Here is a 71,356-nt window from a genome sequence, read left to right as displayed (position 1 = left end):
AAGGCATGTCCCCTAGAGGCACCCAAAGATGGAAAGCAAGGAGAAAACAGGCATTCAAAGAGGCATAAAAGGGAAAAGATATCAATTATCTTAAAAGAGGAGGAGATAAAATACCTTTCCCCCTCCCTCGGATTTCCTCATACTCCAAGGTCAGTCAAGTGAACATGTTTCAGGAAATATTTCCATATTGCTTAGGTTTTTTTCCTTGTTCTCTTATATAGTGTTCGTGTCATGTTGATTACCATTCATTTTCCCCAAACTTTCCCTCCTCCACCCCCAAATAATGATATAAAAACATAAGACATTGCCATGAGCCTACCGAATGTCTCTGTGAAAACATGACAACAGATATTGAGCAGAATACCTGAGAGAGGGGGAGTTGACTTCTCACTTGCATTTTCTCCCTTTTGTCCTTTCTCGCCTCGTGGTCCTTGATTTCCTCTTGTCCCTTGAGGCCCTGCTTTTCCAGGGAAACCCTGCAAACCCCTCTCACCTGCTCCTAGTGTTTGATTAAAATGAAAGGAGTTAGGAAAAAAAGATGAAAAATTCCCAACCAGCTCTACCGGGATATTCAAAATTGGACTGGACAAAATATTCAATAATTCACATTAGGAAACATGGGCCCTGATCCGTGCAAGCAGATTCCCAAATCTGAGGAAGTCCCAGTAGAAAGTAATGAGGCTTTTCAGTATGGGCAGGAGGGCCTGCTTTAGCCTGTATGGAACAAAGTTTGTGCCAAACCTAGAGGGGAAAGTGAAACGGAGGCTAGTTTTTCTCACAAAGATAGGGGGATACAAGAGCATATTGAAAACCAGCCGGAGAGGGAGAGAGACAACATTTAAATTTCAAAGAGAGAGAGAGAGAGAGAGAGAGAGAGAGAGAAGGAGCCAGAGAAGGCACATGACAAAGGATGACAGAACCCCGCAGGAAACAGATATAGTCTTGGTCAATGATTATAGCACTGTACCTTGGTCTCCCTTTTCTCCTTTGGGACCTTCTCTCCCATCTCTTCCATCTCTGCCTGGTAAACCATTGGTTCCAGGCGCACAACACTGAATGACGGGGCATGTGCTCATTTTCTCTTCATGTTTGTTTACATCCACACCTGAGGCCATCACCAACGCCATGGCCAGCGCCAGAGCTTTCAAAGGCTGACGGAGATGCATTGTCAAGCCTGTTGATCTATGACTAATAAAAAGAGAATTATTGCATAAGCCGCTGTAGGAAGGCTGTCCTTTGTCAATGTGTAGGAGATACACCTCCACAGTCAAGATTCTTACAACGTTGCACTAAGATCTTTTTACTTCAAAGGGTGCATCTACACTGCAGGGCTTAACTCCAAATAAGCAACACAAATTGAGCTACGTCAATGGTGTAGTTTATTTCGAAATAGGGAGCATCTATACAGCACTTATTTTGAAATAGAGCACCCTTCCTCCCTTTGTGTGGATAATTCCCTGCAAAAGGTACTAACTCATTGAACCCTTCCTCCGATTTCCCTTACTCCTCGTACAATGAGGGTTACAGGAGTCAGAGTAAGACGTCCTCCAGCTTGACAGTATTTTGACTCTATTTCAAAATAACTGCCTGATCTGGAGACGTGGATTAAGTTATTTCCAGATAAAGCTAGTTATTTCGAAATAATGTTGCAGTGTAGACGTACCTAAGACAAAAGAGCTGTAAAAAGACTGATGGAAGCGTAGTAGTGAGGATAGTTTTCTGACATCTATTTGAGCCTTTTTGATTCATATTGTGAGCAGTGACTGGGGAAGATTTGGACATGTAGTTCAAAGAAGCCCAGATCTGAGCTACAAGATAGGAAATCTGGGGGCCTCCAAGTTCAGTCAGAAATCTGTTGTCGACTACATGATGAAGTCTATAGCAGACCACAGATGTGAAAAAGGGAGCCATTTATTAGAATAGCCTTTCAGTCCATTCTCCTGCCAATTCATGAGCTTACTAGTGTTTTATTCTGTCTCAATTTAAATGGCTTTGTTCTCCTGAAGGACTCATCTGAAATTTGAACCTGGGACTGCTCAAACCCAAATCCAGAATCTAAAGCAACCAGCTATTGTGTCTAAACATGTAATTACAGCTCCACACATATCAGGGGTGAAGTATATCCGATCAAGTTTTTTTCCCTCCACATAGCAGCTCATCACTAAGCCCTATGCAAATAAAACATAAAATATGAGTTTGTCTCATTGTTTTCACTTATCTCCTGCCTGGTTGCTTCACGATTATTACTTGACGAGCAATTGAGTTTTGCATGTAAACAAGGTCTATTGCGGTCTCATAATTACGCCTCAAGTATTCTTGGATTGCACGCGCGGTGATTCCACGGGCACATATCAAAGTGATGACAATAAGAGGAGTCATTGTGTGGATAATTCCCTGCAAAAGGTACTAACTAATTGAGCTTGATTTACGAGTCTCTAATTTGAAGCAATCAGGTCTGGGAATTAAAGTATTTAGACTAGAACTGAAATAAACAGTGAACTGCCCTGAATACCACTTTATTTCAACTTTTAGATCCTTTGGGCTAAATACTGAAAGCCAGTGAGTCTCCTCTGACACCTGCAAGTCAGTGTAAACTCAAGGTCTGATTAATATAAAACTTGTGTGAGAGAAAGGAGAATCAAGCCCATTAGAACTTTTGCCATTAACTTCAGAGAGTCCAGGATTTAAGTGCTCTTTCTTTTTAATGTCACAGAAAGTTATCCAACCCTTAGCTTGATTCCCATATTTTATTTGTCCAAATGCACAGTCCTTCCACAGAGCTAGAAACAAAGCTTTTTCTGGAGACATAAGCTCCTTGGCACTCACCCCCAGAGCTCACAATGCAATCGAGGAGTTGCTCTGGAGTTGGGAAGAGAGGTAAGGAGTCCTGACTCCCAGTCTCCTGTTATAACTGGTAGACAACAATGTATTACACAGCCTTTGAAATGGAATGGGTAAGTACTGTGCCCAGTCCAGACTGGATGCTTCTCTCACAGAGCTTGGAGTAGAGTCCGGAAGCATCGCTCAGTCTGGTGGCCATTTTCTCTGCACTCCCACAACAGAAGGGAACCTGCGTCCCCAGAATCACCTATGACAGTATGATCATCTTCCAACAAAAATATGATCCCCTCAAACCTTCATTGGCTTCCTATGCACTCCTGCCTTCATCTCCCAAGAAGGAAACAGTGAGAAATTAAGAGCAATAAGAAAAGTGAGCGCTGAAGGAAAAACACATTGGAGCCCATTCTTTCAGGAGCAGCGAGGGAGTCCATAATGAGGACAGTTTCAAAATAAAAAAATATTTCTCTCTCTCTCTCTCTCTCTCTCTCTCTCACTGCTAGTCCTAATCCTCCCTCACTGCTAGACCCTTTGGTGTTTGCCTGCTCAAAACTGTCAGTGCTTGAGACCCAACATGTTTTGCAGCTAGCCTGCCCTGGCACCCCATCCATTCATACCCACTTATTCAAAACCTACCTTTATTTGCCCAGTACCCAATGAAGTGATATGACGCTCTGCCAGCTTATCTGACTAATGTAACCGAATGCAGCATACAAGAAACCTTAACAAAGCAGGTGGATTTCTCCCTGGATAAGAAAACAAAAGTAGGTTAGACTTGCTAACTGAGGCAGTGCAAACAGATTTATTTTGACATGCGCTAGATAGCACTGTCCTTGCACAACACTAAGGGTTGCACCACTATCTCACTCTTTCCTGGAACCAGAGGTGGTTTTTAGGAAAATATTTGCCGTTGTCTGCTTTGCCTCATATAGCCCCGACTGTGTTACAGTGTAATTTAAAAACACCCTCCCTCTGCCTGCTGCACATTTCTATCCTGAACACTCCCTCCCCCCCATTCTTGTAAATTCATCTGCTTTTGAGTAAGGAAATCAAGGCGTACACAACGTCCTTCTCTGACGCTCTACTCAACATCCAGCTATGGCAGGCATTCCCCGCAGTGGGGTCTTAACTCGCTGTGGGAAATACTTGCCTTGCTAAAAACCTTTTGTTATAGGTCCTTTTACATGAATGTCTTCACTGCTGTGTGCTTTCTAAGGGTCTGTCACTCACTGGTAGTGTGGAAGGGGGCTGGAGCTCTCATTGGTAGTGAGAGAAGAGGGCATCTTATAGGGTGGGGTGGATTGGAGCACTGGTGGTGGGGAACAGATGTTGGCAGGTGAAATGGGGAGGGGCTGACATAGCCAGGGGCATCTTTGTTAATGAATCAAAGCCACTGGGATAAGACACTATGCTGGGACACAGGAGTGACTGGCCGTGGCATTGCTTATGACTCTTCTGCCCACTTCACAGAGCCTGGCCCACGGTCTCCATGTACCTCCTTAGTCTACATTTCTCTCCCCAGCAAGCCATGAATTTCAATAACAGAGTCATGTCCTTTTCCCACAGTCTAGATTCTGCATCCTAATGTTCTCTCAGGCCAGGGGAGAAGGGAGGAGTCCCTCAGCTGGCAGCTCAGGTTGTCTGTTGCTGGCCAGCCACTTGGCTCATTGGGAGAGAAGACAGACTGGGGAGAGGTATTAGGGAGACACGTGAAGGGCTGAGCGAATCGCTGATTTTTTTCAAATGGAGGGTCAAACCACAACTAAACTTGTTTTGTTTTTCTTACCAAAATGAAAAGAGAAAGGGAAAAACATTAGGTTTGAGTCAAACAAAATTAGTTAGAGCCCAATTTCCCCCCCTTATTTAAAAATTTAGCTAAAGCACAGTCTGGAACAAAAATTCTAAATGCTTAATTTCTGCCACAACCAATAAAACATTTCCTTCCTATCAGTTCAAAATGTGTGGACACATGTAAGACATGTGACCTGAGTTTATGAACAGTTTCGTTGTCCCCTGAACCAGAGGAGCTCGTGAAAAGAAACAGCCCTAACAGGAAAATTTTGGCACAGGCGTTGTGAGGGGCAAGATAAACTCTCTAAACTTAAAGGCCAAAATATCCCCTGATAACAACAGAAGAAGAAGAAGAAGAAGATTCAGTTAACCTGTGGAACTCATTGCCAGGGGATGTTGTGAAAGCCAAGATTATTACAGGTTCAAAAACAAATAGGTAAGTACATGGAGGATAGGTCTCTCAATGGCTATTCACTGGGATGAACATTGATGGTATCGATCCCTAGCCTCTGTTTGCTGGAAGCTGGGAATAGGTGATGGGGATGAATCACTTAATGGTTATCTATTCTGTTTATTACCTCTCAGGCACATGGGGTCACTGTTAGAAGTCAGGATGCTGGGCTAGATGGACCTTTGATCTGACCCTGTCGGGGTGTTCTTATGTTCCTGGTATGGAAAGATGACAATGTGAAAATGACTGGGCATGAACCATTTCACAGGATTTGTAGTTTTAGCCAGATCAGTACACTAAGCAGTGCTGCATAATTATTTGATTGGACCATAGCTTTATCACACAGTATGGACATTTTACCAAGATTCTGTACAGCTGCATGTTTTACATTACTGATGTGGTATAATGCCCATTGTGTAGGGCTATTGTGACTTGATTAATTACAAAATGTGAAGCTGTATGCACATTTGTACCAAGTGACAAATAATCAAAAGGGCAGGTAGATTAATAGTCACAAATTATTAACCAGTTTTCCGCACAGGATTTGTCGTTCCACTTGCCACTTGAATGCATTTCTACACAGTTCTCTATTCCTCCATCATTATTTGGCTCATTGGATGCCCAGTTTAAATATCATAATGTTTCACCATTTAAATGTTCAAATGGGTCTTCTCCCTATATGTAATTTATTCCAGGAAATGGCATTTTGTTATGTCTACCTGCTATTTGTTGGTTGGCACTGTTTTCTGCAGAATTCCTTAGAGATGCAAGCAGGCCACCAGTTTGGGAATATGCCTTCAGAGTCCTCAGGTTTGAATACTTTTCCTCGACAGTCATGCCATTTGGGAAAAGAAGAACTAGGAAGGCACATTAGCACAGGACATCCGCCTTGCTTTCATCATGCTATAACGGAGAAGCTGTTTCTGGGGAGCCTACATAGGAAAGCTGCTCTCTTTTGTGGCTAACCCTAATGTGGGAACACTGCAAACAGATGCACAGGCATTTTTGCTGATGGGTTCTGATGCCACAATTCCTGTTTGCTGCAAACCAGGAGTGTAAAAGAGGTTTAATCTTTTATTGAGATATCAAGATTAAGGGACAAAGGGTCCCTCAGGGGAAAACACTTGGAACAGATGCACACAGAAGAAATCTAACAGTTTATGTGGCACCTAGAAGATTTACCCAGGCTTGGGGCTGGAGCAGTCCTGGATGGGGACATGATTCCAGTCAACTGCTGTCACCTGCCTGGTGATTCTGTCTCTTTTCTGTATGGTTTTGTGTGCCCTCATATAAATGGGGGGGCAGGCGGGGGAGGCAGGAGCTACACCTCTTCCACCCTCCCTAAATGGTACCTTGTGGTGGGAGGCTCGGGGCTGCGGAAGTCTCAGATGGGAGAGGGGGCAAACCCTCAGCCAGCCCCTTTCACTTGCCTGCTGATTCTCTCTCTTTTCTGTATGGTTTTATGAGAAGCAATCCCATTCCAGGCACATCCCATTTTCCTAGCACAACCAAACCCTTATCTTAATTTAAGGCATGATCAGAGGAAGCTGCACACCAAATTTGGTGGTTCTAGCTCATACCAGTTAGGAGGAATTCTTAAACAAACTGACAGACACATAGACACACCGGCAAGCAGACAGACAGACAGACTCATGCAGACACTGACACATGGACTTTCCTAGGCGCTACACTAGCGCTCCGCGAGTTCGAACTTAATTCGAACTAGCGGAGCGCTTAGTTCGAACTAGGTAAACCTCATTGCATGAGGACTAAGCCTAGTTCGAACTTACTAGTTCGAATTAAGGGCTGTGTCACTCTGGGCACCACCAGGGAAACTCGTATGCCCCCCTCCCAGCCCCGGAGCCCTTAAAGGGGCATGGGCTGGCTACGGTGCCCGTGCCAGGTGCAAGCCTGCCAGCACCCAGCCAGCAGACCCTGCACCTGGCACGCCATGAGCCAGCCACCCGATGCCCCCCAGCCCTCCCCCTCTTCCCGGGACCAGGCTGGCGGCTCTTGGGAGCCTGGCCAGGACCGCAAGAGGCGGGCACCCGCCTGGTCTAGTGCAGACATTGTGGACCTCATTCACGAACTCCGCACTAGGCACAGGAAAGTGGCCGTCTAGGGCAGGAGAGCTGCCAGCCTGGCCACCCAGGAGCAGGTTTGCATGAAAATCAGGGTGGTCCACTGAGACCCCCCGACCCTGAGCCCTGAGCTTAGAATGGCCGTACTGGGTCAGACCAAAGGTCCATCTAGTCCAGTAGCCTGTCTGCCGACAGCAGCCAACCCTAGGTACCCTGGAAGGGATGGACCAAAGACAGTGACCAAGCCATTTGTCTCGTGCCATCCATCTCCAGCCTCCCACAAACTTTGGGCAGGGACACCATTTCTACCCCCTGGCTAATACCACTCCATGGACCCAACCTCCATGACTTGATCTAACTTCTCTTTAAACTCTGTTCTAGTTCTAGCCTTCACAGCCTCCTGCAGCAAGGAGTTCTACAGGTTGACTCTTTGCTTTGTGAAGAGAACTTTCTGTTACTAGTTTGAAGCCTGCTACCCATCCCTTTCCTTTGGTGTCCTCTAGTCCTTCTATTATGGGAACTAATGGAGAACTTTTCTTCATGCACCCTCTCCACACCACTCTTGCTTTTATAGACCTCTATCATATCCCCCCTCCGTCTCCTCTTCTCTAAGCTGAAAAGTCCCAGTCTCTTTAGCCTCTCTTCATATGGGACCTGTTCCAAACCCCTGATCATTTTAGTTGCCCTCCCCTCTCCCAGCCTCTCTCTTCCCCTCTCCCACCTCTTTTTCCCAGTCTCCCCCAGTAATGTTCAATAAAGAAAGATTCTATTTTTGATCACACGTTTTCTTTATTTTGTACATCAGGAAGGGGGGTTAGGGAAGGGTAAGTGGAAGGAGGTGAGGGAGGAATGGGGTTCGCGCCCCTGATGGGGAGGACTGGGCTGGCTCTGTGGGCTTCTCGGGGTGGAAGCTCTCCTGCAGCCCCCCGATTGCCCCCTCCCCCCAGATGGCAGCCTGTGGCAAGTACAGCCGGGGTGATGGCCGAGTGCTGTGATGTTCCGCATGTGGGCACTCAGGGCACTCCAAGCCAGGACTGTCTGTCCGGGGTGGGGGTCGGGTCCCTTTAAGCACAGCCCTCGGCTAGCCTGAGACAGCATCTCCACGCTCTAAGTCCTCATCTGATGCCCTGCCAGCACTGCTTCCGGCCATCCTTAACCTCTGTTCAGGGTCCACTCTGTGTGGACATGCTAGTTCGAATTAGCAAAACGCTAATTCGAACTAGTTTTTAAGTCTAGCTGCGCTAATTCGAATTAGCTTAGTTCGAATTAACTAATTATTGTTGTTTAAGGACTGGCTAGTGACTTTAGGCCAGGCTGTGAAGGAAGGTATGTATGTAAGGTGCACTATGCAGGAGCAATCCTGAGATGCACTGGGGCTCAGATTAACCCTTCCTCCCCCATTTCCTCCTTATTCCTGGAGCATAATATTTTATTGCTGGACGAGGCCACCAGTAAATCACTCTTCACCTTGTGCTGGCTCTGTTCCTCTGGCCGGGGAGAAAGATGGAATGGAGCCACGGCCCTGTTCCTTTCCCTTTCCTCTCTGCCCCCCTGCACCAGACGAGTAAGCAGGTGGGGGGCCTCCCTTAAATAGGTGTCTGAGATACAATCCTGCTCCAAATTAATAATAAGGGTGGACCCCAGAAATGAGGTAAGCTTGGGGGATTCTTCTTGTGTGCCCACAGCCTGTGTTAGGGACGGGGTGGCAACCTCCTCTCATGCATGCACGGGTAGGGTTGCCAGATGGTTTATCCAAAAATACCAACCCCCCCCCCAAAAAAAAACAAACAAAAAAACCCATCAGGGAAAAAATTCTGTTGAGAGAAAAAAAGGGGGGTGACCAAAGTTATTGAGGGGAAAAAAGACCCTGAGAGTTGTGTGGCGGCATGTCGGAGTTCCCTCACCTCCTACACCCCCGTAGTGGCATGAACAGACTCCACCAGCCAGTAGACTAGAAAGAGTTTATTGCTTCTCCAGGATACAGCACAGCAGAGATGTAATCTGGTTATAGGGCAGGCCTAGGATGCCTCAGGCCCCCTTGAGATGGGGGAGACTGGGCCCCTAAATCCCAGACCCTTTCCTAGGCTGCTTCCTCCATGATACCAGACAGAAACTAAAAACGTCCCTTCCAGCCCTGCCCCCCAGCCAGAGGCTGGCCTCTTCTCCTTCCTTTGTTTCTTTCCCTGGGAGGTAAACAGTTAAACAGGTTACCTCCCTGTCCCATCAGCTACTCTGCTGAGCCGTGGTACAGACAGCAGCCAGTGGGGTCACCCACAGCCCCAGCCTAGCAACCAGCAAGGTACCAACACTATCACAAGTTGTTAAGCAAAAAAAAATTTTTTTAAAAAAGCGTGGCCCCTTTAAGAAATGCTTTTGAGGCTTTTCGGCCCTAACAGGTTGGTGGCAGCCGTCTGCAATCTTGTCTCCCTGCCGGACAGTTCCCCTGCGGAACCTGGTACGCACCCAGGACTTTCACCTCCTGGCTGGGAAAAAATCAGAAAATACGACACATTTTAGAATAGGAAATACTGGACACCTGGCAACCTTACACATGGGTGGATGTGGAAGTTTTGTATGGCTAGATAATAGGAACCACAAACACTCCAGCAGTACTAGTTTGGAATAGAAGTGTAGAACTTAGGCTACGTCTACACTGCAATGATCTGGCGGAAAAAGGTACGCAAATTGTGCTTTGCAATTTGCTTACCTTTTTTGATAGTTTTTTCGGAAGAGGCTTTTCTGAAATTTGGCCCATCTACACTGGGCCAAATTTTGGAAAAGCCTCCTCTTCCGAAAAAGCCTGTCCGCTGATTGACTGCTTTGCCTGGATCTCTCCACTGCTCCTTTCCTGGGATGGAGGTGGCAGAGTCTTGATGTCTCCAGCAAGGGGGCTTTGGGCCTTGTCCACCCAATCACAGGCCATCTCTAAGGAATCCTTTACCTGTGTTAAATATCATTTTTTTTAACTTTGTAGAAGTATTGTTATTTGCATTGTAACAGCCCCTACCAGCCCTACTGCTGGGATCAAGTGTTTGTAGCTAGGCATATTAAACTTCCCATCCAAAATAATCAGGGTACTTCCTGGGGTGTCCAATATAGCCTTTTTTCTCCTGATCATCCTCTCTCTTATTGGTCCAGCAGGGGCCCTCTCTCTTGAGTGACCTTGTGGTCCCTTTAATCCTGGTCATTCTAATGTCAGATTATACGAACATTTTTTTTAAAAAAAGACAAAAAGATGAGTGAGAAATAAAAGCTTTGAAGATGAATAGGATGAGGTTTGATCATATAGGCCAAATTCTACTTGCAGTTCTACTCTGACAATTCTCCTGGGAATTCAGGGTGTAAATCAGCTAAGAACTTAGCCCTTGAAATCTAATAAAATCTAAACTCTGATATGGGTGTTCCCATAGTAATAAACAGCTCATTAAGAAAGTGATGGAGTGATTTAATTTAGATTTAAAAAATTCTCTCAACAAACAGGAAAACATTTTGAAAAGGGTGAAAGGTTCTACATGTGCTACCCATCCCAGAGGTATACAGTTCTGTATGGTAACAGTCTTCATTTTCACATTAAACAAGCATCAGAGCCTTTTCGTAATTACCAACAAGCATTTAAGAACCTCCAGAGTTTACATGATTTATTATTATCTGCACTTATAAACCCCTTTTGTAGAACTTTTTGCAGAGCTACATGGTTTGTGATAAGCACCCCTTTCAAGAGGTGCTGTTAAATAATTACCACTCTGACATCTGTATGAAGAGCAACTACACCTAGGGTACGTCTAAACTACATGCCTCCGTCGACGGAGGCATGTAGATTAGACAGATCGGCAGAGGGAAATGAAGCCGCGATTAAAATAATCGCGGCTTCATTTAAATTTAAATGGCTGCCCCGCTCTGCTGATCAGCTGTTTGTTGGCAGATCGGGGCAGTCTGGATGCGCTGTGTCGACAAAGAAGCCTTTCTTGATTGGCACAGGTAAACCTGGTTTCACGAGGCAAATCCATTGATTTCAGGCCTTGGCCCTATTAAGGAAGCCAAAGAAGAGAACAGGGAGGTAGTGAAGAAGAAGCCTGTATTGTAGGCCAAAACAGAGGCTCCTAAAAGTCAAGGAGGGGCAGTTAGCCCGAGAGAAAATGGAGGCAGCCATTCCATATAGAGTACTCCAACACTTGCTATTAATGTGAATATGTTCATCCTTCCCCACCTCCCTTGCAAAAGCCACCTTCTACTGGGGGAAACAATCCTCTGATCTGTTTGACATGTGCCAAAACTGGGCATAAAGTTAGAAGATGTCCCCAACTCAGAGACATGGGAGACTTCATCTGAAAGCTCCTACAAGGTTGAGTGAATCAAAGAGTGTACTGCATCCCAACTGAAGAACTACTCCTGCATGGTTAATCAGTCTGAAGCAATGACTACCCCAGAAAAGCAGCTGCCTAAAGGTCTTCCAGGATCTGCCTCAGAAGTTACAGGAAAGGTGGAAGGACGCATCTTCGGCAGGGAACTCTAAGTAATCTTCATATTCATCTCTCTTTGTGACAAGATACTAATGTGGCACAGATACATGCTTATCCAAAAAGCTCTGATAGAGTACATGCTCTGTAGAACTTTTCATGTTTTTCTTTTAATTAGCTATGTTTAGATTAAAAATGCTTTCTACTAAGCATAATTGTGACAAATTCAGCTAATCTATTAAGAATTTATATTTTATATAGCAGCAACTATTGGGAAACATAGATAAGTTTAGGACTCAGCAAGGTACTGGCTTTGACTTCAGACTAATCAATTTAGCCATTCACAGAGCTCTAATTTGTCCTGAGCCATCACAAGCTATTTATTCATATTAAGTCAGCTGAATTCTAAGTGCACCTTTGTGCCCTGCAACATCAAATGAGAAACATGCTCCTCTTCAAATGTGCCACAGCAGAATTTGATGTACAGTTGGGTGTTGGGCCAACAGAAAACAATATAGTCTGTCCTGGGAAAAGAAATAAAGTCTTACAAAGACATCAAAGAGAGTCTCTTAGACAGGACAGAGCCTACTGGAACTCAGATATTGGGGGTAATGGGGCCATTTAAGCACCTTTCATACCATTCATTTTGTTTTGAGAAGATTTTCTTTGTTTCTAATTAAACTGATTTTACTGGAGGCCCTTGAGATCTGAGACTGTTTGGGGAAATTCATGCAATCTGCCATCTAATTGCATGTAAACCCTTCACACCTGAATGTACAGTGCATATGACACTTCGCCAACAAAAAATGAAATGTTACAAATAACAGTATAAAAACACAGTGGCTTAAATTCCTCTAGATTTAAGGCAATTCCCACAATCCTACCCAAAGTTTAATAACAAATATATGTCTTCAAATAATTCCCAGAAGAAAGCGCAGAAAGGTTTCTTAAAGTCAAATAAAAGTTTTTTGGAACTACGTCTTCCTTGTGTTTGTACATCTCCTGGCACAACTGACTTTTGACCTAGCCTGTGGTCTCTGGAGTACAGCAATAGAAAAAATAAATAATAAATGTTAACAAGGCAAGCAAATGCCCTGACACGCATGTTCGTTAGGCATACAGGTAATCTCTTGTGAGCATTGAGAACAATGTCAAGTCTGTCTTGAATCTCCTAGGAGACTAATCCATCTATATCTCTTTCTGCACGGGGCTGCATCTGCTTATGTGGATTTTATCAGATTCGCTACATAAAGGAAAACTTGAGCTAACATTGTTTAGCACTAAAAAAACCAGAATCTGATGATTTGGTTTTAAAACTTTGCCATCCTATAAGTCTGCAAAGCCCCTTTAAACATGATAGATATTTGATCCTAACATACTTCTGCAGATGCCACTTCCGTCAGATGATGCGAAGGCAATATGGTCAGTGGTTTAAAATTCACACACAATTAAACGTCTCTCTCCACAGGATTTGTCGTTCCACTTTCCACTCGTATAGACTTCTACACAGTCCTCGGCTCCTTTGTCGTTATTTGGTTCCCTGGGCTCCCAGTTGGAATACACAATGTTTTCTCCATTCAGATACTTGAAACGACCCTCTGTCTGGATATCGTTTATCCCAAGAAACACGGGTTTGTTGTACAAAGCGACTATCTGATGGATGGCGGTGTTTTCGGCGGCATTCCGAGGAGAAGCAAGCTGGCCTCCAGCTTGGGAGCACCTTTGCTTCAGACTCTCAAAGTTGCCTTCATAGCCACTGGTCATGAATATCTTTTCACCAACAATTCTGCCATTCGGGAACGTTATAACTAGAAAGCAAAGCGATATCACCACATTAGGCCTCTAGCTAAGGACAATTTTGTGAAGTCAACTGATTTATGGGGGCAGGTGGCAGAAATCAGTTAAACGCCATTGATTTCAATGAAGTTATATCACTTGATACCAGCTGATAATCTTAACCATGGAGAACATCACTGAAGTATAGTGATCCTTAGGGCTATATGCTACATTATAGACTAAATCCCCACTCATCCCATCCTCCAGCTCTATCTCTGAGGACCTGATCTTAGAACCACTGAATTCACTCCTCACCTCTTGGCCTGAATTAGCTTTAATCTGCTGTGATCATTAGGATATACTGAAAAGCCCATCTCTCCTTCCAGCACAGCTCACTATGTGTTGTCACTGGAAGACTTCCACCCACCCATCTCTCACTGACCTCCCGTAATACCCCATTAACATCAGGTTAATTAACCACCTTAATATCTCATTAACATTACGGTGTGATTCTGAAATAGCCAGAAGTCTTCGTGTTTCCCGTTATGTCTTCAAGTTTCTGCCAGAACTGGACCTTTGCCTCAAGATGGTGACAAAGGCTACTCCTTCAGGATGTCTGGCAGAACTAAGGGTATGTCTACACTGTCACCCTAGTTCGAACTAGGGTGGCTAATGTAGGCATTCGAAGTTGCAAATGAAGCTCGGGATTTAAATATCCCGGGCTTCATTTGCATCTTGCCGGGCGCCGCCATTTTTAAATCCCCGTTAGTGCGGACTCCGTGCCCGTGGCTACACACGGCATGGAGTAGGTAGTTCGAATTAGGATCTCTAATTTGAACTACCATTACTTCTCGTATAACAAGGTGTACCAGTAGTTTGAATTAGAGAGCCTAATTCGAACTACCTACTCCGTGCCGCGTGTAGCCAACGGCACGGAGTCCGCACTAACGGGGATTTAAAAATGGCGGCACCCGGCAAGATGCAAATGAAGCCCGGGATATTTAAATCCTGAGCTTCATTTGCAACTTCGAATGCCTACATTAGCCACCTTCGTTCGAACTAGGATGGCAGTGTAGACATACCCTCTCATATTAAAATGTGAAAACAAAAATTATTCTCACACTATTTCTAGAGAAGACCATAATTTGGCATGGTTTGCCAGCATCAGAATTGCTTGAAGCCTGCTCTGGTGAATTTTAAAATCCAGTTTTTATGGCCTGAGGATGTTTGGCTATGCATTTAGATTTTAAATATTTATCAAAACTGAATTCCAAACCTTTGGAGGTTTTCCCATCATTATCCAGAGATGTGTTCATGACAAAGTATACCAACGAGCATCTGGTAAACATGCTGGCTATATTTTTTAATTAGTCACATTTAGCTAGGAGAGCTTGCCACATTAAGAGACCATGCAAAAAAGTAAGTCGGCAGGATAAGTGCACTACTTAACAGCAATGTGTACAAATCATAGAGCACTTTATTGTCTACCTCAACAGAAGACGGGAAAAAAAGGTTGAAAACTTTTATAGCCTGAAACTTAGATCATCTCTGCAGAGCTGAAATTACTTAGACCAGCTACGGCAATTGTTAACATTAGGCAAGTATTTGATGCCTGATTTGCTCTTCTGATTGTGATTTAGCAGCCAGAAATTCAAAGGAGGAGCCAGCACCATGTCACAAGTCAAACCAGGAGTACTGCTGCACATTTGCTGGTTCAGAAAGGGATAACCAAAAACTGGAGGTTCTTCAAGATGTGTGGTCCGCATCTGTGTCACTCACATTCATACACATCATGAACCTGAGTCCAGAAAAATCTGCAAGAAATGTCCATTGGTACAACTGTGCCCTGGAGTACCTTGTATTCTGTAGCAAGGGCTTACGGGGTGGTGTGGACTGATTGTTGCTCCACTTCCTTCTCTAGTATGAATCCAGACATGATCCAAAGCAGAGGGGAAAGAGGGCAGTTAGTGGAATACACTGATCATTTGGTCTGTGGTTTAAGCCCAGCATACGGGCAAAGATGCACCAGTTTAACTAAAGGTGTACTTTTAAACCAGTTTAGTTAAACCAGAGCAAAGTCCTCCATAGACAACTTTCATTTGATTTAAAGCTGGTTTAGTCATCTCTGTTTGATTCCTTGATGACTTAAGCTAAATTCATATAATCCAGTGTATAATCAATTTGAGATTGTTCACCCAGTTTTCACCAGTTTAATTAAAATGGATGTGAATTAGTTAATGTGGTGCAACATTTATGTGAAGAATAGCTTTTTTCCACATAGGGTGTGATCATGTGATGAGACCAGTGCATACTTAGTGACTGTAACTGGATTCAGTGAGATCTGAGGGCACTTGGGATAACTCCAGAAAATTTATCCCTCCTCGGATTGCCCTTTGTATTGGCTATGGGGCATCACATAAGTCTGAGTTCATGTACAATTCATTAACAATGAAAATGAACTGAACCACAGCTTAAAGGCATCAGACTACAACTCAGGAATCTTAAACAAGATTAGAGATATAATTGTGTTGAAAGGCACCATCCTACTAGTGCACCATCTTACCTTGTTTGTACTTGGAGAAGCTGCTTTGCAGAGCTCTCAGCTGACCTTCCAAAGTGCTTACTTGTCTTTTAAGGAGGTTGATCTCTGAATGAAGAAAGTTGCATGATTCTTAATATTACAATTAATAAGCAATACAGGCAAATCACAGCAGACCTGTCATTTCTACTTTAGATGTCTTAGATCTACACCTCTACATGACCAGGGTATAGACCTAAATCTGGATCACTGAAATTTTCTGTGTGATAAAAAATACACATGATGTACCTATAACCTGAAGGAAAGATTTGCATCACATTGACTTACTCTTTAAGGACAGGGCTGGATTAAACATCATTACAGTATCCATCTATAATAAAGTTTGGGGACCTAAGTCTGTAGATGTGTCACTTTTAGTGCTTAGATTGGTCTGCATTGGCTACATAATACTAAAATGCTTTCCCCACTGCTGCTATATCACTGAGAGGTATCGTTTTACATTTTGTAAAGTAGTAGAAGGAGTTGGAAGAGGATGCTTTCAGGTTGTGGACTAGGGAACAACTTCTAAACGGTATCATAGGGACTCACTCACAAATTGTTACAAGCTTGGACATGCAGATTTCTCTGTCTCTCTCTCTCTCTCTCTCTCTTTCTCTCTCTCACTCACAGTAACAGACTGCAATATTTTGATTCTCCCATTACAATTTCATTTTACCACACCACCACAGGTGATATCCAAAAAACCAATTGGGTTGATCTCTGTGTTACAGGAGTAGTGTTTGATCATTTGTTCTAAAGTAAGAAGCTCTTCCTCCCTTCCCTTCCATGTAGGAATTAAAAAATTCCTCAGCCCATTGCATCTGGAATCCTCATGAAAATTTCAAGGTATTTTTTCTCTGGCCAAAAAGAGCCAGAAAGGAAGCAGTTATTTTTTAAATGATTTTTGAACATATAAATTAGTCTCACATAGGAAAAAATTGTAATCCTTAGAATGAGTTTACTACTCCGTGATGTGGAAAAAATATCTTTCTGATTTGGCTCTAGACAAAATATGAGTTTTGTCACTGATTTCAATGGGACCAAGATTTTACTCAAGAAATAGAGGGCTGCAATATAATTTATAAACTACTACTTATTAATCTGATATTCCATAGTGATGTTTTGATCTTTATATTTGGATAATATTGCACATATTGCAGATGACCCAGTTTACATAAAGTAATCAAACACATATAAACTGAATATATATTGAGAAAAAGATAATCTCTCATTATACATGTTTTCCCCAGATAGGGCTTACTTGAGCCCCCTTGTGGATGTGGACAGCAAGAGATCTAAAACAAACAAACTAAGCAAACCCCATGCTGGACTTACCTGATAGTCCACTGTCTCCTTTTGTTCCTTTTTCACCTATTGAACCTTTATCACCTTTTGGCCCAGGAGAACCAATTTGCCCTTTGAGGCCTTGCAAACCTGAGCTTCCTTGTAACCCTATTGTTAAATCAAGTGAAAAAGATGTAAAAACACAGGTTATTTTGCAAGTAGTTTCTTATATATGAAGTTAAAAGACACTTATAGATTTGCATGCTGCTATTCCTCTAAAAATCTCATAGTTTTTTACCAACAATAAATCCAGCCTTGATGCCCTCTTTTAACTAAATGGTATTACACCCATTTGCAAATGAAGTAACTGACATCCAGACAGGAAGCCACATTTGCTAAGGTCACTTAAGGAAAAAATAGCAGGCTAGGTATAGAATCCAAGTGTTTTGTTAAGTAATACACCACTCTAACAAATGGATAACCATGCTCTCACATGTTTTTGTTTATCTGAACATTGGATTGAGAGCCAGGAATACCCGTGTTCTCATGAAAGCTCAAATAGAAATTTGCTGCCCATCTTGGACAAATTCCAACTTCTACAGGTTGTGCCCCAGTTTCTGTATGTGCAAAATATGGATAGTCACCCATGCCTTCAGAACTGATTCATATTTGTCAAGTGCTTTGAAAATGCAAAGCACTATATCTCTATTAAGCTTTATAACAACAGTAGTGACATATATAGACTTTTGCTTGCTGTTTGCTTGCTATTATTTTGCCTGAGCAACAATTGAATAGAAAAACGCAAAGAGTGCATTATTAGATGTAATTCCACCATCTAATACCAATTACATCTAAATGCTGAATATCATTATTTAGGAAAATTAGGATCTCATCAAATGTGAGGCAATTTTATTTAGACTAATAATTCTGACATGTAGAGAATACAGTTCAACACAAATAGAGTTTCTGTTAAGATTTAGCATTCATGTTCAGTGACAACAAATGGGGTGATGAAAGTAGGTAAGTTATGTCCTTATTTTGACTCAAAGGATTAGTTTACTGTCAGGAATGGTAGCTTAACTTTCTGGGAATGTGTAATTTTGTAATCCTAAATACAGTAAAGGGTTGTCTACAGGGGAAGTGACCAATGTAGGTACCCTGCTATATATTTATTCCATTATAATTATGCTGGTCAATTTCCCTTTGCTGACAAGCCCTAACTGGCATTGGTTAGACATGGGAACACTGAAATACTGAACCCCCATTCCCTCTCAATAAAATCCCCAAATTATTCATTCAGTAATTTTTAACCTGGTCAGAACTAAGAATTCCCATGAATTTCAACAGAGAGGCTATATTTCAAAGAGCTGATTCCAAATTTCTATGGTAAAGGAGATTTGTTTATGCTTCAGATAAATACAGAATTCAAAGACTGTGCACTTAACTAAATGGAATCTTTAACTCATTCAGTCTGTGTCCATTTACTATCTCCTAAGGCTACAGGACAAGTTATCTGCCATTGTAAATGGATGCAACAGAGCTGTGGCTATTTGCAGCAGCAGAGAAATAATTAAATTGGTAGCAATCTTTGCAACCAATGCAGAATTCAAGTCTGGCTACATTACTTACCTCTGTCCCCATTGCTTCCTTTTGCTCCCTTTTCACCTACTGAACCTTTGTCCCCTTTTGGCCCCGGGGCACCTGCAATTCCTGGCTTGCCCTCCTGACCTGTGGCTCCTTGCAGGCCTAGAGAGTGATGAAGGTAATGAGATTCACAGCAATTTTATTATAGTGTGATTATTATTACAGTGAGCCTCCCGATGGGGATAATTCTGGGCTTTGACATTTACTTGATGATGGTCTCTGGGCTATGTCTATGTAGACAAAGCCTGAGTGAAGAATGCACAGGGAGACTTGAGCCACCTGTGGAATTTGAAATCTAGCACCATCGTGTAACCGATTATAAATATTGGAGAGAAAATCCCTCAGCTTTTTGGCGCATGGCCATCAAACGCTGCCATCAAAGCCAGATGATTCAAATGCAACTTGTATCATCCCCACATCATATGGAAATTAGAGAAAGTTATAGAAAATTGCACCTGTCCTATTGCAGAATACCCCACGATCATCGATTCCTGCATATAGCACCACTGGATTGGAAACAATCACAGGAGCATGCAGGGTAGTCGAATGACACCACTTACCTCTCTCTCCTTTGACTCCTTTTTCTCCTAGTGGACCCTTATCCCCCTTTGGCCCAGAAGTGCCTGCATTGCCTGGATCACCCTTCAAACCTGGGACTCCTTGCAATCCTGATGAAACAGATTGAAAGGGTGAAAGAGAAATGTATGTACTTGAAGGCGCACCTTTAAGATCCAGATACTTGGCGGACACATGCTGACTTTAATAGCTGCTTAATTCTGGTTATTTTAATCTTTTATTCAGATTATAATCATAGCTCTTACCTCTGCCTCCAATATCTCCTTTAGATCCTTTTTCTCCTGGCGAGCCCTTCCCTCCTACCACTCCAGCAGGGCCCATCTTTCCTGGGGGACCTTGTGACCCCTTTAGTCCTTGCAATCCTTGTGTTGGGTGAAAAGAAAATCAATAGATTTAAGAAAGAAAATAATGAGTGAGTCATCAGAGATTTGCAAATGAATAGGATAAGGGTTGTTTAATTAGGGCCAAATTCTGCTTGAAATTCTACCCTGACAATTCATCCTGAAAACAAACCAGAAAAAAACCCAGAAAAAACCTGCTCCTTGAAATCTAATAATAATATATAAAGTCTGCTGAGTTTCAGTGATCATGATTAGATTGCAATTTTAGTATCAGTTCATTAACTGTCCACCTCTTCCAAGATGTCAAGATGGTTTAATGATTTATTTAAGATTAAAATATCTGTGATAGGAAATGGAAGAAACATATTGACAGGGGCAAGAGTGAAATGACATTTAATTGCAATCAATATTGTGTGAATCAAAAAGAATAGTCTCCTGTGTGTTTATTTGTTTAGGACTACAGCACAGTTTAAATTAAAGCAAGAAAATGTTGGCTGAATATTCTTGCACATTAACACACCAATCCACACTCCCTTTTTATGTATTCATGAAATCTATGGTTTTATTCAAAAATAGTAAAGGTGAGCAAAACCGTTCCAAATATCATCATGAATATATATTTGTCTGGGCATTCACAATGGAAATGCTCCTGTGACTATTTTGAACAGCCCTTTTCATTATTCACACAATAGATTCAGCAAACAATTCAGAATGTTCAAAGATAATTTGTGGACAGAAAAAGGAGAGGAAAGGAGATTTCTGTTTTCAAAACTGAAGTTATTCATGCATGGAAGGAAAAGAAAGCTGGGTGATTTACAGGAACAAACATACTGGTAAGCCAGGAAAAATAATAGAAAATACTCAGAGACAAATCTGCAAATAAAACTTTACATGAACTGTTCAGTGAGCAATTACAAAGAGTAAACTAATGTACAAATATTTTGAACTGTTTGTAGACAATGTAAAAAAAGGAATAAGGCCTGAATTATTCACATTATTCACAATGAATCTGATGACCATTTTTGGGCACCTGTTGTAAAATAATTAATTTGCTTTCCTATAATTTGTAACAAAGGGTATTAGTATTATTATTTATTGTTAAATGAGAAACAAATTCTTAAATGTAAACCTCTATCAGAGAAAAACATTGTTAGTCATTAAAACTATTTTCCCCCAGAATGCATTCTGGGATTTATATTTGGAATTATGTAGTTGTGCATACCACAGAGTGATACCCTGTAACATGTCTTGATGGAGGATTTTAAATGTTCAGAGTAAATAAGACTATGCTGAAAATGAACGCTACAGTCAAATTATCTGCTTTATTTTACAGTGGGAACTCATACACCCAGAAGAGCATTTACTGATGTGGGTGGTTGCACTGAAGCTGAACAGTTCACTAAAGGGAATCTGGACCCAACTGTGTGTTTGCATGCAGCATGCACGCTTTCCCATGTGACCTTCTGTCCTCCTTCAACTTCTGGATATTTGGGGGAAAGAAAATTTAGACATTTTCACAGTTCTTTCTCTTGTGAGTCAACATAGAGCTACTTCACATTTGTTTTTTAAATTCTGATTTTTTTTAAAACTGGAGGAAATGGCATTTAAAAATCTGTTTCTAAGCCACGTCTAGCAGTAACACCTTTCAATCCCTGCCAACCTGGGCAGAGATCAAATTGGCAATCTAGCGATGAAAGGTTCTACAGCACTTCTTCTAATGCAGGGGCAGCCAGTCTTATAGCATAAGAAGTTTCATTTTGAATATGAACAATTCTGTCCGCTCTATCCCAACCTTTAATAATTACCAATATGAACATAAGGACTTTCAGGTTTTACATACCATATAACTAGTTGCACCTCTTAGTACATCTGTTACAGAGCTACACAGTTTACAGGAAGTATCTTTTAAATAAGAAACAAATGAAAAAAGTACCAGCCATATGAATAGTAAGCATAACATTAGGAAGGAAATCCATCTATACCTTGGCTTCCCTTTTCTCCTTTAGGTCCTTCCTTCCCATCTCTTCCATCTCTGCCTGGTAATCCATTCTGAGCAGGTCCACATACAATTAGTGTGCATGCATTTGGATCCCATTTCTGAACACTCTGGTTTGGAATTGCATTGGATGTTTTCAACACACATATTTCTAGAGCAAAAATGATCAGTATTGGAAGCAGCAGCATTGCTCAGGAATGCAACCTGTTGCAAAAATAAATAAATCACAGGGTTACCCTAAGAGCATTTTGACTCCATGTCATCAGTTTATAGTCCATAGGGCAAACAAAAAAATGTTTCAATGCTGATATTCTAGTTAATTTATCCTGGGCTGTCATTATTTTACAGAAAGCATCAGTGCTCATGGAAAACACTTTAAAATATTTAATTAAGATCTGTTCAGAATTTAATAAAGTTTTTCCTTTGTTCAATTATTCACCATGCAAAACCAGAACAAGCTTAATTTCAGGCCCATTACGCCTCCTACTATTTAGGGGTATGTCTAAACTACCCCGCTAGTTCCATGAGGTGTACCGGTAGTTCGGAATAGGAATCCTAGTCCGAACTACCTAGTTCGAGCCCCGTGTAGCCGCGCTGCACGGGGTTCGAACGAGCGGGGATTTAAAAATGGCGGCTCCCCGCTTATGCAAATGAAGCCCGGGAAATTCAAATCCCGGGCTTCATTTGCAAGTGCGGTATGCCTACATTACCCTCCTAGTTCGAACTTGGAGGGTAGTGTAAACATACCCAAAGTGTTTAAAGACACTTCGGGGCCTGGGCCTGGTTCTTATCCAATGTACATAAGAACATGTGAAGAGACGAGTGCTTACTGAGGGATGCTTAGTGACTAACTGGATTCGAGATCTGAGGGTACTTCGGATAACTCCAGAAAATTCATCCCTCCTCGGATTGCCCTTTGTATTGTCTGTGGGGCATCACATAAGTCTGAGTTTGTGTACAATTCATTAACAATGAAAATGAACTGAACCACAGCTTAAAGGCATCAGACTACAATACAGGAAGCTTAAACAAGATTAGAGATATAATTGTGTTGAAAGGCACCATCCTACTAGTGCACCATCTTACCTTGTTTGTACTTGGAGAAGCTGCTTTGCAGAGCTCTCAGCTGCCCTTCCAAAGCACTTACTTGTCTTTTAAGGAGGTTGATCTCTGAATGAAGAAAGTTGCATGATTCTTAATATTACAATTAATAAGCAATACAGGCAAGTCACAGCAGACCTGTCATTTCTACTTTAGATGTCTTAGATCTACACCTCTACATGACCAGGTTATTGAGCTAAATCTGGATCATCGAAATTTTCTATGAGATAAGAATTACACATGATGTGGCTAATCATATCCTGAAGGAAAGATTTGCATCACATTGACTTACTCCTCTTTATAGACGGGGCTGGATTAAACATCATTACGTTATCCACACATAATAAAGTTTGGGGACCTAAGTCTGTCACTTTGAGTGCCTAGGCTGGTCTGCCTTGGCTACATAATACTAAAATGCTTTCCCCACTGCTGCTATATTACTGAGAGGTGCCATTTTACACTTTGTAAACTATTGGAGTCAGAGGAAGATGCTTTCAGGTTATGGACTGGAGAGCAACTTCTAGATGGACACCTATTTGGGTCCCGACTGCTCCAGTTAGGGGTAGTACATAATTGCTGGAATAGGCCACAATGCTTAAGAACTAAGGGTATGTCTACACTACCCCGCTAGTTCGAACTAGCGGGGTAATGTAGGCATACCGCACTTGCAAATGAAGCCCGGGATTTGAATTTCCCGGGCTTCATTTGCATAAGCCGGCGGGCGCCATTTTTAAATGCCGGCTTGTTCGAACCCCGTGCCGCGCGGCTACACGCAGCACGGGCTAGATAGTTCGAACTAGCAAGCCATTCCGAACTATCTGTACGCCTCGTGTTCCGATAGTTCGTAATCGCTTGCTAGTTCGAACTATCTAGCCCGTGCCGCGTGTAGCCGCGCGGCACGGGGTTCGAACAAGCCGGCATTTAAAAATGGCGCCGGCCGGCTTATGCAAATGAAGCCCGGGAAATTCAAATCCCGGGCTTCATTTGCAAGTGCGGTATGCCTACATTACCACCCTAGTTCGAACTAGCGGGGTAGTGTAGACATACCCTAAGTGATCAACTATTTTCAAGAGAGTTAATTGGGTTGAGCCTCGCTCAGGAGTGTGGTGCATGCTGGGAAGGGGGCAATCAGGCTGAGCAGCATTGCTGTCCTAGTTCAGGGCACAACTGCAGTCCTAGCCTAGTTTTCGCTAAATGTTGGTGTGAGCAAGAACTACTTGAGAGGGTTTAGCAAAGGGCCAGTGTCATGGCTCTTTCTTCCTCATCATCCAGCAGAAATATTACAACTGAGTCACGGTACATCCTGTCCGAAGGTAGCTCAGTGACCATAGTTTCCCTGTGCTCTTGCATCAGTGGTGCTTGCTGAAATGCAATGGCACTGTCGTGAATAGGAACTGCAAAGGAGAGTCTGACTTACCTGGAGAGCGAGGAAAGGGTTAAGCTAATTTGGAGATGCACCTAGGGAGGGGGCTTTTGGGCATTGAGCCAATGAAATGCAGCTAAGGTATTTCAAACAAGAGAGGGTTTTTTTCCTTTTGTTTGGAGCAAAAAGCAGCTTTCTCCCAGGTAGCCTGAGAGACGGACTTTCCCAGGAACAAACTCCTTGAAATGTGTAAGTAGAGAAAAGTTGAGATAATCATCAGGTTTTTCTTGTTTTTCTTGTTTGGGGGTTTGGAAATGATGTCTGAGCTGGTTAATTGTTTTTCTCTTTTGTAACTAAGGATTACAGCCCAGAGATTCTATCATTTCAATCCATGCCTTTAAAAACCAGTCATTTACTATTCTTGCAACAGGAGTCTTGTTTTAGTAACAAGTGTTTTCTTTTTCTTTTGGTTATCTGCTATTGGTTGATTTTTGTATCCTTAAACCTATGTGCCTCAGTTACCCGGGAGAAGCAGAGCTCCATTGTGCTCTGCAGGTTATCTCTGTTTGGTTTCCCAACTCCAATCAAAATGGAGGTTGGGGCAGGGGAGAGAGCTTTGCCTCAGGGAGGCAATTCCAAGTGATCTCTTCCCTGGAAAAGGGTTTTTTAAAATATATTTTTAGTTACACTTGGTGGTGGCAGAGACCAGTCTTCTTTCTTTTTGGATCTCAGGGAAACTGAGACCGGATAAGTTTGTCTCTGGGAGTTACAGAGACAGGTTCTTGCAGAGTTTATTCTGGTAGCCAGGCCCCATATCTACACTTGAAGTGCTAGGTGGAGGAATTGAGTCATGACAGTCCCAAGTCTTGCTGAGCCATCTTTACAGTCTGGGCCATAAAGCGTGTGCGGCTCAATCTGGCGACTGCTTGCTCACAAGCTGTATTTCTCCCTTTTTGCTAACTAGCCACTTTGCAACTTAGCATCTCTCTGGAGCCAAGTGTCTGCTACAGAAAAAGGTCAGAAGAGATGAAAGATTTGTTTTGTTCAGAAAGGTGCTGCACTAGCAGCAGACTCACAAACTCTGGGCATTTTATACCTGGCAGCCAAGAAACGAACAAACGTACCAGAAAGTTGTATCTATCATACAAACCTTTTTCCCAAGCATGAAAAGAGCTAGCTCAGCACTGACATGCTTCTATGAAAGGATGAAAATCAAACCTAGAAGTACATTTGTTGAATAAGCCAAAGATGCATTTTGAGTAAAATATAAGGCTAAAAGATATGGCTAGCATTTCAGATTCAATTCCTACAATGCCACCTTCTCTATTAAATGTTAATCTCATATACTGTACAGGTATTCAGAGAGTCACACAATCATCTATTTAAAATCCCAATGTTTTAAAATAAATTCCAAATTACAAATGCTGCTCCCTGCTGAATGCAACGTAATCGTTAAAAGGACAAAATTAAAAAAGCACTTACCCTGTAATTTCAGGTGCTCTACAGCGGCATTACAGGATGAGATAGTAAGAATTCAGCTCTCAATTTATATACTATGCACTGAGTAATGTGGGTTTCTCCCCCTATCACCTTCCGGTAAACAGAAGTTATCATTTTGCTGAAGAACATTTCAACATTCCAGCTTATCTTGCAACAGTGGTGGTAGGAAAAACCAGGCACGAGAGAGGGGATTTCCCAGAAATGCGAAACAATAGGAAGAACTGAGCAGGCCAAAAAAGACTGTGGGACTGAATCCAAACAGATGCAATAGTCTGATCTCAGATATTTGCCAATTTTGGGAAAAAAGTGTGTTGTGTGTGTGTGTGTGTGTGTGTGTGTGTGTGGTTTAAGGCTGACAGGTTAAGACTCTATCTCATTGAATTTAGCAGTGTGACAGGGGCCTCTCGACTCACTGCCAGATGGTGCCTCTTCCTGGCTGTTCTGGGGATTAGCTCTGCACAGAAAATGCTCCTTCCTTCTCTTTCTGTCTCTGAGGCCCTCTTACTCCAGGAACTGCACCACCTCCTTCATGACTGGCCACTCTTGCCAGGTCACTCCATGGCTTATCCCTCGGGGGAGATGGGCATTAAAGTCCCTGCTCACCAGCACTCACAGGCATTTATCCCATGTGACCCTCTTCCTGTGGCGGGAAAGGGAATCTGGGCCTGTCATCTACTATGGGTTTGGGCTCATGGACCCTCCACAGAGCAGTCAAGGCCTATTCCTTCCTGCGCCTTGCTGCCTTTCCCTGAGCCCCTTTCTGCTCTGAGCTGCACAGTTTTATACACACCCCTCCTTTCAAGTGTCCTCATTGGCTGTTTAACTGGGTCATTGGGCCTAATTAGGACACCCCTCACAAGAAGTAAAGCCAACATCTAAGCTCTCCACAGAAAGGAAATAATCTCAGCAATATACCGAGCCCGAAAAGCTTTCTGTATTCCAATCAATGGTGTATACCACAGGTTTGTCTCTCACCACACACTTTTGTCTCAAACAAATGGATGCCAGCCAAGCAATTTCCCACTGGATATTTTTGAGAATCAACATCCTCCCGAGTCCTTATTTCTCTGGATTTGGCCGAGAAGATCTTAAAAAAAAAATCGCTGGACCCTTCGGCCATTTCTGGAAGCAAACAGGAAAAGAAAAGTCCGATTGAAATTCTGTAAAATGTGGACAGGGCTTTGTTATTCTGGGGCTGGGTCACAGCTGGAAGGAATGCTGTGCCCTTGGGGTTGATGCCTTGGGAGCTGAGGTGCCGCTCTGCAGAGACAAGAGGTGTGGTTTGCTTGGATAAGAGCCCCAACATTTATCTGCTTCTCTGGACCATGCCATTGCTAGACTTCTTAGAGTTGTGTCCATCACAATCAACTGCCTTAGGAGTTTGCAGTGGCACAAATCAAGGCTTCTTCCCCTGAGAGCTCTTATAGAAGTACAGCCCAGGAGAATACAGGTGTGGCTTGGCTTTTTGTAAATTTCACACACAATTCCCTCATGTCTTCCCTACACAAACCCAAATTAACATTTTTTAAATTATTTGGCTGATCTCCAGCCCTTCATATAAAAAATGGTCTGAGCTCGATCATATAGTTGTTGTAAATACATCATGCTATCTCCCAGTACGGTAAGTATTGTCCTTCCACAGTGCCTTCCAACCAAGTGTCTTCTAGGTGCCTTACAACAAGGAACCTTCAGGATATCTCAGGGAGTATTCTCTGTTTTGTCAAACAAAAGGGTTCCTATCACCGTAATCTAACGTGAGGTTGCTAGTTCAGTGACCGCATTTGCAGAATCATAGAATACTAGGACTGAAAGGGACCATGAGAGGTCATCGAGTCCAGTCCCCTGACCTCAGGGTAGGACCCAATAGTGTCTAGACCTCCCTGATAGACATTTATCTACCTACTCTTAAATATCTACACAGATGGAGATTCCACAACCTCCCTGGGCAATTTATTCCAGCGTTTAACCACCCTGACCGTTAGGAACTTTTTCCTAATGTCCAACCTAAACCTCCCTTGCTGCAGTTTAAGCCCATTGCTTCTTGTCCTCAACTCAGAAGCCAGGAAGAACAATTTTAGAAGTGCTGGGCATCCCAGAGTTTCAAAACTGATTAGTGATGCTGGGTCCCCAACCTCAGGCACTTTAAAATGGCCTGATTGTCTGGCAGTGGGATGCTTAGCATTTCCTGAAAAACGAGGCCCTTTCCGGTGTCTCGGGTTGTGTACTGAAAACTAAAAGCACCCCAAAAATCACTCATGACTTTTAGACATTTTCCCCAGCTGTTCTCATTGTGGTGAATACTCAGCACCTTTGAAAAAATCAGGACACCAATGTAGGTACCTAAAAGTGGATTTAGAAGCATCACATTAGGTTCTCTCATTTAAAAATCCTTATTTAAACTTCAGACCCAAATTTGCACGTGACATCTCTGGTGGCTCTAGGAATAAGTGCCCAGATCTCAATCCTCACAGTTATTTAAATCACCTTCCCTCTCATGAGAAATCTTTTCAACAAAATTGCTTTCAACTTTCTAATCTGACATCTAATAACCACAGCTTCAAAGCTTTGTGATAATCCTGAATAAAAAAATGTACCCATTGAAACTAAGGCACATACATGAGCTTGTTGACAATACTACTCAGATCACAAATAAGAGAATTTGCACTAATACCAAAAGAAATGGAAAGAGAAACTGAACTAGTCTAAAAAAAATTATAGTACAGAACTCAAGCAAGTGTGCTAGTCTGATCCCTTGAATATTTGCTAAGCTTTGAAAAAATGGATTGCATAAATTGCAGTTGATAATACAAAGTGTAAATATAGCCCTGGTCTATAATAGGACTTTAGTTCGAAATAACCCTCTTCAGGTCAAATTTATAAGCAGAGCATCCATGCTTCCATTATTTCTCAATAACAGGCCACTTAATTTGAAATCTGTACTCCTGCTTTTCATCAGGAATAACGCTAATTCCAAAATACAGGTTGTACCTCTCTTAACCGGGATTCTCCAGTCTGGCAACCATGGATATTCCTGGACCACAGAACCCAAGAACAGGGAGGTCTGGTAGTGGGAGCATAAGGAGAACCAGCGACTAAGCCAGAAGCCCAGTGTCAAGCATGGGGAAGGGGGCACGGTATGGCAGGGAGTTTTGGCCCCAGTGGCCGGGAAGCTCTGGCCGTGGCCAGGGAGTTCCAACCCCAGCTGCAGCTGTGCAGCTCTGGCTTCAGCCCTGGCTGGGGACATGGTGTCCTGGTCATGGTCATGTAGCCAGCAGCTGCAGAGCTCTATCCCTGGCAGCAGCAGAACCGATGGCAGCTAGAATGTCCCAGGGGCTGGGGCAGCAGCAGGGCCAGGCGGAAGCCCCAGTCCAGTGGCATCAGGGCAGCATGGGCCATGAGGAGAGGGACCTTCCTTGGTATGTCTGGCAAATCCCCTCATCTGGGACTGGTCTGGTCCTGAGGGTGTCGGGTAAGAGAAGACCAACCTGTACTTATTTCAAAATAGTGATAGAGTGGATGCTTTGGTGCTGCTATTTCAAAATAATTACTCCCCAGAACAATTTGAACTAAGGTCTCCCCAGAACTCTCAGTACGAGGTAGCATATCCACGTTAACAGAGCCTGCCTTGGACCAATTTTGAGGTTTCCCCATAGTGTAGACACGTTAGTTCAAATTTGTTAAATCAGGAATGATTAAGTTGAATTTAGAAACTTTTAAATACTTTCCTAGTGTAGACATGGCCATATTGAGTCTGGATTTTGTTTTATTCTTTATTTGTTTTCTCTATAAACAGTACAAGTTGAGTTATCCAATACTTTAATATCCAGAAAATGTGGTTAACTTGCATCTGTCATAAATGGCATACAATTCCTTCTTCAGTTAACCAGAAAAATTCCAATAGCCATCCTGCATCATTTTTTGACATTTTCCACTGCTGGTGGAAGTCAAGTTTGTAAACTTGCAGCAGTAAAGTTTGTTTGTGTCATGCTTCTGTGTATAATACCATTATTGGATATTACCTAATCCATCCTGCAGCTATGGCTAGTGTATGGTGAAAAGCTCAAATAACCAGCACCTTTGATTAACTAGGAACCCTCATTCCCCATGAATGTTGGTTAATAAAGCTGGTATAGGTTGAAACTCTAAATTCTGTGACTCTGTGGTCTGGCAACCTCTGTGGTCCGGCAGGACCATGAATATTGCTGGACCAGAGAGCCCCAGCTGGCCAGGTTCAGAAGGATACTCTGGGCTGGGCTGGCAGTAGGGGAACCCAGCCCCAGAGAGGCCAGCGCGGTGGAGAGCACAGGCCTGGCCAGGGCTGGCACAGTGAGGAGTGCAGTGTGGACTGGAGCTGGTTTGGCGGGAAGCATAGCCTCAGTCGGGGCTGGCGCGATGCAGGAGCACAGCCTGGGCCAGTGCTGTGGTGGGGGTAGGGCCGGACAGAGGCATGGGTGAACTGAGCAGCTGCCCAGGGCACCAACTGATGAAGGGTACCTGCTGGCAGCTGTAAGGGGCGCGCGGCGTCCCTTACAGCTGCCATCAGGAGCCGCGAGCCTGGCTCCTGCAGCGCCGGCCCCGCAGCGCCAGCAAGCAGTGCCCTTCCCCCTATGGCTGCGGGGCCCTGCATGGCCCTGCACGTGCGCCAGCAGCACTGGCCAGGCTGGCCTGGGCAGTGCATGCGCTGTGCACCCCGGGGGCAGGCCCCGGGCTGTGCGCCAGTGGTCGTGACCTGCCCACGCATACGCTGAGTGCCCCGGGGGCGGGCCCTGGACTACGCACCAGCAGCCGTGGCCAGCGCATGCATGCACTGTGTGCCCTGGGGGGCGGGCCCGCGTGCCCAGGCCCAGGGCGCCAAAAGGGCTCAGGCTGGCCCTGGGTGGGGGGAGGGGAGGAAGGTGGATGAAGTCTTTTCTGGGGCTGGAAGCAGCAGGGCTGGCCCCTGTCTGTGGCTGGCATGGTGGGGGATGCCACCATGGCCACCGTGGAATGAGGTGTAACAGTTAATTCGAACTAAGGACTTAGTTCAAATGAACTTTTAACCGCCGCGTGTAGCCACGGGCAGTTAGTTCGGACTAAGGGGATTTTAAAATGGCGACTGGACGGGAAGATGCAAATCAAGCCCAGAATATTTAAATCCCGGGCTTCATTTGCAACTTTGAATGCCCACATTAGCCTCCCTAGTTCGAACTAGGGGGCTAGTGTAGACATACCCTGATAGTTGGGAAGGAGAAGATGAGCAGCGGTGACCCATTATGTGGGCCCGTGGCCCCTCCCCTTCCTGAAATGGGGCGTGGAGGAATTGGGGTCTCCGGGCTTGGGCCGTCCCAGACAGGAAGAGGCACCGGCTTACTTCCACCTCTCTTTTAGACCTTGAAAATAGACTGGCAATTTTTACTTCCATACCTGCTCTCGCCTGTGTTTTACCTTCCACCCCCACTAGTCTCCTTTCCTGACCCCCCACATGCTCAAACACGGCTCCCCCGTACTTCTAGTCCTCTGACCTGAGCCATCCACATCCCCGAGCCCTTGCTTTGACTCTTGCTCCCCTTACACCTCCCATCCCAGCAACACTTGGTAAATCTTCTGGTTTACTCATAAAGCTAAGTCTCTTTCTGGTGGAACTTTGTGCAACAAAATGGTGATCATATGGCCTTTTGCGTAAGAGACAACCATGCTCCGTATTCTCTGTCACTTCCCCACCATAGTTGCTTTTATTTGTCTGAAACTATGTAGGTATCAATTTCTTACATAACAAATAGTGTTCTACAGTTTTAACAGCTCAGTACACAAATCAAAGCAATTTGATTGTTTCATTTCAACAAAATGGTATCACCCACCATAGAAATAGCAGCAAGATTCAGTGTAGCTTTACCTTCATATCAGTGTTGCAACACAGTACTCAATATGTGAAATTATAGTAAATCAACAAGCGTATAGAATTATTTAAATAGCAAGCCCACTCACACCCACTCATTTTACTGAAAACAACGAGGAGAGGGAGACTAAAATTCACAAATTATTAACCGGCTTTCATTACAGGCTCTGTCATTCCAACTGCCATCAGGATATATTTCCACACAGTGTTCAGTTCCAAAAGCATTATTTGGTTCATTTGGAGCCCAATTTGAGTATCTGATACCTTCACCACTTAGATACTTAAATGTGCCTTCTGTTTCTCTATCGGTTATTCCAATAAATGCTGCTGTGTTATGATGAGCTACTATTTGTTGTATGGCACTGTTCTCTGCAGAATTCCTTGGAGATGCAAGCAGGCCACCAGCTTGAGAGCACTTGGCTTTGGCGGTCTCCAAGTCACCAACAGAACCAATGGCTCTGAACGTTTTTTCAACAGCACTAACACCGTTTCCAAAAGAATGAACTAGAAATGCACAAAAGGACAGTACGTGTAAGTTACATATTTTCACACAATTGTTTACACCATAAAAACGGATGCTAGGGGCCTGGTATATGGTGCAGTTATTTTTGTTGATTTATTCTGTTGGCTATCACAATCTCAGAAAAAAATATTAGCTTGAGGTTCACACAGTATTCTTGGGTTTTTGCGTACCAGTAAAGACATAAAAACATGCTAGATCAGGTTCAAACTGACCACTTCCAGAATTTATTTTCCTAGAGATTATAGTGGGTATTCCACACAGTGCCCAAGTATGAATACAATGAACCAGTCCAAGTCTAAAATACTTCAATGTTGTCAGGTACAGCGTTCGGGAAGATCACTGCAGTACTTTTTATGAGGCCAGGCCCTAGCACTTGATACAGCACATGGCGCAGTTCTGTCATCATTCGCTTATCTCATTTGGAATTTATGCCTCTTCTTGTAGGTCAGAGTCAAGGGCCTGCTCTTGTTCCAGATGAAGTAAATGGGAATTGAAGAGCAGAATGAGGCCTCATGTGCTGTTGATTTCAGAGAGTGGTTGTCTCCTGCTGTTCTTTTTAGTTACAAAATAAAGAACATTTCAGGCACAAAGTAGATCCTACCGAAGCTGCACCATCTCCGCTCCAGGGTACATTGGATGGGATTCTTTTAGTACAAGATCCCAGGGCTGTATCCACATGATGGACTCCTCTAATCACCCCAGCGTGGACACCTGCTTAGGCTTCTTATACACGCTAGAGGTTGGACTTGTACTTCTTATATAGCAGAATTGAACTACTTTACTAAATTATCCAGCAAGTACTGTACATAGAAGTTTGGAGTATGAACAAATAGCAAGGAGCCAAGATAAGACACCAAATAGGAACCTTTTTAACTCTGAGGAAGTAGAGATCTAGATCTGCATCCCTTTGGATGCAATTGCCCCAATTATTTCGTTTAGGCCAGTCTCTCAGTGATAGGAATGAACAGCACTTTGTTTGTCTTACCTGTTTGGATGCTTCTCACAGTAGCTACCAGGGCTGTCAAGTTTTCTTGCAAATCCCTTATTTCACTTTTTAAAAGCTCAAGCTCTGAAGGATGAAACAACGGCATTGTTCTTACTGTGTCACACTAAAATATGGAAGGTTTCCTAAAAGCTTTAATATTGTCAGAGAAATTATCTCCAGGACTAGCAATGAGCACAGGGGTAACATGAGAGATACTGGTTTGCATTTCTTGTTTCCTTAGGAAGATGAGATGAATTTAAAACTGATCTGTTGATGTCACACACTCAAAGGAAGGCAAAGGGAAACCCATTACTGTGGTGTTTTCTCCAACAGGATGCTGCTTTTTCTGACTAACTTGCACCGATCTGGCCGGCTTATTCTTACTGCTCCTGCCCACCAGACTGCCTGGCTTCCCCAGGTTCCATCTCTGAACACTTCTCCCTCTGTCAGAGAAGCAGTGAAGCCCAACTAAAACAGTCATGGAATGAAAACTATTGAAACAACCATACAACCCCTCTGTCTGACCTATAGGGTTTCTTCTTTACCCTCTTTGAACGGGAGCGCTCTGCTGACCTGTGCCATTACAGTCTCCCTTTGGTCCTTGTTCACCTCGGTCTCCTTTGGGTCCAGGGGATCCATCCCTTCCGGGAAGACCTGGCATCCCTCTTAATCCTTGCAATCCAGTGTGTTTATTCAGAGAAAAGGAAGAGAGAAAAATAAAGTGAGTCAGCAATTGAATTGGTACGTATTGTCAGAGTATGCAATTCCTGTCAACACTCGAGTTGAACAAAGATTAGGTGAACAAAAAGAACATAATGAATTTTGGTCACATCCTGATCCAGATCCAAGCTTCAGGGCTCTGCCTATTGTTCAAATATCTGAAAAATGCTCAGAGGTTTGGTTCGGATTCACTTCTTTATGAAAACATTAGAGTGTTTGAGGAATTCTTAGTGTTAGGCGCTAGAGGATATTATATATTTAGAAGTATCCAGTTTCAATTTGTAACTCTTACTTGATTTTGGACGATACTATTAGTTTCATATTATTATTTTTAAAATTAGCAAATAATTAAGGAACTCCAGATATTTTTTGCTTGACAAATCTTTTTGCTCCAGTTCCAAAGCTACATGATTTGAATTGTGCCTCTGTTTTATCCATTTTTTTTTAAAAACTATCTATCAGATCAACAGGTGAATTGCAAATAAATATTTCTGTACCTTGATCTCCCTTTTGCCCTTTAGGGCCTTCTTTTCCATCTTTTCCTGGTAACTCATTTTGAGCAGGTCCGCACACAACTAGTGTACATGCATTCGGTTCCCACTTTTGGACAACCGGAGCTGGAGTTGAGTTGCAAGCTGTGACCAGAGTTAACACCAACAGAATAGTGTTGAATATTGGAAGCAGCAGCATTGTTTGATTCCTAGCCTGTGTAAAATCATTAAAAGAATTACTGCAAAGGCATTCTGAGTGCAAGTAAGATCTTTATAGTGCTTTGTTATATTTTTTATTAGCGCTTCTGTGACCATGAAAATATTCTTAGTTATTTTTTTACTCAGATCTCAATCAAGTAATCATCATTTCTGGAATTTGTCCTCCTCTAGTCTTCAGTTATGTCCGACTAAGTTGCTTGCAAACATAGTCCTTTTTAAGTTTACTAGATGCTTGCTTCTAAGAAAGTGATTTGTTTTCAGTCCTTCACAAGTGCAATGGTGATAGAATGCAAGTGAGTACCAGAGCTGGATCATCATTTCTGTATTTACACTTACAATTACAGCTATCATCTTTCATTTCAAAGCTAAGTTGGGAGTGGACTCCCCGACTTACCTGCTAACGATTTATAAAATTACTTCAATTTCCTAAATGAACAGCATAAAGAGTTAGACGAGATGTATTTTGTTGTACACTGAACAAAATAGCTGCATAAAACCATGACTGATATTTTTCAGATTAACATGAACTGTAACATAATGTAACTAAACTCTGAATAATGTGGAAATAAACAGAATTTTACTTTTTCATATATATAAATAAAATATGTGAAGTAAATTTCTATCATAAGCTTTTTACAAAAAAGTACAACTTTACCATTAAAGAACAAAATTAAAAGAGAAAGCAAATATACCATCCAATTACTTATTGTGCAGTTCCTGGTTTTCTTGAAAAAGCATTTGCAAGAATAATGTACTATGAGTCTGAGGCGCTATTTATATACAACACCTTCGACAACATGACCTTCGATTTTTTTTTCTTACATAAATAAGAGCTCCTATTTACTGTAAGTGGGGATAGCTGAGAAACCAGTTTCTAGTTCATGGCTTCATAGGCCTTTATCCTTTTTATTAAGGTTTAAAGTACAAAGAATTAATTTTTCTGCTTGGCAAAACACAAAAGAGGAACTGAATGAACAGCAACTTTGACTTAAGAAGAACCTCTGTGAAAACAATGAACATGTGATGTGCAGCTGACAAATTATAATTATATAAACTACATATTAATATCTGATAATCTGGGATATCACTGACCAGGTCAATAAATCAACTAAAAAGTTCACCCAGAACATTGATAATTCTGAAGAAATTCTTTTATACAATGGCTCAAAAAGATTTGTTTGTATTACCTAAGCAAGAGCTATGTGTACTTCAAAAGCTCATCTTCTTTATCAACAGAAGCTGTTGCAATAGAAGCTGTTTCCCATTTTATTTTTCTGATAACACATGATACCATCTACATGTTTTATTAGTCTTTAAAGTGCTACCAGATTATTTGTTGTTTTTTAAGTGCTAAAATTGTTATTAAACTATGAATTTTGGACTTTTTCTTCTCCCATTAATGTCAATTGTTCAAAATTCTGGTCCCTTGATTTTAACTTGACATTTACAAAACCTCTTCTCCCATGAGACCTTATTTGCAGCTTCACAAAGGGGCTTCCTTTTTGTTCATATTACAGCAGCTCCTGGGATGGGACAATCATTGTATTTTTGTTCTTTGAACTAGATGCAAACAAAGCTTGAATAGCGACGATACTCTTTCTCAAATATGTCTTGGAGTGACTATAACAGCAGCTTTGCACACTTTATCACAGTGCGGAGCACGTTCCAATGGAGCAAATATTCATGCAGAATATTAATATGAAGAAAGGTCTTTTAATTTCTTTTCATCTGATTGAGCTGAAGGAAGAGAGTCAACACTCTAGAACAAGCCATCTTTCCTCAGACCCTCCATCAGGAACCCACAGCCCTTCTACAAGAGATGAACTTGCAAAGCATTGAGTTGCTCTACATCAAGATCCCTAACTCCCATCTCAAAATAGTATATGACATGACCTTTTTTTCTTATGTTCAATGCAATTAACCTTTTGTGTTCATTAAAAATATCACACGAACTCTTGGTTGACTTGCAGTGCAATCACAAATTTTACATATTATGAGCTTTACTCAGCATTGCTCATATTGCTAACTCATAGAAGTTTTGTTTTTCTTCGTTGAAATAATTGTTCTGAGTTTAGATGCATGAGTCCAAACATCAAATCCTCAGAGATCTCAGTAGAGGTGTGAGCCTTTGTCCAGCTATTTCATTTTTAAATTTGATTAAACTGGCCTACGGCACAGTGTTTTATGACCAAGATAGACAATACAATAGTCGCAGATGTTTAAATAGCTTATGGTGGAAATAAGAGGACTTCAGGAAATGGTTATTGAAAAATGTCCATCTATTTTATCAGGAATCTAACAATAAGGCATGAAATAGTTAATAAGTGGTTGTTAAAATGTGTGATTTTTTGTTACTTCCCCTGTTGATGGGAAAAAGGAGACAAAACAACCACGTTATCATGCAAACGTGGTTGTCTGCATTTGCATTTCACTCCATATACCTGAGCCCTTGCTCTGATTCCTGCTCCCTCTACACCCCCATCCCAAGCAACACTGGGTAAATCTTCTAGTTTACTCATAAAACTAAGTCTCTTTCTGCTGGAACTTTGTGCAACAAAATGGTGGTCTTGGGGCTCTTTACATAAGAGTCAACCCTGGTCCGTATTCTCTATCAGGCCCCCATCATAGCTGCTTTTATTTAAGTCTGAAACTATGTAAGGATCAATTTCTCACATAACTTGTAGTGTTCTTCAGTTTTAACCAGCACAGTACAAAAAAATTTAAGTGGTCTGATTGGTTTATTGAAACAAAATGGTATTGCCCACCATAGAAAGAGCAGCAAGAGTCAGCATATCTATACCTTTATATCGCTCATGCAGCACAGTATTCAATATGCAACACTGTAGTAAATCAACAAGCTTATAGAATTATTTAAGTAGCAAGCCCACTTTCACCAACTAATTTTAATGAAAACCACAAGGACGGGGAGATTTAAATTCACAGATTATTAACCGTTTTTCATTACAGAGTAAGTCATTCCATTTGCTATCAGGAAACATTTCAACACAGTTTTCATTTCCATCAGCATTATTTGGTTCATATGCAGCCCAATTTGAGTACCCTACAGATTTACCATTTAGATACTTAAATGTGCCTTCTGTTTGTATCCTGGTTACTCCAATAAATGCTGCTTTGCTTTGTTGAGCTACTATTTGTTGGATGGCACTGTTCTCTGCAGAATTCTGTGGAGAAGCAAGTAGGCCACTAACCTGAGAACATGTGGCTTTGGCAGTCTCAAAGTCACCGACAGAACGACTGGGTTTGAACATTTTTTGGCCAGCACTAACACCAGTTCCAAAGGACTGATCTAGAAACGCGCAAAAGTTCAATACATGTCAGTTAACATGTATTCATATATTTTGTTACACTAGAATAGTATTGTTATTTTGGGTAGCAATAAAGAAATATGTTCAGGAGGCGTCAGTTTGTACCTTGTCTAGCTTGGTGTTATTGTCCTCCTAATGAGCATGATGTATATGCTACACAATACCGGAGCATGAACACAGTGAACCAGTGCTAGCCTAAAATACCAAGTATAATATTGGAAACATCACTGAAGTACTTTTTATGAGGCTAGACCCCTTTTGCTTGATACAGCACATAGCATAGTCCTTTCATCCTTCTCTTATCTCATTTGGAATTTAAGCCTCTCATAGGTGAGAGTCAAGGTCCTGTTCTTGCTCCAGATGAAGTAAATGGGTATTGAGGAGCAGAATGAGGCCTCGTGTGCAGTTCATTTCAGAGAGTGGTTGTCTTCCACTGTTCTTTTTAGTCACAGAACCAATCAAAGAAAATTTCAGGCACAAAGTAGATCCAACCAAAGCCGCGCCATATCAGCTCCAGTGTACTTTGGATGGGATTAATTTAGCACAGTAGCCCAGGGCTATTTCCACATGATGGACTCATCTAATCACCCCAAAGTGGAGACCTGCCTAGGCTGCCTATACACATGAGAGGGCTGGAGTTGTATTTCCCATATAGTAGAACTGAACTACTTTACTAATATATCCAGCAAGTACATAGAAGTTTGGTTTATGAACAAATACCAAGAAGCCAAAATAAGACGACACCAGATAAGAACCCGTATTCACTCAGAGGAAGTAAGGATCTAGCTCTTCCTCTCTTTGGATGCAATTGACCCAATTATTCCCTTTGGGTCAATCTCTCAGGGTACCTCTAAGTAGTTGGGCTATTTTGGGATACCAGAAACCCCATGTCTTTTAAACACGCCCATTATTTTGAAATATTTTTCGAAATAACAGAAGCACTATTTCAGCATCCCTGTAACCCTCGTTCCACAAGTTTTAAGGTACGTGTCGAAATAGCGTGATATTTTGAAATTTAATGCTGTGCAGATGTGCCAAATTTCAAAATAAGTGATTTCAAAATGCAATTGAAATCATATAAATAATTGCGTATTTTATTTCGTGTTTCGGTTGCTATATGGATGCACCCTCATTAACAGGAACAAACAGCACTTTGTTTGTCTTACCTGTTTGGATTCTGCTCACTGTAGCTATTAGGGCCGTCAGGTTTTCTTGCAAATCCTTTATTTCACTTTTTAAAAGCTCAAGCTCTGAAGGAAGAAACAATGGCATTGTTCTTACCGTGTCACACTAAAATATGGAAGGTTTCATAAAAGCTTTAATATAGTCAGAGAAGTTATCTCCAGGACTAGTAATGAGCACAGGTAGAACATGAGAGAGATTGGTTTGCATTTGCATTGGTTTGCATCTCCAGAAGAGAGCATACAAATTTTAAACTGAAATGTTGAGGCCTCAGCCCAAAGAAAGGCAAAGGGAAACCCATTATTGTGGTGTGTTCTCCGATAGGATGCTGCTCTTTCAGACTAACTTGTATTGACCTGGCAGGCTCACTCCCTTGCCACTCCTGCAAATCAGACTGTCTGGCCTCTCTAGGGTCCATCTCTGAATACGTCTTCTGTCAGACAGCAGTATTTCATTTCATGCAATGAAAACCATTCAAACAGCCATACAACCTCTCTATCTGCCCTGTTGGGCTTCTTCTTTACCTGCCCTCAAAGGAAGTGCTCTGCTGACCTGTGCCATCACAGTCTCCCTTTGGTCCTTGTTCACCTCTGTCTCCTTTGGGTCCAGGGGATCCATCCCTTCCGGGAAGACCTGGCATCCCTCTCAATCCTTGCAATTCAGTATGTTTATTCAGGGAAAAGGAAGAGGGAAAAATAAAGCAAGTCAGCAATTGAATTGGTACGAGTTGTCAGAGTTTGCGATTGCTGTCCTTAGAGCTGCATGAAGATTAGGTGAACAAAAAGAACATAGTGAATTTTGGCAAAAGGTTACATCCTGATCCAGATCCAAGCTTTAGAGCTCTACTTATCATTTGGATATCTGAAAAGTGCTCTGAAATTTGGTTTGGGTTCACTTCTTTATACAAATATTAGAGTGTTTGAGGAATTCTTAGAGTTAGGTGCTTGAGGATATTATGTATTTAGAAGTATCTAATTTCAATTTGTAACTCTTACTTGATTTTGGACAATACTATTAGTTTCATATTATTTTTAAAATTAGCAAATAATTAAGGAACTTCAGATATTTTTTGCTTGACAAATCTTTTTGCGCCAGTTCCAAAGGTACATGATTTGAACTGTGCATGTGTTTTTATCCATTTTTTTAAAATATAAATCAGATCTTCATGTGTACTATACATAAATATTTCTATACCTTGGTCTCCCTTTTTCCTCTTAGGGCCTTCTTTTCCATCCTTTCCTGGAAATCCGTTCTGAGGAGGTCCACACACAACTGCTGTACATATATTTGGTTCCAACTTTTGGAGAACCTGAGCAGGAATTGAGCTGGAAGTTGTCACCAGAACTAACACCAAGACAAAAGTGTTGAATATTGGAAGGAGTGGCATTGTTCTATTTCTAGCCTGTGTAAAATCATTTAAAGAATTACCATAAAGGCATTGTCTAAAGGCATAGCATATGTTGCTATAATAGACATTTATAATAGACATTGGCTACATAACTGAAAACAAACAAATCTTAGGTTATAAAACATTTATAAAATATTTTTTATTCAGCGCTTCAGTGCTCATAAAAATATTTTGTAACTATTTTTTACGCAGATTTCAACTAAGGGCCTCTAATTGCTGGAATTTGCCCTGCTGAAACCTCCACCCCCATGAACTGATACAAAAAATCACCAGTCTTTATTCCAGGAAAGTTACTTTTTTCAACCCTTCACAAGTGCACTGGCGATAGAATGCAAGTGAATATCAGAGCTGGATTATCCTTTCTGTGTTTGCACTTGCAATTACAGCTGTCATCTTTCATTTCAAAGCTAAGTTGAGAGTGAACTCCTCGACTCACCTGGTAATGATTTATAAAATTACTTCTATTTCCTAAATGAACAGCATAAAGCATTGGAGAAGATGTATGTTGTTGTACACTGAACAAAATAGTCATGGTTTCATGCAGCTGTTATTTTTCAGATTAACATAAACTGTAACCTTAAACTTTGAATAATGTGGAAATAAACAGAAATCTACCTTGTAATACATGTAAATACAATATTTGAAGATAATTTCTATTATAAGCTCTTTACAAGAATTGTACAACCCTTACAAATAAAGAACACAATTAAAAGAGAGAGCAAATATACAATTACTTATTGTGCAGGTCCTGGTTTTCTAGAAAAAAACATTTACAGGAATAAAATACTACAAGTTGGAGGCTCTATTTATATACTACAAATTAAACAACATGAGCTTTGGTTTCTCAGCTATCCTCATTTAGAATAAATAAGAGCTTTTATTTATTTAAGAAAACAAATACGTTTTGAGTCAATGACTTCATAGACCCATGATAAAAAAGCTAAATTACAAAGAATCAAATTTTTCTTCTTGGCAAAACACAAAGGAGGAACTGAACCAACAGCAACTTTGACTTATGAAGAACCTCTGTCAGAACATTGATTATGTGATTTGCAGCTGATAATGTAAAGATATATGAATTGCACATTAATAGCTGATAACCTTGGATTTCTCTGACCCAGTCAATTTAAAAGTTTACCTAGAACAAAGGTAATTCTGAAGAATTTCTTTTATAGAATGGCTCAGATAGATTTTGTTTGTGTTACCTAAACAACAGCTCTGTGTATCTCGAAAGCTCATCTCTTTTATTAACAGAAGTTAGTCCAATCAAAGCTGCTACCCATCTTGTTTTTCTGATATCATGGGACCAAAACAGCTACAATATTGCTAACAATGTTCATTATTTATATTAGGCATTTTCTTGTCTCTTTTTGTGGGTATGCCTACACAGCAAAATTATTTCAAAATAACAGCCATTCCATTATTTTGAAATTAAATCGAAATAGCGGAGGGCTTATTTTGAAATTGATAAACCTCGGTCCACAAGGAATAATGCCAATTTCCCAATGTGTTTTTACCAGTCCTTATTTGTATGGAAGTGAAAAGACTAAAAAAAGTTCATCATCAGAAAGCCTCCCTGACAGCACTGAAAACAGATGCGGAAGTTCTCTTCTGCAGATGCAGTGGTTTACGTTGCTTTGATAAACATCTTCATGCCTCCTCAAACCTAAGCTCTGACTCCGTAGGCCACGTGTATGTAATATCGACAAATGCAGGTCATTTATGACAAAATCCACCCTTGGACCTCTTGAGCTTAGTGCATGAGCCTCTACCACATAAGCTAAATGTCAGCTGGTTCCCAGCTAAGGCTGTATGCAGAACAAACGCGTTACGCTCTCTGGAAGTGGTCTCAGTGCCACAAGATGGACAGCACATCACACCGTGAAGGTGTGTGGGTTACATCTACACGAAGAGAAAAAGGGGCCTTAACATTTCTAGGCTACTGAGTTACAATCCTAATGAAGATTAGACAGTCATAGCTATAGTACAGGGGTGTCCAAACTTTTTTCAAAGAGGGCCAGATTTTATGAAGTGAACATGCGTGAGGGCCGACCATTTTGCCTGACATTCTTTGAACCATTAAAATTAAACGCAAATTAACTATTTTATGCAAAGTTTATTGCAAACGGCATACTTTTCATTTCGTCACATGGATGACAAATCTAAACAGGTGTTAAATCACTCTGCCTTTCATATCTGAAGGCCAGATGAAAAAAAAATCCAGGAAGCTGAAATATATGTCAGGAACATTGTAAAGTACATTACATATTATTGGTAATAAAGGTTGTCTGTCAACTTTTAAGTTAAAAAAAATATGAACAGGGACATAACACCAAGTATACAAGTTGTGTCCAAATATATTTATAACTGATTTAGACCAACTGACATTAACTGAGATTTTACAATGTATTCATCTCAATACATATGGATTCATTGGGGGCCATAGAAGATAGATATTGCCAAATTACCTGTGGGGCCGTATTAAACCGGAACACGGGCCGCAATTGGCTCGTGGGCCGGACTTTGGACATGCCTGCTATAGTACATTAACTGATTGATATGGAGCCAGGACTCCCTACTAGTGATCATGTGGACCAGCAAAAACAAGTTTTGCTGCTATCTTTACAATAAATGTAAACTTGTTTAATTATGCTTTTTTCTTCCTGTTGAAGACAAGGCCAGGTTTGACCACATTATCTAATTCATGTTGAACAGCCAGTAAGACAGAGGGCAACAAAGAATAATTTAAATTACATCATCAGTTTTTCCATAAGTCCTAGTCCCACTGCAAAAGACCAAAAGGGTCTAACACACTAAAAAGGACCTTCTATCATGAAGAATAAATGAAGGGCTAGTGGATTTGTCCAGATTACCTTATAAGAAGTGTTCCTGAAACTCAGTGGACTGCTTTCTGCAATGATGCTGAAGAAAATGTTTATTCTTCCAGCATGGTTCACATGAATGAATTGTTGAAAATAATACCTGTGGCTCGTGTTTGCAGATATGGATATGGATACGGATACTAATTTTGTATCCGTGTAGGCTCTACTGACAGCATCTGTCAGCAGGCAATCAATTTCCTAGTGTAGATAATGTTACAGATCAGTCCAGAACTCTAAAAAATAGAGTTCCAAAGCATTCTTTCTGGCATCTTTGTCTAGCTCATGTTGCAGCTGAAGAATATGGTGGAAGACAGGGCTCCAAAAAAGACTATTTTTAAAGCATAAATAAGTAAATGTAAAACATTCCCCTGATACTGTCGACAAAGCTTCTTTCGAAAAAGAATGTCTAGACAACAGCCAGTTCTGTCGACAAAGCAAACCGCTTTTTTGACAGAGAGTCTAGATGCTCTCTTTTGAAAAAGCAGTGTGGATGCAATAGCACCTTTTTTCAACATAACTGTCAAAAAAAGGCATCATTCCTCGTAGAATGAGGTTTACTGCCATAGACAAAACTGCCACGTTCTGTCAACTTACTGTCGACAGAACTCCGCGGTAGTGTAGATCCAGGTATAGTTTTGTCGACAGAAGTCCGCTTTTGTCGACAAAACCCTGTAGTCTAGACACACCCTCAGTAAGTGAAGCTCCTGCAAAAATAATGAAATGAAAGCGCAATCGATATACCCATAATCGTGGTCTAAATGGAGAGATGTAAAATTTGTGTGTTTATTTATGTGATCCCATTTAAAAAATAAATTCAGTGGTTAAATGGGTTTACTTGCCACCAAACAAGTGTTACACCACTAAAATTTCCTGTTATTTAACTGTGTATTTTGGTCTCTTCCCTGCTCCAATTGATGTCAAATGTTAAAAATTCTGATCCCTTGATTTTTTAACTTGAAATTTACAAATTTTCTCCTCCCATGAGATCTTATTTGCAGCTTCACAGGGCAGGGGTGGATTTACAATGAAACATACCAGGCCCAGGTTTGGGGCCTCCAGGTCTGGGCAGTCCAGCCCTGAGTCCAGCACCTTCCCATGCAGGAGATGGATGCTCTTGCAGGGGGCAGTCCCTCTGCGTAGAGGGCTAAGGGGGGAGCAGGAAAGCAGGGAGGCTGGAGTCTTCGGAGAGCCAACAGGAGGCAGCTAGTAGCACAAATACGGGCTGGAAGCCTTCGGAAGAGCATAGAGCAGGCACACAGCTGGCCAGAGAAAAGCAGCTCTTTGAAGTGGGAAAAAGCCTCTTCTCTCTTGCAGCTGGCTGTGTGGCTGCACTGCCCCCTCCTCCTGAGTCCTCCAGACCCTGTACTGCTGGGCTGCTGTTGGCTGCCATCTGGTGAATGGCTGCTGCCCATGGGTGAGGGGGAGAGCAGCCAGGTGATGAAGAACCCAGGATTTGGCGGGCATTCAGGTGGCTGATGGCGCTGTGGCCCCCTCACCTTCAAGTGGAGCACATATGTGCCTCTGCCCACTTCTCCGGGCCAGCCAGCACAGGACCACTGGGGCGCCCAAAGCTGTCTTCTGTGGCCATGGAGATCTCGGTATCTCCTCTGTTTGTTTTCTTCTCCAGCCTCACCATGGCAGCTCTGCTCCTGTGCTGGGCACAAAGCTCCATGCCTTCCATCTGAGGCCCCACTATTCTGGGGGCCCAGACCTCCCCATTTTTCTCAAGTGGGAACATGGGATTGTCAAGAAGAGTGAATGTTCTTTTTCTTGACTGGGTCTTCAGGACCTCCCCCTCCCCCCAAAATGAAGCTGAGCACAGGGCACCACTAACTGTAAATCCACCACTGTCACAGGGGGCTCCTTTTGTATTCATATTACAGCGGCTCCTGGGGCTGGACAATCATCATGTTTTTATTCTCTGGACTAGACACAGACTAAGCTTGAATAGCCATGATTCTCTTTCTCCTGCAAAACGATTTGGAATGACTATTGCAGCAGCTTTACATACGTTATTGTAGCTCTGGTCTACACTAGGACCTTAGTCTGAAATAACGTCCTCAAAGTTGAATTAATAAGCCGTGCATCCACACTACCAAGCCCATTATTTTGGAATGACAGGCCACAAAATTTGGACTCCGTCCCCCTGCTTTTCATTAGGAATAATGCTAATTCCTAACGTGTACATTTGAAATACTGTTAATTCGGATGCTCTGGTGCTACTAATTTGAACTAATTGGCTTCCAGAGCCTCCCACAGACTCAAAGTCAAAGAGCTGAGCCAGGCCGGGGAGCAGAGACATCGCTTTGGGGTGGCACTGCACACCTGCTGTGCTACTATGAGTAGCTTGATGCCATCCTGGGAGGGGGAGCTGATCACCTTCCCCACCATCATCATCGAGTCCAGCTAAGACATGTCTGGCATCAGACTGCAGGAGGGCAGAGTGGCAGAGGAGGAGGATGACGATGCTATGGAGGAGTAGGCCAGCCAGACAAGGATGCCTGAGTGCCAGGAGCTGGTCCAATCCCCCAGGACATCTCCCAGGTTTCTGATGACCCCAGGAGGACACTTTTAATGAGTTCTCTGCCTGACCCCATTTGAAGAAAGGGAAAGTTAATGGGCTGGGAGGGAGCTGCATGCCCCTAGAATCATAGAATCCTAGGGCAGGAAGAGACCTCAGGAGGTCATGAGTCCAACTCCCTGGCTCCTGGCCCAGTCCGCACCTTCGCATGCCTGTTTGCCCCTGGATCATGAGTATTGTGATGTTCCTCTAGGACATCTATGCAGCTGCTGTAAAGTCCCTGCTTTCTAGGCACAAACATCACCATTGTCTGAACTGAGACCTTCAGTGTCAGCTCAAAGATTAGGGCTAGGCTTCATACACAGTCTTCTGCTCTTATAACCATCTCAGTACACAAACCAAAGTGGATTGATTGCTTTATTGCTACACAATTACATCACCCACAATAGAAACAGCAGCAAGATTCAGCATATCTATATCTTTCTATTGCTGATGCAGCACAGTATTGAATATGGGACTCTATAGTAAATCAACAAGATTACATAATTATTTAAGTAGTAAGTCCAGTTACATCTACTGATCTTAGGGTATGTCTACGCTGCACCCCTCTGCCGGAAGAGGGATGCAGAGTAGTCAAGTCGAAATTGCTAATGAAGTGGGGATTTAAATATCCCACGCTTCATTAGCATAAAAATGGCCGATGCTTTTTTTTGGCACGGAGCTTTGTCGGAGAAAAGTGGTAGTCTAGAGGCCTATCTTTCACTTATGAAAGCCTTTTCCGATAGATCCCGTATGCCTCATCAATGTGGAAATAAACAGAATTCTACCTTTTAATATATATGAATACAATATTTGAAGTGAATTTCTATCACAAGCTTTTTACAAAAATGTACAACTTTACAATTATAGAACAAAATTAAAAGAGAGAACAAATATACCTTCCAGTTACTTATTGTGCCATTCCTGGTTTTCTAGAGAAAGCATTCACAGAACTAATGTACTACAGTTTGCACCTCTGAAAACCAGTACTCTCTGGTTCGGCAACATCCGTGGTCCAACGGGACCACGGATGCTCCTGGACCAGAGAACCCCAGAGCCTAGTGTCAGGAGGCCAGCATCCCAGCTGGGATGGGGGACAGTGGAGGAGCCTCACAGCAGTGCTGGGACCAGGACCAAGAGAACCGTGGCAGCACAGTGCCAGGAAATTTAGAAGCCAGGCTGCCTCTGGCATCTCGGAGCTGAAGAACCTCAACAGCCAGCGGCAGTGTGAAGTCAGGGGCTGAAAAAGTGTGGAGGCCCTTGGCAGTGCAAGGATGGTGAAAAGTGGCCACTTGTGGCAGTGCAGGCCAGGGCTGGAGAACCCCAGATGCCAAAGGCAGCCCGGGGCTGGGACCAGAGGCAGCAGAACAGGAAAGAAGAAAGAGGACGCCAGAGACAGGAGGCTGGGTGGCTCGGGGGCCATGTCAGGGAGAGGTCTAGCCTGTATCAGGTTGAGGTTCTATTTATATAAAATACCTTTAGCAACCTGAACTTTCGTTTCTCTCAGCTGTTCTCATTTACAGTAAATAGCTCTTATTTATTTAAGAAAAAAAATGACTTTCCAGGAAATGGCTTCACAGATCTATAAACCATGATAAAAAGGATAAAGTACAAAGAATTGCATTTTTCTTCTTGGCAAATCACAAAGGAGGAACTGAACCAGCTGAAACTTTGACTTATGAAGAACCTCTGTCTAAATAATGAACATGTAATATACAGCTGACAATGTAAAGATATATACATTTCACATTAAGATCTGATAGCCTTGGATATCACTGACCCTGCCGATGAGTCAGCTTAAAAGTTCGCCTCAAGGACTGAGCCACGGTGTAAAAGAAATTCTTCAGAATGATCCAACAGATTTGTATTACCTAAGCAAGAGCTCTGGGTACCTCAAAAGCTCATGTCTTTTATCAACAGAAGTTAGCCCCATCGAATCTGTTACCATCTTGTTTTTCTGATACATAGGACCATGATAGTGACAACATTGCTAAGAGTCAGGGTCTAAATGGAGGGTGGTAGAGCTTTGTGTGTACATCTTACATGACCCCTTTTCAAAAATAAATTCAGTGCCTAAATGGGTTTAGTTGCCAACAAACAACTGTTACACCCTAAAATTTCCTGTTATTTTCCTGTGAATTTTGGACTCCTTCCTACTCGCATTGATGTCAATTGTTAAACATTCTGGCCCTTTGATTTTAACTTGACTTTTACAAAACCTCGCCTCCCATGAGACCTTATTTGCAGCTTCACAGGGGGCTCCTTTTTAAATTCATATTACAGCAGCTCCTAGGATGGGATAATAGTTGTATTTTTGTTTTTTGGACAATACTTTTTGACAGGGGGGCCACTCCATGATTTTGGAATGTGGTTGAGGGCCACACTCTTCCAGGATGTTAATGGAGGAATTCTGGGGTCTAGGATGGAGGCTGGGTGCAGAGGGAGCTTGGGGGATGGGATTGGGGTGCAGAAGGGAGAATGGGTCTGGGACGGCGTTTGGGTGAAGGAGGAAGTTGTGACCTAGGGCAGGGGACAGGATGCAGGATTTTGGGATGTGACCTAGGATAGGAGGGGATTGTGATCTGGGGTGGGGGATTGGGGTACCAGAGGGGGTATGGGTGCAAGCGAGGGCAGAGGGTTTGGTTATTTGGAGGGCAGAGCAGAGGGCTGGGGAAGGGAGGGGCTGGAGTGCCAGAGGCAGGCTCTGGCTGGGAGGAACTTACAAGAAGAAACCGGAGGCAGACTTTCTGCTGCAGGCTGCTTGCTGCTCCATGTGGCTGTGTTCCAGGCATGAGAGGGAGAGGGAGGGGAAACGGACATGAGAAGGGAGGGAGAAGGCTTCCTACACTGTCCCTGATCCCTGCAAAAATTCTCAGCTTCTATCGGCTGGAAACTCCAGAGATCTGCCTCCGGGTCAGCATGGCCTCCACCACAGGGAGCCCCTGCTTGTTCCTTCACCCTCCCATTCTCCCAGCCTCTGCCCTGAGCTCCTACTCACTGCCCAACTCTAACTCCAGCATCCCTCCATATTCTCAGATCCATGTCCTGAGTCCTTCCACATATTCAAACCCTGACTCCTGCACCACACCACACACCCACCAGCCCCCTTCCCTGAGCTTGCCACAAGTTCAAACACTTTTTCCTGCACCCCCATGCCCCAAGTACTCCACATGCCTGAGCCCTTGTCCTGACATCTGCTCCCCATCCCGAGCAACACTGGGTGACACTTCTCGTTTACTCATAAAGCTAAGTCTCATTCTCCTGGAACTTTGTACAACAAAATGGGGCTCTTGTGACCTTTTAAATTAGAGACAACCCTGGTCCTTGTTCTCTGTCAGTTTCAGACTTACAAGAAATCAGCTATGATGGGGAACTATTTGTTATGTGAAAAATGGATACTTACATAGTGTTCTGCAGTTTTAACCAGCTCAGTACACAAATCAAAGAGCTTTGATTGCTTTATTGCAGCAAAATGGTATCGGCCACCATAGAAATAGCAACAAGATTCAGCATATCTATACCTTCTTATCGCTGATGCAGCGCATTATTCAATATGCAATACTATAGTAAATCAACAGGCTTATAGAATTATTTACGTAGCAACCCCACTTGCACCAACGGATTTTAATGAAAACCACAAGGACAGGGAGACTAAAATTCACAGATTATTAACAGTTTGTCCTTACAGGCTCTGTCATTCCATTTGCCATCAGTATACAGTTCCACGCAGTGTTCAGCTCCACCAGCATTATTTGGTTCATTTTGAGCCCAATTTGAGTATCTGATGGCTTCACCAGTTAGATACTTAAATATGCCTTCTGTTTGTATATCGGTTATTCCAAGAACTGCTGTTTTCTTAAGATGAACTACAATTTGTTGGATGGCACTGTTCTCTGCAGAATTCCTTGGAGAAGCAAGCAGGCCACCAGCTTTAGTACATGTGGTTTTGGCAGTCTCCATGTCACCTACAGACCCATTGGCTACAAATGTTTTTTTCCCAATGCTAACACCATTTCCAAAAGAATGAGCTAGAAATGGACAAAAGTACAGTACATGTAAGTTACATATTTTCACACAATTCTTTACATGAGAGAAACAGGTGCTAGGACCTTAGAGTGTGATACTGATATTTTTGTTGATTTATTCTGTAGGCTATCACAATCTCGGAAAAAAAATATTAGCTTGAGGTTCACACAGTATGACTGGTTTTTTGGATGCCAGTAAAGACATATATTCAGTTTGTACCTTATCTAGCAAGTTTTTATTTTCCCAGTGCCATAATAGGTGTTCAACATAGTACCCAAGTATGAATACAATGAACCAGGGCTAGCCTAAAATTCTGCACTACTGTCAGGTAGAGTGTTAGGGAACATCACTGCAGTACATTTTATGAGGCCAGGCCCCTAGTGCTAGATACAGCATATGGCATAATCCTGTCGTCATTCTCTTTTAGTCACAGAACCAATCAAAGAACATTTCAGAAACAAAATAGATCCTATCAAAGCCACGTCATCTTTGCTCCAGTGTACTCTGGATGGGATTCTTTTAGCACAGAATTCCATGGCCATTTCCACATGATAGACTCGTCTACTCACCCCAAAGTAGAGACCTGCCTAGGCTGCCTATACACATGAGATAATTGGAGTTGTAATTCTCATATAGTCGAACTGAGCTACTTTACTAAAATATCCAGCAAGTACATAGAAGTTTGGAGTATGAACAAATAGCAGGAAGCCAAGAAAAGACACCAGATATGAACCCTTGTTCTCTCTGAGGAGGTAGGGATCTAGATCTTCCTCTCTTTGTACAGCACTTTGCCTTACCTTTTTGGATTTTGCCGACAGTAGCTTTCAGAAAGTTCACATTTTCTTCCAAATTGCTTATTTCAGTTTTAAAAAGCTCGAGTTCTGAAGGATAAAAAAATGGCTTTGTTCTTACTGCATCTCATTAAAATATAGAAGGTTTTCTTAAAGCTTTAATATAGCTGGAGAAGTCCTCTCCAGAACTAGTAATGGTCACAGGTGCAATATGAGCGATACTGGTTTGGATTTCTCGGTTCTCCAGGAAGAGAAAATACAAATTTAAAATGGAGGTGTTGAGGCCATACCCAAAGATAAGGAAAGGATAAGGTTCTTCTCTTTCTGACTGACTTGTACTAACCCGGCAGGCTCACTCACTTCCCTCGCCTGCAAACCAGACAGTCTGACTTCCCCAGTGTCCATCTTTGAATATTTCTCCCTCTGTCAGACAGAAGCACTGAAGCCCAACTGGAACATTCATGCAATGAAAACCATTCAAACAACCATAGAACCTCTCTGCCTGCCCTGTTGGGTTCCTTCTTTACCCTCCCTCAACGGAAGCGCTCTGCTGACCTCTGCCTCCACAGTGTCCCTTTGGTCCTTCTTTACCTCTGTCTCCTTCAGGTCCAGGGGATCCATCCATTCCTGAAAGCTCGGGAAAACATCGAAATGCTTGCAATCCACTGTCTTTATTCAGGGAAAAGGAAGAGAGGAAAATAAAGCAAGTAAGCAACTGAATTAGTAGGCATTGTCAGAGTTTGTGATTGCTGTCATCATTAGAGCTGCCCAAAGATTAGATGAGCAAAAAGAAGATTATGAATTTTGGGAGAAGGTCACATCCTGATTGAGAGCCAAGCTTAATTGCTCTGCTTAGCATCGAAATAGCTGAAAAGTGCTCAGAAGTTTGGTTTGGGTTCACTTCTTTATTAAAGCAAGTAAGCAACTGAATTAGTAGGCATTGTCAGAGTTTGTGATTGCTGTCATCATTAGAGCTGCCCAAAGATTAGATGAGCAAAAAGAAGATTATGAATTTTGGGAGAAGGTCACATCTTGATTGAGAGCCAAGCTTAATAGCTCTGCTTAGCATCGAAATAGCTGAAAAGTGCTCAGAAGTTTGGTTTGGGTTCACTTCTTTATGAAAACAGTAGAGTGCAATAGGAATTCTGACATTTCTCAGCACGTACAGATGAAGCCATAATTTCAAAAAACTTTGGAACCAGATTTGTAAGTGCCCAGCATCCAGATTTGGGTTGAAATTTTCAGGATATTAAACACAATCCTTGTGACATGTGCAACTGAATTTTCTACAAAAAATCAGCACGTAGTGCACTGTTTTGAAGATATGGGCTAAAGTGGGAGATCGCTTTTTTGAAAATCTAGTGACTCTAGTCCTTAATTCTTTGAGCCTCCATTACCCACTTCTAAAAGGAAATACTGCTCAGTTACGTCTACACTGGCATGATTTTCCGGAAATGCTTTTAACGGAAAAGTTTTCAGTTAAAAGCATTTTCGGAAAAGCTTGTCTAGATTGGCAGGACGCTTTTCCGCAAAAGCGCTTTTCCGCAAAAAAGCCCCGATCACCACTTTTGCCCGAATGGGAGCAGCATAGTATTTCCGCAAAAGCACTGACAATCTTACATGAGATCATCAGTGCTTTTGCGGAAATTCAAGCGGCCAGTGTAGACAGCTGGCAAGTTTTTCCACAAAAGCAGATGATTTTGCGGAAAAACTTGCCAGTCTAGACACAGCCCTCCTGTCTTTCTTTCTCTTTCATCTAATGAGTTTGCATGTTCTTCAGGGTGGAGATTTTCTCTCACCACATTTTGTGTAGAGTGCCTAATCCGATGGTATTCGGATCTCAGTTGGGGACTATAAGTGATTTTGTAATACAAATAAATACTATGTACAGTGCAATTACTGCATACCTATTTATAGTAACTTCTAGAGGGTGGGCTGAATGCCTCTTCACCCGCTGCCTCTGCCTGCACCTCTGAGAGGGTCTGCGTCTCTTCAGTGCCAATTCAGCTTTTTCTGGGTTTGACAATACAGGCAGTCCCCGAGTTACGCGGATCCGACTTATGTCGGATCTGCAGTTATGAACGGGGCTTCTCGCCCCGGAGGACGGGAGCGGCGGGACACCCAGATGCGCCGCCCCCATCCTCCGGGCCGAGAAAAACTGCTCCCCGTCTCCCTGGTCTGCAGGGAGACGGGGAGCAAAGCCTTGGAGCACGCCTGCAGCGGGACAGCCCAGGGAGATGGGGAGCAAAGCCTCGGAGCATGCCAGCAGTGGGACAGCCGTGGCGCGCCTGCACTGTCCCGCTGCCTGCGTGCTCTGCGGCTTTGCTCCACGTCCCCCAGGTCAGCAGACCAGGGAGACGGAGCAAAGCCGTGGAGGACTTGGGCGGTCCCGCCACCCCCGTCTCCCTGGTCTGCTGGGGGGGTGCAGCTAGTGCCCCCCCCCAGCAGACCAGGCTTTTCTTGCCTACCCCTGGGGTAGAGCAGCTGGGGCGCTGCCGGGTTGATCCCGCAGCGCCGCTCCGGACCAACCCAGCAGCACCGCAGCTGCTCTCCCCCAGGTGTCCTGATTCAGCCACTGCTGGTCAGTTTCAGCAGCGGCTGAATCAGGATGCCTGGGGCAGAGCAGCTGGGGTGCTGCTGGGTTGCTCCAGTAGCGCCGAGGAGCCGCGCTACTGGAGCAACCCAGCAGCACCCCAGCTGCTCTGCCCCAGGCATCCCCAAGTCAGCCGCTGCTGAAACTGACCAGCGGCTGACTACAGGAAGCCCAAGGCAGAGTTGCTCTGCCCCAGGCTTCCTGGAATCAGCCGCTGATCAGTTTCAGCAGCAGCTGACTTGGGGACGCCTGGGTTTCTTAAGTTGAATCTATATGTAAGTCAGAACTGGTGTCCAGATTCAGCCGCGGTTGAAACTGATCAGTTTCAGCAGTGGCTGACGCCAGTTCCGACTTACATACAGATTCAACTTAAGAACAAACCTACAGTCCCTATCTTGTACGTAACCTGGGGACTGCCTGTACTAGACTATTCATCATCACAAATACCAGTTGTGGCCACCCAGAAAAGTGTTATTTATTTACTAAGAAATGCACTGAAACAAGCAGGTCATTTCACCTAGACCACAGGACTTTAGCGGGTAACATTTTTGAGATACCACCAATCTGGATCAGATTAAAAACAGGTGGTCTGGGGGTAAAAGGCTCTAGAGGAAATCACCAATTTAAAAGCACTCTGTTTCAAATTGTAACTGATCTTTATTTGATTTTGAACAACACCACTAGTTCCATCTCAGTGTTTTTGTAATTATCAATGAATTAAGAAGCAACAAATAGTCTTGCAGTGACTTAAAGACTAACAAAACATGTAGATGATGTAAATTGAAGATCTTCAGATTTTTCATGCTTGACAAATCTTTTTGTTCAAGTTCCAAAGCTACACATTTTGACTTGTACATCCATTTTTTTAACCACAATCAGATCAACTGGTGAGCCATAAATAAATATCTCTATACCTGGTGTGAGAGGGTCATGGCGGAGGGCTAGATTAGAGAGTAAAGCAGCTGTAAATGGCAGCAATGGCACTGGCTAATTAAGAGAAGATTACTTCAGGGTAACCAGGAGCAGCGGAGACAGGGCTGCTATAAATCAGATAGGGCCTGTTGATGTCACTAGAGGCTGCTACCGGGCCTTTTACAAAAGCCTTCCCTGCTGGGAGAAAGGGGAGAGAGGGAGAAGAAGTTGGAATGAAATGAGACCAGAACAGACAAGGAAAACATCAGAAAAACTGAGAAAAGGAATGACAGCATTGCCAGAGACAGCTGGGCGGGGGGAGGGTAGGGGAAGGGAAGGAGCCCCAAGGAGGGGACTTCTTTGGCCTCCCTTCCCCCGGTAGCCTGAGACTCCAGCTGATAGCTGGAGAGGACCGTTTACCCAGTAGGGTTGCCAGGTGTCTGGTTTTGAACCAGACAATCCAGTATTTGAGCTTTCTGTTCAGGAAACAAATTGAGAAAATAGAAATGAGAAAATAGAAATGTCCGGTATTTTCTCAATAAGATGTAATGTCAATTGTGATGTCATGTCAAGTGTGCCCGGTATTTTTGTTGAAATCATCTGGCAACCCCACCCAGCCCTGGCTGACCAGAGGGCGCCTGTCCAGCTGAGGGACAGAAGCCCAAACCCCAGCAAATGGTGTCTGGGAACCATGCTGCAGTACCTAGACTGCAAGATTGTGGGCTGAGCTAGGGTCTGACCCAGGAATGGGACTAACCTAGCAACTCTGGATCTACTGGTACCACCTTAGTGCCTTCCACTCCAACACTTTCTTGTAACCCATTCGGAGGAGGTTCATCCTGTTCCAATTTTTGCACAGCCTGATCAGGATTTGAATTAGAAGTTGTCACTAGAGGTAACACCAACACAAAGGTGTTGACTATTCGGAGCAGCAGCATAGTCCAGTTCCTAGGCTGTGTAAAATTATTAAAAGAATTACCATAATAGCATTCTGAAGCAGGTAAGATCTTTATGATGCAGTACTACACATTGGCTATATAAAGGAATGCTTAAATGTCTTAATTTGTAAAATATTTGTAGTGGTTTATAGTGGCTTCAGTGCTCATAAATACACTTCTTAATTATTCTTTACTCACGTCTAAATCAAGTTAATTTCTGGAATTTCTCCTGCTCTCCACCCTCCTCAACATGGCACCCCAAAAAAGCAGCACATTTCAGGCAAATCTCATCAGGTTGCATGCAAACATAATCGTAAAAGTTTTCTAGATACTTGCTTCTAAGAAAGTGATTTTTTTTCACCCCCACATATCAGTTGAGAAGAGAATGTAAATAACGAATGTGGCAATAAACAGAATTCTAACTTTTAATACATATAAATAAAATATTTATATTACATTTCTATCATAAGCTTTTTACAAATGATGCACAACTTTATAATTAAAGAACAAAATTAAAAGAGAGAGCAAATATAACAGCCAATCACTTACTGTGCAGTTCCTGGTTTTCTAGAAAAAGCATTCACAAGAATAATGTACTATGAGTTTGAGGGTCTATTTATACAGTACAAGTTAAGCAACATGAACTTTGGTTTTTCAGCTATTCTCATTTAAAGTAAATAGGAGCTCTTAAAAGAAAAAATCACTTTAGAGTAAATGGCTTCATAGGTCTTTAATCCACGATAAAAAGATAAAGTGCAAAGAATTAAATTTTTCTCTTGGCAAAAGACAGAGGAGGAACTGAACCAAGTACAGCTTTGATGTCTGAAGAACCTCTGTTAAAACAATGAACATATGATATGCAGCTGATGATTTAACCATCTATAAATTGCACATTGACATCCAATAACCTGGGATTTCACTGACACTGTCAATAAATCAACGTAAAAATTCACTTAGAATAGAGATAATACCGAAGAATTTCTTTCACAGACTAGCTCAAAAAGATTTGTGTGTTTTACGTAAATAAGAGTTCTGTGTACATTGAAAGCTCATCTCTTTTATCAACAGAAGTTAGTGCAATCAAACCTGTTACTCATGTTGTTTTTTCTGATATAATGGGACCAAAACTGCTACAACATTGCTAGCAATTTTTACTACTTGTTATTTATATTAGACATTTTCTTGCCATCTCTTTATGTGTCAAATGCACATGAACCTGGCAAAGAATTTCCCACTCTGTTTTTACCACTCCTTATTCCTATAGAAGTGAAAAGACTAAAAAAAGTTCATCATCAGAAAGCCTCTCTAACAGTACGGACAACACAGGCAGGAGTTCCCTTCTGGAGACCTAGTGGTTTATGTTGCTTGGATAAACATTTTAACTTCTTCATGCCTTTTCAAACCAAACTTAGACATGACCCCTTACGTCATGAGGTTATGTAATGCTGAGAGAGCCCGGTCATCTGTGGTTAAAATAGAGTCTGGGACCTGTGGAGCTTGGTGCATGAACCTCTACTGCATGACCTAGAAGTCAGCTGGCTATTAGCTAAGGCTCTATGTGGAAAGAACTCACCACTCTCTCTGTAAGACGTGATGTTAGTGCAACTAGATGGCACAGCATACCACACTGGGAAGGTGTGTGGATTACATCCACAGAAGTTAAAAAGGGCCCTTAACATTTCTTAACGAACAAGTTCAATCCTAATGAAGATTAAGCAATTACAGCAATAATACATTAACTGGTTGAAATGAAGCCAGGATGCCCCCATAATACTTACCTGGACCAACTAAAACAAGTTAGCTACCTTCTTTATAGTAGGATGTGAACTTGTTAAATTATACTATTTTTTTTTCCTGGTGAAGACAAGTCCAGGTTTAACCACGTTATCTAATACCTTATGGATAGGTAGTAACACAGAGGATAAAAAAGAATAATGCAAACAACATCACTGGTTTTTTCAATGAGTCCTTGTTCTACTGCTTTAAGTATGGTAAGCAGAAGTTTTGACTGTTTAGGTCAGTGGTTCCCAAACTTTTCGGCATCACGCCCCCTTTTTGATTTTTGGGAAACCCTCATGCTCCCCCCCCCCCCATAGCAACCAAACTTGTTGAGCAAAAAAAAAAAAAAAAAAAGAACTGACCGGGGCCAAAAAACAAAAATAGCAGCACAACTGGGGGGGGGGGGAGGGGGTAATTGATGGGGGGACTGGGTTGCCTCGTGCCCCCCTGGAATTTCTTCACACACCCCCAGGGGAGCACGTCCCCTAGTTTGGGAACCCATGGTTTAGGTGGAGATCTTGAACAAATGGACTCAAACACACATTTCTAAAAATATATCAAAAGATTTTTTTTATGAATTGTTCATATTTTTTGTAATAACAAAACTCTTGCTTTCTTTCTGCTGGATTTGAAACTTTTAAAGACAGTTAAGCTGTCAAGTAAGTGGTCTTCTAGCAAACTCAGCCAATTTAAAGGAAGTACTTATCTGAAGTACAGTTTAGGAAAACCAATAAGCACAATCAAGGCCATCTATGAATGCAAAAAGCAAAGCAATTCCCTCTTCTCAAACACCACATCAGGTACCGTAAATTAGAGAATATAGCCTGTGGGTTGTCCAAGTTTTTCCCTACCACACCCTCCCCTCATCCACAGGGTATATGTGTCCACTTGTTATGCTATTTGATTTTTACTCATTTACTAGTATCATGTTGTAGTAATATTTTTAAAGACTTGTTTCCTCACGTTGGCTATCTCTCTGTGCAAGAACCCACTTTGCCAGGTTTTCTTCTAGATTTGGCCAATTGGCTTTTAAAACTTATATACCAGTAATAGGGTAGTGCTTATTGCTTTTTATAGCTCAGCAGCCTCAGCTTTGGTTCATTACCAGTATACCAAGACCCAATATTATCGGGCTGCATGATGTCGTAATCTTCAATGTTTATAGCTGGCAAGTGGTAACCACATCAAAGACCACCAGATTCTTTTATGAAGGCGGCAGAAGTCTCTTCGATATGATAGTTGATGACTTTGTTCTATGATAATATGTTAATTGACTGGCAAAATTATACTGGTTTTGCCTTTTATGCAAGCAATAGCTGTACTGGTGAATGCCGACAACTTCAAAGTTGGGACGATTACAGTACTGTAGACAGTTTAGGGTTTCAGTGGTACCATAAACAGAAAGGATGATTCACCATACCCTATTATTCTATGCTATGTTTATACCTAATGAAAAGCCAACACAGATTTTGGTCGTTTGTTGTTCTTTACGAAAACCTGAGGGTTATATACGTCCGCTGGTATTCTAATATATTTTTTACATACAATAGAAAAACTTCCAGTAATACATGAGTGTGTGTTATACTTGGATGCATGCTATCTTCGCTAATTTACGGTAATTGATATCAGTGGAAACTTTATACAGAGTGATTTAAAAATATCCTTAATGACTTTCAGACATTAGATACATGGGTCCATATATCAAGCCCTCAGATCTCAGAAGAGATGTATGCACTTGTCCAGCTATTTTGTTTCTAAATTTGATGAAATTGGCCTACCTCACAGTGTTTTATGACAAAGACAGACGATAAAATAGTTGGAGACGTTAAAATAACCATTTCCAGACATCCTCTTACTTCCATAATAGGCCATTGGAAAACTGTCATTATTTTATCAGGAATCTAACGGTAGGGCATAAAATAGTTAATGTGGTTGTTTCATCTCCTTTTCCCCATCAACAGAGGCAGTAACAAGAACATCACAGGCATTGACTATCCCTTATCATACCTCTCCAGTTAGTACTGGAATTTACATTCTTGGGTTTGCAAGTCATCATGGAATGCCTTACTTTCCTCTCTATTGCATATTGGTGCCATATTTCGTAATACTTGTGTCATTGTTAATGTTAAAAGCTGAATGTTACAAAAACTACATAGGCCTAAATGGAATGAACACATTAAACAAAAAGCAACAATCAGCCAAAGATGTGTTAACACACCGTGTGGTGTTTTATCTTTATTTAGTAGCCTCCCCCCTCATTTTCTTTAACTCTTCCTTCAGTTTTGTCTTGTCATGTCTTGTCTCTGTTGCAATTATAAAATCTTTGGGGCAGGGAATTTGTCTGTCCAAAGTGTCATGAAAGTGTGAATACTGAATAATGGGACATAATACACAATTTGCCCAAACTCCGTTACGCTGTCAAGAGAGATATGACCCAAAAGCTTCTAGAATCCCCACTTTCAATAACTTCATAACATGACTAAACGAGCAGACTATACACCCATTAACGAGTCTAAACAAAGATCAATGGAAATCCTGCATATCTGTTCTTACACTTCACTTTAAGAGAAGTATCTACTATATATGTGAGAGAGTTTGTCTGTGAATGAGTCTGTCCATCCATATGTTTGTTCAAGAACTCCTCCTAAACAGTGAAAGATAGAACCACCCAATTTTATATGCAGCTTCCTCTTTAACTTAAAGCAAGGTCAGGATTTGGTTGTGCCAGGACAATGGGATGGCACAGTAAGGAAAGGAGCTGTCAGTAGGGAAAATTATACTGTGTAATGACCACCCACAGGTATCCACCTCCTGGTCAGTATGGCCTCCACTGCAGCCTGCCCCAGGGAGCTGTTACCCTGACAACACAGACCCTGCCAGCTCTTGCATTCTCCCCGATCCCTATTTCCCTGCACTAAGCCCCTCCTCACTGCCCAAGCCTGACACCAGCATCTCCCCATGCTCTCTGATCCATGCCCTGAGCCCCTACACATCTCCTGCACCCCTCCACACACCCAGTAGCCCCATTCCCATAGCTCCTCAAATCCTTACTCCTGCACTCCCATATCCCTAATCTTCTGCCCTGAGGCTTTAATATCCCTGAGATCCTGCCCTGACTCCTGCTCCCCTTATATCCTTACCCTTTGCTTTTAAGGACCTGAGTAACACCAGGGAAATCCTGTACTATATGCATAAAGCTAATATATCCATTCTAGTGCTTTCTGCTGGAACTATGTGGAACAAAATGGTGATCATTTGGCCCTTTACATAAGACACATCCCTGGTCCATATTCTCTGTTAGTTTCAGACTTAAATAATTCGCCATCATAGCTGATTTTATTTATGTGAGAAATGGATACTTACATAGTGTTCTGCAGTTTTAACCAGGTCAGTACACAAATCAAAGAGCTTTGATTGCTTTATTGCAACAAAATGGTATTGGCCACCATAGAAATAGCAGCAAGATTCAGCATATCTATACCTTTGTATTGCTGATGCAGCTCAGTATTCAATATGCAACACTACAGTAAATCAACAGGCTTATAGAATTATTTAAGTAGCAACATCATTTGCACCAATGGATTTTAATGAAAACCACAAGGACAGGGGGATTAAAACTCACAGATTATTAACCGTTTTTCATTGCAGGTTCTGTCATTCCATCTGCCATCAGGATGCAGTTCCACGCAGTGTTCAGTTCCACCAGCATTATTTGGTTCATTTTGAGCCCAATTTGAGTATCCGATGGCTTCACCACTTATGTACATAAATGTGCCTTCTGTTTCTCTATCGGTTATTCCAATAAATGCTCCTTTGTTATGACGAACGACTATTTGTTGGATGGCACTGTTCTCTGCAGAATTCCTTGGAGAAGCAAGTAGGCCACCAGCTTGAAAACATGTGGCATTTGAGGTCTCAAAGTTATCTGCAGAGCCACGGGTTATGAACATTTTTTCACCAGCACTAACACCATTTCCAAAAGAAAGAGCTAGAAATGCACAAAAGTACGATACATATAAGTTACGTATTTTCACATAATTCTTTACAGTAGAGTAAGAGGTGCTAGTTCCATGGACCACGATAAAGTTATTTTTGTTGATGGATTTTGCTGGCTATCATGATCTCAGGTTTAGGTTCACACTGTATTATTAATATTTCGGATAGCAATCATGGCATACATTCCAGAGGGGATCAATTTGTACCTGATCTAGCATGTTTTTTTTGTCCTAGAGAGCATAATGTGTATTCCACACAGTGCCCAAATATGAATACAATTAACCAGTGTTGGCTAAAATACTGCAATATTATCAGGTATAGTGTGTGGGACATCATTGCAGTACTATGTATGAGGCCAGGCCCCTAGTGCTTGATTCAGCATTTGGCATACTCCTGTCATGATATATTATCTCATTTGGAATTTATGCCTCTCCTTATAGGTGAGAATCAAGGGCCTGTTCCTGCTCCAGATGAAGTAAATGGGAATTGAGGAGCAGAACGAGACCACAGCTGCTGTTGATTTCAGAGAGTGGTTGTCTCCTGCTGTTCTTTTTAGTCACAGAACCAATCAAAGAACTTTTCAGACACAAAGTAGATCCTACCGAAGCTGCTCCATCTCCACTCCAGGGTACTCTGGAGGGATTATTTTAGGACAGGATCCCAGGGCCATTTCCACATGATGGACTCATGTAATCACCCCAAAGTGGAGACCTGCCTAGGCTGCCTATAAACGTGAGAGTGTTGGAGTTGTATTTCCCAGACAGTAGAACTGAACTACTTTACTAAAATATCCAGCAAGTACATAGAAGTTTGGAATATGAACAAATAGCAGGAAGCCAAGATAAGACACCAGATAAGAACCCTTTTTATCTCTGAGGAAGTAAGGATCTAGATCTTTATTTCTTTAGTTACAATTGGCCCAATTATTCCCTTTGGGCCAATCTCTTAGGGTACGTCTAGACTACAGGCTTTTGTCGACAGAGGCTTTGTCGACAGATACTGTCGACAAAGCACGTCTAGACTGCATCCAGTTCTGTCGACAAAGCAAGCTGCTTTGTCGACATGAGAGTGTAGACGCAAAGGACAGTGTAGATGCAATAACACCTTCTGTTGACAGAATTATGTCGACAAAAGGCGTTATTCCTTGTAGAATGAGGTTTACCACCGTCGACAAAACTGCCGAGTTCTGTCGATGTTATGATGACAGAACTCGGTGGTAGTCTAGATGCAGGTATAGTTTTGTCAACAAAAGTCCACTTTTGTTGATAAAACCCTGTAGTCTAGACACACCCCAAGTGACAGGAATGAACAGCACTTTCTTACCTTTTTGGATTTTGCTGACAGTAGCTTTCAGGCTGTTCACGTTTTCTTGCAAATTGCTTATTTTAGTTTTAAAAAGCTCGAGTTCTGAAGGGAAAAACAATGGCATTGTTCTTATTGTGTCATAGTAAAATATGGAAAGTTTTCTAAAAGCTTTAATATAGCTGGAGAAGTCCTCTCCAGGACTAGTAATGATCACAGGTGTAACATGAGCGAGACCGGTTTGGATTTCTTGGTTCCTTAGGAAGAGAAGATACAAATTTAAAATGGAGGTGTTGAGGCCATACACCCATAGAAGGAAAAGGGAAACTACCTGCTCTTGAGAAGTACACTTAGCACCTGCAGCAATGCTGGCTTTTCAGATCAATTCAAAACTTAGGAGCACATTCTTAATCCCACACAACTAGGGATCATGCACCCATTGCTGTGATGTTTTCTCTGATAGGATGCTTCTTTTTAAGACTAACTTGTACTGACCCAGCAGGCTCACTTTTTTCCCTCACCTGTAAACCAGACAGTCTGACTTCCCCAATGTCCATCTGTGAATATTGCTCTCTGTCAGACAGAAGTAGTGAAGCCCAGCTGGAACATTTATGCAATGAAAACAGTTCAAACAGACATACAACTTCTCTGTCTGCCCTGTTCGTTTTTTTTCTTTACCCTCCCTCAAAGGAAGTGATCTGCTGACCTCTGCCTCCACAGTGTCCCTTTGGTCCTTCTTTACCTCTGTTTCCTTTGGGTCCAGGGGATCTATCCATTCCTGGAAGCTCTGGAAAACATCGAAATGCTTGCAATCCACTGTCTTTATCCGGGGAAATGGAAGAGAGAAAAATAAAGCAAGTAAGCAATTGAGTGGGTAGGCATTGTCAGAATTTGCGATTTCTGTCATCATTAGAGCTTCACAAAGTTTAAGTGACCAAAAAGAAGATCATAAATTTTGGGAAAAGTTCACATCCTGATGCAGAGCCAAGCTTTATAGCTCTGCTTATCATTGAAATATCTGAAACATCCACTGAAGTTTGGTTTGGGTTCACTTCTTTATCCAAATATTAGAGTGCAAAAGGAATTCTGACAAGGTTTCTCAGCACGTACAGATGAAGCCATAATTTAAAAAAAAAATTTGGAACCAGATTTGTAAGTGCCCAGCATCCAGAATTGGGTCAAAATTTTCAGGAAATTAAGCACAATCATTGTGACATGTGCAATTGAATTTTCTCCAAAAATTAGCACACAGTGCATGGTTTTGAAAATATGGAACTTAAGGGGGAGTTTGCTTTTTTGTAAATCTAATTGTTCTAGTCCTTAATTCTTTATGCTTCCATTGCCGATTTCTAAAAGGAAATACTCCTCCTGTCTTTCTTTCTCTTTCATCAACTGAGTACTGACCTCCCCAGGTCTGGCAAGTTCCCTGGCCTGGGGCAACTCAGGTTCTGATGGTGCTGGTCTAGGGAGGTCCAACCTGTTCCAGTTTTGGCCACCCAGAAATGTATTATTTATCTACTAAGAAATGCACTGGAAACAAGAAAGTTGTTTCACATAGACCAGAGGACTTTAGCACGTAACACTTTTTAGACACCACTGGTCTGGATCAGATTAAGAACTGGTGGCTTGGCGGTAAAAGGTTCTAAAGGAAATTACCAATTTAAAAGCACCCAGATTCAAATTGTAACTGATCCTTTATTTGAAATAAAACTAGTGGTGTTGTTCAAAATCAATGTTTTCATAATTACCATAAATTAAGGATCTTCAGATTTTCATGCTTGACAAATCTTTTTGTTCAAGTTGCAAAGTTATATGATTTGACTTGTACATCCACTTTATCTATATTTTAAACTACAATCAGATCAACCGGTGAACTGTAAATAAATATTTCTATACCTGGATGTGCTGGTAGCCCTATAGGGCCTTTTTCTCCAACAATTTCATGTAACCCACGCGGAGCACGTTGATAGTGTTCCAATTTTTGGACAACCTGAGCAGATTTTGAGTTGGATATTGTCACCAGAGTTAACACCAACACGAAAGTGTTGAATAATGGAAGCAGCAGCATTGTAGGATTCTAGGCTGTGTAAAACATTAAAAGAATGACCGTACTGGCATTTTGAATGCAAGTAAGCTCTTTATGTTGGAGTACTACACATTGGCTATATAAAGGAATGCTAAAATGTCTTCCTTTGTAGAATATTTGTTATAGATTGCTATATTTTAATGAGCACTTCAGAGCTCATAAATGAATTTTTTAACTCTTCTTTACTCACATCTTAATCAAAATCTGGAATTTGTCCTGCTCTCAACACCCCACAACATGACACAAAAACCCCAGCACATTTCATTTAGGTCCAATCAGGTTGCCTGTAAACAATCCTTTAAGTTTCCTAGAAACTTGCTTATAAGAAAGTAATATTTTTTCAGCTCTACATAAGTGAATTGGTGTACATAGAATGCAAATGAATAATGTGGCAATAAACAGAATTCTAACTTTTAATATACATAAATAAAATATTTCAATTACATTTCCATTATAAGCTTTTTAAAAAATGATGCACAACTTTATAATTAAAGAACAAAATTAAAAAAGAGAGCAAATGTAACATCCAATCACTTACTGTGCAATTCCTGGATTATTAAAAGAAAACAGGCACAGGAATAATGTAGTATAAGCTCTATTTATACAGTACAAGTTAAGCAACATGAACTTTGGTTTCTCAGCTATCCTCATTTAAAGTAAATAGGAGCTCTTATTTATTCAAGAAATATTTCACATTATAGTAAATGGGTTCATAGGTTTCTAATCCACAATAAAAAGATAAAGTGCAAAGAATTACATTTTTCTCATTGCAAAAGACAGAGGAGGAACTGAACCCACTGCAGCTTTGATGTATGAAGAACCTCTGTTAAAACAATGAACATATGAAATGCAGCTGACAATTTAACCATTTATAAATTGCACATTGGCAGTCGATATCCTGGGATTTCACTGATAATGTCAATAAGTCAACGTAAATATTCTCCTGGAATAGAGATCATTCAGAAGAATTTCTTTAAGAACATAAGAACGGCCATACTGGGTCAGACCAAAGGTCCAGCATCTTATCTGCTGACAGCTAAATGTCAGCTGACTATTAGCTAAGTCTGTATGTGGAGCAAACTTATTACTCTGTCTGTTAGTGGTGTCAGTGCCACGAGATGGCACAGCATACCACACTGGGAAGGTGATCTACAGAAGTTAAAAAAGGGCCCTTAAGAACTTTTTATCTAATGAGGTACAAAAGAAGATTAGGCAATCATAGCTCTAGTATAGGGGTCAGCAACTTTTTCAAACCAAAGAGCCAAACTACATAAAAATTCAGAACAAGTGGTAGAGCCGTATAAGAATGCCCATTTTCATGATTGATAATATACAACTTAATATTATTGATAATTGACATTATGATTAATACCACCATAAATGAAACATTGTACTCACAGACTATTTAATGGAACTTCTGCTGCTGCATCCTTTCTTGCATTTTCTTGAAGTTTACATTGTAACTGGTCAAATCTAGCTTTGTGCGTGCATTCAGACTGTCTTCTGTCAATCATATGACAGAGGGTTGGGCACGTGGGGGTGTAGGAGTATGGGTTGGGGCATATGAGGGGCTCAGGGCAGGGGTTTGGGTGTATGATTGGCTTAGGACACAGGGTTGGAGTATGGGTAGGGTGCAGGAGTGTTATGGCAGGGGACTGGGGATGTGGGGTGCAGGAGTTTGGGGATGTGGGGATATGAGGGGCTATGGGCAGGAGTTTAAGATGTGTGATGGGCTCAGGACTGGTATGTGTGTGTGCAGGAGTGCTATGATGATACGGCAAGATGGGGGCTGGGCCCCAACTGGGGGCTTGTTGGCCAGGCTACATTTTTAAATAAAGTAAAACATTATGTCCACCACACAGGGGCTCAGCATTGTCTTTATTTATGGAAGAGGTGGGGAAACTTTTTGGGGTCGGGAGCCACTGAGTTTGTGTGAAGGAGGCAGTTGTGACCTGAGGCACAGGATTGGGGTGCAGGAGTTTGGATTGTGATTTAGGACAGGGGATTACAGTGCAGGGGTTTGGATTGTGACTTAGGGCAGCAGGGGATTGTGATCTGGGGCAGGGGATTCTAGTGCAGGGTCTGGGCGGAAGGTTTGGGTTATATGGGATGGGGGGCAAAGAACTGCTGGGGGGGACAGAGGAACTGAGGTGCTAGAGGCAGGCTCTGCCCAGGAGACTTACCAGTGAGACTGCAGCCCATCACGTTTCCCAGGAGCCGAGCCAAGCCAATCCTGCCCTGTCCTGTTCTCCCCTCTCCCCTACAGGCTGCAGGGCCATGTGCTCTGTGAATAAGAGCCAGAGGGGAAAGGGGGATTTGTGCTTCACACGCTGCCTGTTCTTGAAATAAGCAGCTTCCATTGGACAGAACCAACCAATGGGATTGTGCTGGGGGCAGGAGCACCCATGAAGCATCATATCTCCTCCCCACCGGCTCAGTTTATGAGAACAAAGGTCCCGACAGCCGCGTTTCTGAGCAGCATGCAGGGGAGGGGCAAGCAGGAGAGTCTGCCTGGGGGCTCCCTGCTACATCCACGGCTGGATAGTTTTGCCTAGGCCTGGTGTGGCACCAGTGCAGACTCCTTGATGCAGGGGGAATAGATTGGGGTGGGGCTTGGCTTGGCTCAAGCTTCAAAAGAGCCATATCCGGCTCCTTAGTGAGCCATATTTGGCTCACAAGCCATAGGTTGCTGACCCCTGATATAGTACGTTAATTGGTTGAAATAAAGCCTGCACTCTCCATTAGTACTTATCTGCACCAACTAAAGCAAGTGAGCTGCCTTCTTTACAGTAGGATGTTAACTTGTTAAATTATACTTTTTTCCTGGTGAAGACAAGGCCAGATTTGACCACATTATCTAATACCTTATGGATAGGCAGTAAGCTGGAGGGAAAAAAAGAATAATGCAAACTACATCACCAGTTTTCAATGACTCCCTGGTGCACTGCCAAAGACCAACAGGGTCTTACACACTGAAAAGGCCCTTCTATAAAAAGAAATGAATGAAGGGCTAGTGTGCTCAAGTGGGATTTGTCCAGTTTACTTTATAAGAAATGTTTCTTGGTGGACTCTTGCTGGTGGCTCCCAGAGCTGGCACAAGCCGGGACTCCTCAGTCCCAGCTCAAGCCGGCTCCTGGAGCTACTCCCACTGTGGCTCTGCACAGTGATCCTTATCAACTAGTCGTGTTGTCAATACAAATTGTATCGACTACACGATTAAATAACTGCAGTTTAACATCCTTAATTCCAGAATAATCAATTCAACACCAACACCAGATGTGAGTCATGTAGACCAATTAACATTAATTTTAAGATATGTGACAGGCAATGGTGAAGTTGTAGAGTGATTTCTTTGTTTTGAACCACTAAAATCCCACACTTCTGAATGTCTAAAGAATCTTATTAGATACAGCCATTGCCAGAATAGCAATAAGATATATGCCTAAAGGCAAACAAAAAAAAATGGGGCTGCCTAAAAACATGGTGAAGGGTTGTGGAAGCCAAGTTGAAAAACCTGGGACACAGCTGTAGAATGACTGAAACACAGATTTAGTTACTACTACAAAAAATGTGCATCTGAGTACAGTATTTACAATAAGTACTGAGGTAATGTTCTCACTTTCTTACACCCTTTAATTTAGGCCTACTTAACACATCACAAAATTTGAGATCTGGATTTCAAACATTGATTTTGGAGGTGTTGGGTTCTGGTTCAGCCATATGCAACACTCAGTTGTAGATTCCAGTTCAGATTTCAAAGTTCAAGGTCAATAAAATTGACCAGCATGCAACATTTGGGACAAGATTTAAAGACTCCCCCATAGTTCAGGTATGTTTGGATTAAAGATTCTGGCTCAAGTCCATCACTGCACAATAATTTCATACCAAAATTTAACTCCCATATGGTACTTTTTGGCAAACAGAAAAAACAGAAGCATACATTATGCAAACAGTTAGATAAATACCAGAGATTTGCAGACCATTTGAAGATCATTTCCTGTTACATTCAATAGTAAATATGCACCCTCTAGAAAGATTTTAACAAATTACATTTCATTTCAGTGGGAATTTAATTACAGATCACATATTTAGAAAGCTGTCACTTAAGATACGGATACATTCCGTTTTGGTCTCTTAACTTCTGGCTTAGCACATTGCCTTAAAGGTCTCAACAAGGGATGGGAATACATTGTGTTCCTTTGAAATACATGTGGTTAATATACTTCACTGTATGCAAACAATGCTAAACATCTGAGCGGTTACTCAGTTGACACTGTAAGGGTACATCTGAGTGGTTACTCAGTTGGCACTGTAAGGGTACACTGTTATCCCGAAATATTGTTCTGTTCATCTTAACAGAACACCCATTCTATCAAAATAACTGGCATTTTATTCCAGCTCCTTGTAAACCTCTTTGCATGAGGATTAAGGAAGACACTGGAATAGTGATTTACTTAGAAATTAGCACTGTATAGACAGCGCCAATTTCCTAAATAAGCTTTTTTGAAATAAGCTACACAATTTGCGTAGCTCAAATTGTGTACCTTATTTCAAGGGACGCTTTGCTGGGTAGATGTACCCTAAGTCTAGGTAGTCTAACACATTGACAAATCCTTCCAGAAATATTTTACAGAAAGCAATATGGAGGCCTAATATTCCCCGATTTGAGAGCTATCAAATATGGTTTTAATACATAGGCAACAGGTCCCAAAGGAATTCAGATGTCTTGTTAAGCAATGTTTCGGATGGGCAGTACTCACAGACCTTGTTTTGTGCAAAATATCCTAAAGCACTTCACAAGATGCTGGACGGTCAGTGACCGGGCAGACAAATGAGATGGCTGTTGTGCGCTGAGACAGAATGTTCATGTGTAGCATTAAGTCATTTTGAGCATGGCTGACTGAAAGAGAGACTATCGACTAGGACACTAGGACTGTCATTGAGGCCTGAACTGTGCCTTTCAGTCACTGCTTTGAATTGGGGACAGTGTACAAGTCTCCCTTCCTCAGAGAGAGTTCTATGGCACACAGGAAGGGCAGCCCTATTGCCTCTGCTCTTCGGAAAGCGCCAACACTAACCATTGCCTGTCAGTCTCTCATCTCACTTTTGTCGAGGCAATGTGTACTCTCGGTGCTGCTTAGACACAGGGCCAATCCTGTCTCCGTAAGTCACTGGAGATTTGTCTATGGCCCAGACCTGCCAACAGGGAAGGCAAAGTTGTCCCAGGCCCCAGAGATTCAAAGGGGCACAGGCATTCCAGCCTCTGTTCCTGCGACCATGGCAGTGGGTAGAGCCCTGGAAGTTTTAAATTGCCGCCGGAGTCCTATGCCCCATGTTCCATGCAGCTCTGAGGGCTGGTGTATGTGTGTGTGGAGGGGAGGGGAACGAGCATGCCACACTCTGGCCAGCACAGAGGATTGGTTGCTTCCAGCCCCACCCCTTCCTCCTGAGGTCCTGCTTCTTTTAGGAACTGCCCCCTCCCACCCTGGCCCAGGGATCTGCACAGGTTGTCAGCTGTCCTGACTGGCTCCAATTACCATATCATTAGGCATATGTTATGAATCTGAATTTCTATTCTAGTGAAATTCCAAAATGCTAAAAAAAAAAGTGTTCCATTTCAGAATGAAATGCAGAATATTCTAAATTTCCCACACCCGGGAAAATCATCATTTAAAACGATGTGGAAATCATTGAAACCTTTAATGGAAAAACATCTGAAATGAAACTGAGTCTGGGAGTCAAAGCCCTGGAGCAGAGCCACCCTGTGAACCACAGCTGAGGTGGGAGGCTTGGTACACAGAAGTTTGATAGCCTCCATATTTGCAGCTTGTCAGCAGGGAGCCTGGAAGCTCTGAGAGCCCCCTCTCAAGCATTTTCTAATGAAAACCTGTTTTGTCAGAAGAGTCCCACCTGCGCTACTCAACTTTTGTATTCTTTTGCCTTCTAATAATGTAAAGCTGGAGGTGGCAGTTGCTCGGCTCCTCATTACATAAGTATTGTTCCATAAGCAAAACATTACACTTTTCAATAGCTTGTAAAGGTACAGCCAGCAGTCCAATGTATAAGGCACTGTATATGCAGGATATGATTTCTGCTTCCTTGTGAGAAAACACCTAGTCTGTGTCTAGAGTGGCAAGTTTTTCCGCAAAAGTTTTTCCGGAGAAACTTGCCAGCTGTCTACACTGGCCACTTGAATTTGCACAAGAACATTGATGATCTAATGTAAGATTGTCAGTGTTCTTGCACAAATACTATGCTGCTCTCGTTCGGGAAAAAGCCCTCTTGCGCAAATGAATTTGCGCAAGAGGGCCAGTGTCGACAGCACAAAAAAGCTCCAATGGCGAAAATGGCCATCGGGGCTTTCTTGCGCACAACCGTGTCTAGATCGGCATGGCCGCTTTTCCGCAAAAAGTGCTTTTGCGCAAAAGCATCCGTGCCAATCTAGACGCTCTTTTTCGCAAATGCTTTTAACGGAAAAACTTTTCCATTAAAAGCATTTGCAGAAAATCATGACAGTCTAGACGCAGCCCTCAAGTCTGTTTTGAGGTGGTTACCATGAGCTACAGCCAACAATCACACAGCTATTTCATGTAAGCAGAAGGAGCATTCCAAGAGTATTGAAATATTTAATCAAGTAAGCTTGCCAAGAACATGAAAACTTTCACTGAACTGTCAGTAACCAAGGGCTAAATCTATGCAAAGAACAAAGCTAACTATATAAAGGGAAGATTTCTGCTCTTGAGAGAGTTGAAAATCTCATTTTAAATGCTTAAAGATAACATTCTTTTTTGCATGAAAACTGCATTGGAAAATACCCTCTTTGATGGGATGACACTATTCCTGCACGTCAAAGGGAAAGTACAATATAAAGCAATTAACCTTCCCTGGCAAGAAAAGTGTCTGTCAGGAGTTGTTTTTTTGCAGATGCAGCGGCATCCAAAACAACCTTTTCACACTAGGAAACTCTCAGTCAGAAGTCAAAGTG

At 42.2% G+C, this 71,356-nt stretch overlaps 3 protein-coding genes across 7 annotated transcripts in view; all 3 read right to left on the bottom strand.

Moving 5' to 3' along the window:
* LOC102457044 (mannose-binding protein-like) overlaps positions 1-3,649 on the bottom strand; it is a 6,578-nt gene extending 2,929 nt beyond the window's left edge. The window contains exons 1-3 of the mRNA XM_025188143.2: positions 3,475-3,649; positions 968-1,188; positions 365-499 (exon numbers count right to left, since the gene is read on the bottom strand). Coding sequence (XP_025043928.2) covers positions 365-499; positions 968-1,166 — 334 coding nt within the window. The 5' untranslated portion in view covers positions 1,167-1,188; positions 3,475-3,649. The remainder of the gene's footprint in view (positions 1-364; positions 500-967; positions 1,189-3,474) is intronic.
* Positions 3,650-11,761: 8,112 nt separating this feature from the next.
* LOC102457721 (uncharacterized) lies at positions 11,762-25,881 on the bottom strand. Of its 2 annotated transcripts, XM_006129934.4 has the most exons (9): positions 25,760-25,869; positions 22,900-22,983; positions 21,800-22,017; positions 19,722-19,838; positions 19,461-19,568; positions 18,886-19,002; positions 17,308-17,424; positions 15,958-16,041; positions 11,762-13,426 (listed from the first exon to the last, which is right to left on the bottom strand). In XM_006129934.4, exons 3-9 carry the CDS (start codon positions 21,999-22,001, stop codon positions 13,050-13,052), a joined length of 1,122 nt encoding a protein of 373 aa, XP_006129996.2. In that variant the 5' UTR covers positions 22,002-22,017; positions 22,900-22,983; positions 25,760-25,869; the 3' UTR covers positions 11,762-13,049. The 2 variants fall into 2 exon arrangements, with proteins under 2 accessions (XP_006129996.2, XP_075790901.1); XM_075934786.1 differs by lacking the exon at positions 19,722-19,838 and having other exon boundaries at positions 25,760-25,881.
* Positions 25,882-29,533: 3,652 nt separating this feature from the next.
* Positions 29,534-66,673, bottom strand: LOC102459497 (uncharacterized). Of its 4 annotated transcripts, none has more exons than XM_075934782.1 (15): positions 66,555-66,673; positions 64,182-64,367; positions 63,028-63,105; positions 62,307-62,390; positions 60,610-60,975; positions 51,357-51,434; positions 50,772-50,855; positions 40,293-40,442; positions 39,651-39,749; positions 39,083-39,166; positions 37,800-37,897; positions 34,378-34,585; positions 33,734-33,832; positions 33,161-33,244; positions 29,534-32,156 (listed from the first exon to the last, which is right to left on the bottom strand). In XM_075934782.1, the coding sequence occupies exons 2-15, from the start codon at positions 64,351-64,353 to the stop codon at positions 31,780-31,782; spliced, it is 2,061 nt and encodes a 686-aa protein (XP_075790897.1). In that variant the 5' UTR covers positions 64,354-64,367; positions 66,555-66,673; the 3' UTR covers positions 29,534-31,779. The 4 variants fall into 4 exon arrangements, with proteins under 4 accessions (XP_075790897.1, XP_075790896.1, XP_075790898.1 ...); XM_075934781.1 differs by lacking the exon at positions 66,555-66,673 and adding an exon at positions 64,910-65,066; XM_075934784.1 differs by lacking the exon at positions 66,555-66,673 and adding an exon at positions 64,910-65,066 and having other exon boundaries at positions 32,031-32,727.
* Between the last annotated feature and the right edge of the window lie 4,683 nt (positions 66,674-71,356).

The sequence above is a fragment of the Pelodiscus sinensis genome, chromosome 8, assembly GCF_049634645.1.
Source record: "Pelodiscus sinensis isolate JC-2024 chromosome 8, ASM4963464v1, whole genome shotgun sequence".
NCBI lineage: Eukaryota > Metazoa > Chordata > Testudines > Trionychidae > Pelodiscus > Pelodiscus sinensis.
This window is presented reverse-complemented; position numbering and strand designations above follow the sequence as displayed.

Excerpts from the sequence above, each read along its gene's own strand:
- LOC102457721 (XM_006129934.4), bottom strand. The coding sequence starts at position 22,001 with ATGCTGCTGCTTCCAATACTGATCATTTTTGCTCTAGAAATATGTGTG. Across the intron at positions 17,425-18,885 it reads AGGAAGCAATGGGGACAGAG|GGTTACAAGGAAGCTCAGGT; the intron begins GTAAGTAATGTA and ends ATTTAACAATAG. Across the intron at positions 16,042-17,307 it reads AGGAGACAGTGGACTATCAG|AGATCAACCTCCTTAAAAGA; the intron begins GTAAGTCCAGCA and ends TTCTTCATTCAG.
- LOC102459497 (XM_075934782.1), bottom strand. The coding sequence starts at position 64,353 with ATGCTGCTGCTTCCATTATTCAACACTTTCGTGTTGGTGTTAACTCTG. Across the intron at positions 39,167-39,650 it reads GGGAGACTGTGATGGCACAG|AGCTTGAGCTTTTAAAAAGT; the intron begins GTCAGCAGAGCA and ends TTCTTCCTTCAG. Across the intron at positions 33,245-33,733 it reads GGGAGACTGTAATGGCACAG|AGCTTGAGCTTTTAAAAAGT; the intron begins GTCAGCAGAGCG and ends TTCATCCTTCAG.